General features: G+C 36.4%; 4 protein-coding genes across 13 annotated transcripts in view; 3 read left to right on the forward strand and 1 right to left on the reverse strand.

Moving 5' to 3' along the window:
• LOC133520454 (juvenile hormone acid O-methyltransferase-like) overlaps nt 1-10,792 on the reverse strand; it is a 16,450-nt gene extending 5,658 nt beyond the window's left edge. The window contains exon 1 of one of the 4 annotated variants that reach the window (XM_061854879.1): nt 10,670-10,792. The gene's annotated coding sequence lies outside the window, so the exon portion shown is untranslated. Of the gene's footprint in view, nt 1-10,570 lie in introns of all 4 variants that reach the window. The other 3 variants (XM_061854878.1, XM_061854881.1, XM_061854880.1) reach the window with 3 other exon arrangements.
• LOC133520453 (juvenile hormone acid O-methyltransferase-like) lies at nt 7,714-13,841 on the forward strand. Its single transcript, XM_061854874.1, has 4 exons — nt 7,714-8,358; nt 9,076-9,250; nt 9,797-9,908; nt 13,390-13,841. The coding sequence occupies exons 1-4, from the start codon at nt 8,003-8,005 to the stop codon at nt 13,521-13,523; spliced, it is 777 nt and encodes a 258-aa protein (XP_061710858.1). The 5' UTR covers nt 7,714-8,002; the 3' UTR covers nt 13,524-13,841.
• Nucleotides 13,842-22,706: 8,865 nt separating this feature from the next.
• Nucleotides 22,707-32,334, forward strand: LOC133520458 (uncharacterized). 3 transcript variants are annotated; one of them, XM_061854888.1, is made up of 11 exons: nt 22,707-23,210; nt 24,121-24,347; nt 24,437-24,766; nt 24,904-25,050; nt 25,174-25,284; nt 29,198-29,326; nt 29,963-30,076; nt 30,529-30,654; nt 31,006-31,102; nt 31,691-31,880; nt 32,210-32,334. In XM_061854888.1, the coding sequence occupies exons 1-11, from the start codon at nt 23,078-23,080 to the stop codon at nt 32,271-32,273; spliced, it is 1,668 nt and encodes a 555-aa protein (XP_061710872.1). In that variant the 5' UTR covers nt 22,707-23,077; the 3' UTR covers nt 32,274-32,334. The 3 variants fall into 3 exon arrangements, with proteins under 3 accessions (XP_061710872.1, XP_061710873.1, XP_061710875.1); XM_061854889.1 differs by lacking the exon at nt 29,963-30,076; XM_061854891.1 differs by lacking the exons at nt 31,006-31,102; nt 32,210-32,334 and having other exon boundaries at nt 31,691-31,836.
• On the forward strand, nt 31,930-41,128 carry LOC133520456 (pyruvate kinase-like). Of its 5 annotated transcripts, XM_061854887.1 has the most exons (10): nt 31,930-32,447; nt 32,681-32,824; nt 37,076-37,208; nt 37,478-37,701; nt 38,139-38,468; nt 38,745-38,891; nt 38,962-39,063; nt 39,376-39,621; nt 40,004-40,226; nt 40,906-41,128. In XM_061854887.1, exons 3-10 carry the CDS (start codon nt 37,085-37,087, stop codon nt 41,079-41,081), a joined length of 1,572 nt encoding a protein of 523 aa, XP_061710871.1. In that variant the 5' UTR covers nt 31,930-32,447; nt 32,681-32,824; nt 37,076-37,084; the 3' UTR covers nt 41,082-41,128. The 5 variants fall into 5 exon arrangements, with proteins under 5 accessions (XP_061710871.1, XP_061710869.1, XP_061710867.1 ...); XM_061854885.1 differs by lacking the exons at nt 31,930-32,447; nt 32,681-32,824 and adding an exon at nt 32,852-34,026; XM_061854883.1 differs by lacking the exons at nt 31,930-32,447; nt 32,681-32,824 and adding an exon at nt 34,051-34,293.
• The last annotated feature ends 30,961 nt before the right edge of the window (nt 41,129-72,089 follow it).

Genomic DNA, 72,089 nt, shown 5'->3' on the forward strand with positions numbered 1-72,089 from the left:
CTTATATGAAGATAAAATCACCGAACCATGGCCCAAATCTCAAATTTAAGGACACCCGTTGCAATTTGAATTCCGGAAATGTTTCAAAATCCAATAGGATGGTAAATTGTTGGAGTATCGAATATATGTCAGTACGGGGGACAGACAACCGTCCAATCAGCTGCTGACAGATGGATTGAATCCAATATTGCCTGCTAACTATCTCAACTGCATATATCTTCTTCAAACCACTTTGAAAATGAAGCCTTATTTTTAAGAATAGAAAGCTTGTTTTTACAGAGACAATTGATGGAGATAGGTGGTCGGTTAAAGTAAGTAGACGGTATGGGAGCACTCGATAAAACTATTTGAAAAAACAACGTGATTGATACCTGCGTAGTCTATTTAATTAGAGGGTGCATCATAACAAACAGGTTTTTTTAAAGAAGTTAAATAGTGTCATGTTTGGCCTCAGGGCCCTCGATAAGGATACGGGCGACCCTGAGGCTGTAGTGACTTTTGAAAAGTTGTTATTATTTATACGATGACAGATTTGACATCGAAATACCGAAGTTTTTACTGTTATGATAGTACTTATGATATTACTTATAGTACTTATGGGTCCCCGCTGTGATACGGACGGCCATATGCCCAGTGCTTTGGTTTAATTTATGATAATAGAATTACAAAAATTAAATGTGAAGAAATTATTTATTATTGAGAAGTTGAAAGATGCGTATTTAATATATGTTTATTGTGTATTAGCTTAATATTGTGTATTACCCCTCCAAGAGCGAGCTAATGATCTTTAAAGCGGGTAGAATAATTCCTGAGGATGTTCCTTCTGTCAAGCTAGATGATAAAGAAATCAAAAGAGTGTACCATTTTAAGTATCTCGGTCATATTGTCACCGATGACCTAAGAGATGACATGGACATGGAGAGAGAACGGAGAGCGTTGGCGGTTCGTGGGAATATGCTTGCACGCAGGTTCGCTCGCTGTATACAGACAAGGTTAAAATAACGCTTTTTAAAGCCTACAGTCAGACATTCTACACGAGCAGCCTGTGGATTAGGTACACCCAGCGTTCCGCAAACGCTCTCAGAGTTCAGTATAATAATGCTTTCAGAATGCTGATGGGGCTGTCATGGTTCTGTAGCGCCTCGATGATGTTTGCAGAGGCGCGCACAGACGGGCTCCATGCCATCTTGCGTAAGCGCTCAGCATCTTTAATGCAACGAGCGAGAAGCAGTCCCAACAGCTTTCTGAAAGTATTATCCGATAGATGCGACTGTCGAATATGGAGGCACCTGGTAGTTGTGACTGGGCGACCTGTACGTTGTTTTGTTACTTTTTAGTTTAGTTTAGTTGTAATTAGTAAATACTAACACTAGTTATTAGGTACGTAGCTTAGATAAACTAACAAAATCTATGGATTGTAAAGATCTGAAATTTGAAATTTTAATAATAATATGTGTACTAATTAGTCATAGGAGATTCTACTCTCAATGTTGGATTTCGCTGCGATGAATCTGGGGCAGGTGTGACTTACGGCGGTGTAGTTGGTATCCTGCTGTTTGTTAAATTTTTGATTGTGATTACAGATGCAGGTGCAGTTGTAGCACTTGGCTATTGTATTGCGATTGGGGCAGTTTTTGTATGTATGCGTTTGATCCGCACAGTGAGAACACGGTTTGATTGTTGCCTTGCAATGGACCCGGGTATGTCCAAACTGCAAGCAACTGAGACACTGCCGAAATGGAGAGTGCTCCGTAGCGTGTACACGCTGATGTTCAATATTGAGCCTTCCTTGTTCCATGATGGCTCTCCAGGTGGCAGGCGGGCACTTAAATACGGCGTTGTATAAATTCCCGTTCCGATTAGTGGTGACAAAACACAATTGGAGCGCTTGGTCGTCATTCAGGGTTGCCTTCACCGATGGGTTTTGAAAGGCACAAGCCAATTCGCTGGGTTTAACAGCAACGTTAACTCGTACAATGTTCATATTTCTATAGTTTATCTATTTAAATGCAATTTAGGGAAACAAATAATAGTACATTATCATTATTCGTCATAAAATTCTTAAACTTCAAGAGGTAAACATTAACAAAGACTTGGTAGAATAAACCCTTAGTATTGACAGTGATAAAAATATATGTCGAGAATTAAAACTAAGTATACTAAAATACCTATCTATTAAAAAAAATTGTGAGCAAGAATTTGTAAAGCCGAGGCGTAATGCAAGGCCCGGATGACGGGAGCAACAATGCACTTTTCCTAGTGTTTAATTAAATATCGACTGTTCTATCGACATCCATGCGATCAATTTTTTTATCAGAAATTTATTGATCAAACTTACGTTGTTACGCAATATTACATCAGGCTTACATTATATATTATTTCAGTTAACTAATTACATACAATATAATCATACTCACGGGAATGATTGTAATAGTAAAATAAGAGTGACAGTTCTAAATAGATACTTTTCTCGTAACTTACAAACCTCTATGATATCATATTTGCTTATCGCAATTACAAACAACCGCTATCTGACATTGACTCAAGTAAATCAGGTTAAAAAGTGCACTTGTCAAGATTACGTTTATATCCTCAAGGTAAATTTATTCACAATAAATATCAGAATGTGTTGAAGAAAAACGTTGGCGTTTCAACTTTAAAAAATCTTAATAATTTGATATCTGGAAAAGAAGTGGAATTGCGTAGTACAAAAGTAATTCATAACCACAATGAATTATTTAAATTTGCCCCGATTACTGCAATAGATATAGAACGCTCCTTTAGTTGGCTAAAATAGATTTTATCACCAAGTCGAAGGGGTTTTCAAACGGAAAAATTAGGCAAAATGTTAATTGTATATTATGAAATATACATAAAATATAAAAAAATAGAAAAAGTTCATTTTAATTTTGTTGTCAACTATAAATTTCTGAATTTCATAACGGTGGTCCAGTACATAGTGTTTTTTATCGACATCGACTTATGAAATGTGTGTCCTCGCACTATTGAGACGTCATCACATAATTCTCCCGTGCAAGTGCTAGACATGATTTATTTAGACATGTTATACGTATAAGATAATTATACTTATTAGTACCTAATGTAACTTACTTATTAGTGCGTCAATCCTTAATAAAACCGTGCACTGTTAAACCACATTCAAAACAAATAAAGCGGGCCACTCACACACCTGCCGCAGGGGCAATACCGGTCGCACGGCGGTCGGAGCAATTTTAGGCTGTTTTCTACACACTAGCCTACCACTCAGTGTGTAAGTGATAGTCCCGCTGAACGCACGTCGACGAGAATGACTCCTGTGTTATCAAAGCACCAAAGGATTGGTATCGCCTTGGCACTTTCTGTGCTACCGTGCACTTACCGTGTCCAAATTTCACGTTCTTTATTCATTGTGACAAGTGACCTCCGTTTGGTTCAGTAGTCGCCAATGAACTGACTGGAATTGCCCCAATCGTACTACACATGTAGCAACCTAGTAGGGCGGTAGATACAATCTAGGGAGCTAGGAAGGTCTTGCGCCCCTGCCGCCCTGCTGCAGGCCCAATCTAAAAATTGCCCCTGCTTCCCTACACACATCACTATTAAGGAGGCAATTAAGGGTCCAATTCCAATATTGTCCCTGCGGCAGGTGTGTGAGTGGCCCGCTTAAGGAAAGCGCTAAAAAAATCCTTCGTAGTGCAAATAAGTTATCCGTACGATTTATACAAACAAAAAAATTTGGTACAAAAAATATAACAAATTAGGGAGCGCGCATGTGAATAATTTTTTACCACCAAATATTAAGAATACACAAAGCTTCACCCTTTTCAAAAACAAACGAAAAACATATGCATTAGATAATATTTCAGCCATTTAAATCCGGCACTGGCAAACGGCAACACTTTAACACCTCGAACCTTGATAACAAAGGAACCTAGCCGTCATATGTCTGAGAAACGCGCACTTTGGATTTAAAATATCGCAAGAGATTATTACCTGTTAAGTAACTTATGTCAACGGTTTTTTTTTTTCGTCTTGTTATTACTGTTCTAATAACAAATAATATATATTTTGCATTACTATTAACGCTCAGTTGCCTATAAAATGTTTGTATGTATCGACATATCTCAATAAAAAGCTTTACAATAACAATATACCTTCATACATAATAGATTTATTGGATATTTAAATTTCTTTTGAGACAAATAAAATTTCTTTAACCCGAAAAATCGTAAGAGTTTAAAACTAGTTTCAGATTCGTAAGGCAAGCGCTTCATATATACAATTTCATTGTTTGCATGCGATTAGTCTATGATAATGTGATCATTGTATTGATGGTGTGCGATACCATCTGACATTGCACGTGTAGCACTGCAGCCCAATGTACACAACTTGATGTCAAACGTGTGTCATTCAACAACAACAGTCGTTATCAAAACAACCGGCCAACATCCGAAACATCAGATACAAATGCAAGTGAACGATAACTCAAGGGCTTATTAAATCAATGATATTATCACGATAAGAATAAAGACCCGGGTATGTCCTTAAACTACGTCCAAAAGAGAGGTATGGGCAATGTGAATGTCATCTCGCCTTGTGTGGTAGGGCACAGCACAGCAGATGTCATTCCAGATCTAGAGCAGAACCCAACTGGGGAAGTACCTGCACCTTACAGAAAACCGCAGCCAAATAACACTTGACCCTACTCATAGTGTTGTGTTCCTGCCGGTGAGTAAGGTTGCCAGACCTCAACGAGGGGGGTGAGGTTAGGGTCGACAACGCGCATGTAACTCCTCTGGAGTTGCAGGCGTACATAGGCTACGGACACTGCTTACCATCAGGCGGGCCGTATGCTTGATTGCCATCGACGTAGTATATAAAAAAGCGCAGCCTTTCCTTCCAGGTAGTGTTGTGTTCCTGCCGGTGAGTAAGGTTGCCAGAGCTCAACGAGGGGGGTGGGGTTAGGGTCGGCAACGCGCATGTAACTCCTCTGGAGTTGCAGGTGTACATAGGCTACGGAGACTGCTTACCATCAGGCAGGCCGTATGCTTGTTTGCCACCGACGTAGTATTAAAAAAAAAAGAAAAAAGTAGAAAGTCTAGACTTGTGACTAACAGACTTGCAGGTTGCAAGTTTCTAAACTAAAATAAGCGAAGCCTTACTAAGCTACTATTTTGGCTCTTCAAGCCCACTGAAAAGTAAAAACTTAAAATTTTTTAGACCATTGTAAATATAAATATCACCTGCAGCTCTTTCAAAATCCTAAACCTAAATTGTAATATGTTCTGCCCTGCAGCGGTTATATTAGAGATAAACTGGGATTTTTTTTTCATTAAATAAAACCAATTATCTGTAAAATGTAGTTAGAGCTATAAGATTGTAATAATTATAATAATAATAAGGTACATTTTATGTCTAATTTAACTATTTCATACTTAAATAAAAGCATTTCAGAGTGAAATTATTAGATAAGGGTGAGTATGAATAATGAAAGTGACTTAAATTTTAATGTAAAAACCGGGCAAGTGCGAGTCGGACTCGCGCACGAAGGGTTCCGTACCATTATTTATAAAAACGGCAAAAAAATTATATTTATTGTATGGGAGCCCCCTTTAAATATTTATTTTATTCTGTTTTTAGTATTTGTTATTATAGCGGCAACACAAATACATCATCTGTGAAAATTTCAACTATCTAGCTATCACGGTTCATGAGATACAGCCTGGTGACAGACGGACGGACGGACGGACGGACAGCGAAGTCTCAGTAATAGGGTCCCGTTTGGCCCTTTGGGTACGGAACCCTAAAAATGCGATTTAGGATACACGCTTTCACGAAAACAACAGGCAATTTAGACAGATTTTGGAGTTCCCTGTTTTAGAAGTAAGTAAAAATGACCACTCCAATGTCCGTGATGAGGAAAGTAATTTTGGAAATATAATATACACCTTTTTTTTCGGGCGATAGTACTCCCCCAGCAACACTCGGGTACGTGAAATCACTACTTCCCATCAGTTCACTACAAGCTGCCTTGCGTTTGCGATGGGGTCGTAACATCTCTACGCCTTTATATTTATTTATTTAAAACTTTATTTCACAAAAGAAAAACTTAATGTACAAAAGGCGAACTTAATGCCATGAGGCATTCTCTACCAGTCAACCTTAGGGCAAAGCAGAAAAGATTGTAGGCGATGCGTTTAAAACTAAAAGAAATTGTTATTGAAAGAATTAGAGTCCTAAGACACATAAATTAATTATAAACTACTTAAATACATAAAGACACATACATACATTACATAAATATATATATCTTATACCTTTAAACGAGCAATTCTTGTATATATATTTCCGGGATCTCGGAAACGGCTCTCACGATTTTGCTGAAATTTGGTATATGGGGGTTTTTGGGGGTAAACAATCGATCTAGATTAGTCTTATGTTTGGGAAAAACGCGTGTTTTCGAGTTTTCATGCGTTTTTCTTTCGACGCAGAATATGATCGCTAATTTCGTATTGCCGGCCACTGGCCGTCTGGTCCAGCGGGTTAAGACGCGGACTGCCAAACGAGTGTTACGGGTTCGAATCTCGCCCGATGACTAACTTTTTTTTTATAAGTTCAAGTTTTTATATATTTTTTTTAATTTTTATTGTTTTAGACAAGTTTAATGTAGTAAAAAAATGTAGATAAGATTATCACCTATACACCACCATATTACAATAAATAGTTATAACCGAGCAATGCTCGGTCGCCCAGGTACTTGATCTTTAAACTGCCAGCAAATAAATCACGCACAGATTTTTATTTTTTTATTACTTATCAAACCAGTACACGAGTTCTTAAGGTAAATGACCTATGTATTTAACATTTTCTGCAGTAATGCAGTTGACTGCAGCAGTATTTCATCACGACAATACTGCCGGCTGCATATATGCATTTTGTTATGCCGCATATGAAAAATCCTCGCAGAGACATCGATTTTGACATTTGCAACAGTAAGGCAGTTATGTCGTGCTGCTATACAGCTGCCGACTGCAATATTACTGCTGACTGCATTACTGCCGCAAATGTCAAAAGTCCTCTGCCGCCATCTTGAATTTCTTCATTTATGTTCCGATCATAATGAAAATTGATGTAAGTATGAGGATCTCAAAGGCCCTTTAAGATAAATCCTTCATCAAAATTGACTAAAACGGCAGCCATCTTGAATTTCTACATTTTTTTATTAAGTCGCGTCAAAATTAAATAGATATGTATTTATGAATCTATTCTATATAGTTATAGGCCCAACGCGAGTTCTAGTATTAGGACCGGTTTGGCCTAGTGGGTAGTGACCCTGCCTACGAAGCTGATGGTCCCGGGTTCAAATCCTGGTAAGGGCATGTATTTGTGTGATGAGCATGGATATTTGTTCCTGAGTCATGGGTGTTTTCTATGTATTTAAGTATGTATAAATATTTATATATTATATATATCGTTGTCTAAGTATATACATACATGCTCCTGACCGTTTCCGGCCACGGCGACTGCTTCAACTCCTTTTTTGGCGTTCGTGTGCTCACATGAACGCCACGCGTTGTCTAAGTACCCTCAACACAAGCCTTATTGAGCTTACTGTGGGACTTAGTCAATTTGTGTAATAATGTCTTATAATATTTATTTATTTATTTATATATTAATAGCAAGACGAAATGATCTGACAACTAGTCCTATTTACGCTTGTCCTATTTATTTATTGAATGTACTTAAGCTCAATATGCGAGCTTTATTCTTGTACTCGATTGCACATAATTGTATTTGGAATGGACCGATTAATAATAAGTGCAGTAATCGGTCAATTACTCACGGTATTCCGTCGAATAAATACATAAATACGGATCAGCTTGACGGAAGTTCATATTTGGTCAAGAAAGAGCGCTGTGAACACTGAACAGTCCATTGCTTTTTTCATTAATAATTGCTAGTTTTAAGTTACTTAAACACCCCAATCCTCACTCAAGCAAGAATGCATGACTTAAAAGCATATCAAAAACTCCACCAAATGCCAATCAGAGATGTTAAGTTCGCGCTACAAGAAAGGCCATTTAAATGGAAAGAAACTAACGCACGAATTATCGACATAGGATGTGGCGATGGAAGTGTCACTATGAACGTTTGGAAAAAGTATATACCGACAAACTTCTTCAATATAATTGGTAGTGACAAGAGTCAATACTGTGTGAATTTTGCAACAAAACATTATGCGAGTGAACACGTTCAGTTCATAAAACTTGACATTGAGAAAAAGATACCTAAAGAACTAGTTGAAAGTTTTGACCATGTGATCTCGTCCTACACATTTCATTGGGTGAATATGCAAGAGTAAGTATTTTTAAAGTATACTCATTACTTTTTTGATAAACTATTAGCCTGGATCGATAAAAGGTATAAAAAATGGTAAGAACATATGAGAAAACTGCTTAACATTCTACATAAGCAGAATCTAACATATTTTATTTGAATTAAAATAATTACGGATTGACAAAGGTAGATATCATTTGATATTGAAGAAAAAGATTGTGAGGAAGCCTGCATACATCCGCGAAAAATTTAAAGGTGTATGTGAAGTCTCCAACCCGCATTGGGTTGAGAGGAGGCCTGTGGCCAGCAGTGGAATTTATATAGGCTGAATTATTTTTATTATTATTAAAGGTATATCGGTTCGTTTACAATATTTAAACATCGATCCAGATTAGAACGTTCAATTATATAACCCTCTGACGATCTCATGTCAATGTTTGGTACTATCGAGTTTATCTGACGAGCCAGGAGGTGAGCAGTGGATTTAGAAGCTATCAGTACCTTTCAAATTTTGACTCGTATGACTTGAATATTTTAGGGTCGTGATGTGCAAAAGCAAAGCGTGTGTCCAAAATTGCATTTTTCACAAAAACTTAGTGTATTTATTGCGCAGGATACATGGCTACACCCTTATTACCGAAACGTTTACAAAAGAAAAGATACAACAAAATAGACTAAAAACTATAAAAATATTTTAGTTGCTAATTCTTATGTAAAGCCATAATCATTTATTTACAGGGCTGCATTTTCCAATGTGTACAACCTTTTGGCGGTAGGCGGTAACTGTCTGTTAATTTTCCTGGGATATTTTAAACCGTATGAAAATTACCGCAAACTTTCCCGCACACCAAAATGGAGCGCTGATCTTGAAAATCTTGCCACTAAGTTTATGTCGCCGTACCATGATTCACAGGCAAGTATAGTATATCTAATAAGATTAATGCGTTACATACGTGATTATGTGTGTGTGTTATTATTTTCTAAAAACTCACAACATCTCATTAGTAATTTCTCAACTGATTTGGAAGGTTTTTTTTTTAAATTGAAAGTTTCACTTACAGATTTTTCAAAATCTAATTCTGATGACGATTCGACGGAACTCCTCAAATCTTAGTATTAGGGTATTAGTATTTTTTGTATTTTCACCAACAAATCAAATCAACTTTAAGTTTATTTGTAGCCTTTTTTATTATTATTAAGTTTATTTATAGTTTATTGTTATAATTATGTAATATCTGTGAAATAAATCTTACACTAATAGTCAATCAAATCAAATGAAGTGGAACTCCTGATAAAGGCCAGAACAACTCAACGGCACTTAAATATTTCACGTTTGACGCCATGTCTTCTTTGTTTTGTTTGTTTAGTTATCACCGCGGGCGGCGGGTGAAAACGACTCCGGCCTAATTGTAATTGTTTTGTAAAATCAACTTTTTTTAAAATATTCTGTTTGTTTTAGGAACCAGAAAACGAAATAATTAGAATAATGCAACGTGTTGGTTTCCGAGACATTGATGTAACATCGCACCACAAAACCTTTAATTATGTTCATGGTGTGGATGACTTTAAACGTGAGTAAAACTTCTTAAATAATATAAAACATTTTTCTTCACAGGTAAATACAATCTATAAAAAAATGGGGAATTTGTAGCCAATGGGAATCAATGGATGAGGCGTGTGAGCCCCGGCTCATACAAATGAGTTTCATGAATCTTAATATTCCGTACGCAATATTTTTACTCATTGCATAAGTATATATGAGGTATTAATATTATTACATTTACCACACGTTTTACGCTAAAAAAACATCGTAAATTGTACTAATCATAGTAGTGCCTAATTTTTGTCTGAGTGAGTCTGTACGTCTTTAGTGTCGGCGCTAATTTTCCAAAACAGACAATTTAATATACAACGAGGTAAGTTAAGGATTAAGAAAAAGAATTACATAAAATAACAGATAGTTTTTTTCGGATATAGTCATGAGAAAAGTGCCTAAGTTTCGCGTGATGTGAAGAGACTTGTGGTTACGATTCAAGGAGTAACTAACGACTAGAAGCTGCAGCCAACGCAAACGGTACTAACAACAAATATCAACGTTACGTGCGGAACAGTTCAAAGTTACAGTGAACTTCCTGTTCATTCAAAGCTAGAGTGAGACCAAGCTAAGTTGTCAGCGATTTTGATAGCCCAGACTGCGCAAGTGTTTATTGTTTATTTAAGTTTACAATTGTACCTTAAAAGCTAGAGCCACAGCGACACAAATTGGGAGACAGTAATACTTATATATTGAGTACAAAAGTATTTACATACTACATTATATAATACTACTTACAGGCATCTCTCGCTCTATCACTATCTTACACTCAGTCATCAGCCGTCCGATTGCACTCACAAACAAATCACACTCCGGGTTTGCCTCGAGCACGGAGTTGAACAGAGCGTGCGCGCAGCCCCTCCGCTAACAGTGGATGACGATGACGCCGCGCACGAGTGTACTGAGGACCTACCGTGAACCAAGTTCGACGTGTTGCCGCCCTGTCACACTTACGTACGAATTTACAAGTGCGAGAGAGAGGCGACACGTCGAACGTGGTTCGCGGTAGGCCCTCTGGTCAGGCACAAATGATCGCATGTAGGCCTGGATAAGGGCTACGCTATCTATTGTGTTTCTAATAACACCGATCGAGATTTTCGCCAAAGAGAGTAACTGTAGCAGGTCGTGCCCTAGATGTCCCTGCAGAGTACATGTACGGATAATATGTGTGTATATTTTTGTATAATGCCCTGAGATACGACTTTTGAACTTGCTCCAACATAAGGATATATTTACTTTCATGTGGACTCCACACCACTGCATTCGTTTCGAGTATGCTGCGTACGAGTGCCGCATACAACATGCGTGTGGCTTCTACAGTCAAAGGTACGGAATTATGCAGAACAAAACCCAGTCTTGTACGCAGTTTTAGCCAAGGTCTGAACATGTTCGCGAAATGTGATATCTGAGTCAAACAGAACTCCTAAATCGCGTACTGCACCGAGCGCGATATGTCGGCGCCGCCAATATTGTAGTGAAATATTTGAGGTGCACGGACTTGTGTGGATGACATCATTTCACATTTACTGGCATTGAAATAGAGTTTGTTTTCATCACTTCAACGATGGACCGCTTCTATGTTCCGCTGCAGCTCCTCACAATCCCTTTGGCTTTGCATCGGTTTAATCAACTTCACATCATCAGAAAATATCATCAATGTGCAGTGATGCACTTTCACAGGCAGATCGTTGACCAACAGCACGAAAAGTAACGGTCCCAAGTTTGACACCTGACTGATACCAGAGCGCGTGGGGTGTTAAGTAAACGTCATAATTTAATTGAAGTTTGACGTTTAAAATAACACTTGCACCCTCTGAGCTACCAAAATTGTTTAGCTTGGTCTGACTCTATTGACCATTTACTTCAAAAAGTATAATTTACTAACATCCTTGCTTTCCCGTTGCGTTTTGATTTTAACTATGAACCATGTCACTTTAAACCTATACTCACCTTGTAAACATTTTTTTACCACACCAACTGGTAAAGGCCCTCTTGATTGTTCAAAAACGAACGAGAAAGTTGCATTTTATCCACATATAGGGCAAAGTAATCAGATGCAAATTTTGAGTTGTTTCCTTATGTTAGCTGGTGGAATTGACTTTTAAATGATGATTTTGAATGATTATATTTTATTATGTTCATTTGGATTTGATTTCATTTGAATTTTTTGGTATTTCATAGTTAGTAGTTTCCTCGTGTTGGTGTGGTGAAAAATTTTGTGTTTCAGTCGGAGGCAAAGTTTGTTTAACCCTCATGCATTGAAACCCTCGCAACGCTCAAGATTCCACTACACACAAGCGAAAGATTCCAAGAATTTTGGAATCATTCGCTTGCTCGGGTATCAATATTAGCACGAGCGGTTAAACAACAACTTTGCCCCCTTGTAAAACAAATAACTATTATACGGTCACAGTAAAAACTTTCATTACCTTTGTACATTGAAGTACTGTTACAATCTTCGAACTTTTAATAACATAGGTAATTATGCTTTCGTAGCAAGCATAATTACCTATGAAATAACTTCCACTTATTCCAAGTCGTCATTAAAATAATAACTTACCTGGAATCTGATCTTTTTTCTAATGATAGGCTGTCTAGACAGTATTATAGGCTTGGACTAAAGTCTGAACCCCGGATCAAAGGGACCCACCCGTATTATTACGAACCTTTATATTTTAATTCCGACAATATTTTGATTAAATTATATGCAGAATTCCGTACACAAGCGTATTTGAAGGAAGAAAAGACCGGACTAATCCCAACAAGGCCTAATTTAACCCTCTGGGTTGGAAGGTCAGATGGCAGTCGCTTTCGTAAAAACTAGTGCCTACGCCAAATCTTGGGATTAGTTATCAAGCGGACCCCAGGCTCCCATGAGCCGTGGCAATGTGCCGGGACAACGCTAGGAAGAAGAAGAGTTATTTTAATTATACTTGGTTTTAGTTATAGTTGTAGGGTGCTTGTGAGTTTTGATTGATATTTTATTGTGAAAATAAAATAAATCACACACAACACAAGCCTTATTGAGCTTACTGTGGGACTTAGTCAATTTGTGTAATAATGTCCTATAATATTTATTTATTTATTTATTTAGTTATATAAATAAATAAATGAAAGGCTTTTATTTCAGGCAGTCAGTACCCATAGTGCATACAAAGTTATTATTATTAAATTAAAACTAAACTAAACTAAATTGACACTGTAAAGGGGCGCCACTCATGTTAAAATTAATTTAAAATTAAGTATAAAATTAAAATTTATAATGACAATGCTAGATCGTTAGTTTTATAACACAATCGTAATTAAGTTTCCAAGATAGCGGTGGTTCCTGGAGGTCTCCAAATATCTAATGATTTGAATTTAAAAACAGGACCTTCTAATAACATATCACGGGACTGTTCTAGCGAGCTTTGCCTTATTTCGACTGAGCTAACTATTAAGGCTGTTTTTTGTTCCAGTGCTAATGAAATGCCTGAATCCCTTCGACAGCTTGAAGGACAAATGGGAAGATTTCATGGATGACTACGTCAATTTGGACCCGGAGGCCGGGACCAGCGTCTACCAGTTATTAATTGTTTATGGTGCCAAGTAATCATTCAGTATTAGGTCATCTCTTCATAAATCATATTACGAGTTATGCCATCAGTCCCTAGCGTTTAACGATAATCTCTCACGAAATGAGTATATTTAAATTATTTTTATTACTCGTAGGCTATAATGTTGAATTAAAATTTCGTATACCAATCTATTATTGCGTACTTTTCATGTATGGGCTACTCAACTATAATAGTACATTAATATACAAGTGCGAAAAATAGAAAATTCGAAACAAGTGGCGATAAATTAAAATACGACCGAAGGGAGTGTTTTAAATCGACACGAGTTGCGAATTACCTATTCGCACTACTACTTAACAATTTTCATTACTTATTGAGGTATTATAGTAAAAAAAATACTATTTTTGATGCCTCCTAAAAATTATTTATTTATTATTTATAACGACTGTATAAAATCTGAATCAGAAAGGCAGCTAGGTACCGTAAAATGCTGCAACTTTGCCATTTAAGCTCAATTTTGCCTATTTCATTTCAATTACGATCTCTCGAATTTGCTTAGTTTTTTCTTGTTTTTTACCATTTGATAGTAATTTTCATTATTCTGGCAACACATATTTAATTTTTTTACAATGGTAACTCCATTGTTGCTCCGCCAGTTACGTATCATAAGTCGGCGTGAGTAGCAACATTTTTTTAGTGTCTCGCAACTTTTGAATTTTTATCTACGAAAAAGGTGTTTTTTGAGAAGTGGTAACGTCCCAGGGTAAGTAAAGACTGTCTATTTCCCGTAAGTTTAATATTTTCAAGAAAAGGACATGATTTCAGCATTATAACGTACTAGGCAATATTGGGCAGTGTTTTGGAAACTTGAATGACACAATTTTGCCTGGGTCTAGGGCTGTCACTAGCTGAATTTTATAAATGTACAGAAAAGAGTAAAAATAAGCTTGCCTAAACTGCTTAAATGAGTATATTTATTACAAGCTTTTTATTAACTTGCAATGTTTGTTTGTTTAAGTCAAATTTTGCAAGTCGATTTTCACCGACTTTCTGTGTGGGTACCTATGTAGATCTGCTGACAATGCAATAATAAACTGACGTTAACAAAAAAAAACTTATGGGTATTAAAATGAAAAAAATTATAAAAAAAAAACTTATTGCAATCTGTTGTATATTTATTGTATTATAATTATGTTGTATGTTTACAATCAATTTTCAACCACTTATTAGCGACCAATTGAGGTGTTTGACATACTTATGTAACTTGGGTGACAATGCAATGTTTATGGTACCATCGAGATGGTCTGATGATGGAGACCGAAAATAGCAACTTCTAAACTACACATAATAAACCCACTGTGTTTAGGCTCATTTGTTTTGTCTTGCAGTTATCTTTCTTATCGAAATCTGGGTTGTCAGGTGTCAGGTCGATTACAATTGGAGTTCAAAGGTGATGGGTGATTAAAACTTTAAAATGAAATAGAACTTTACACTATAATAATGCATTGAAAATTAGCAAAATAGTGTATCTGCAATGTACTTGTAATAAAAAAATTAAAATAAGTTCAAATTATTAAATACTAAAAGAAAAAGAAATCAAACAACATTATATTACATTTGTTTGTTAATTATTTTGTAACTAACAATATAAATAGATTTTTTAATAATAATATTTTTTTGGCACAACCCTACAGTTAACGATATTTTTGTATAGAAAGTTTGTGGAACCTGCTACAACTTTACCTATTGCATGTGAAAAAAAAAGTATTAAGCTTATGGCCATAATTTGACTGTCAGGGACAAGCATAATGTCTCATGTACAAGAGTAAATATTATTGCAAATAGCAACACATTATTTATGGAGATATCCGTCTAGGCAAAGTTACGTCTTAGGCCTACAACTTTGCCTGCCACTTTGATTGCTTGTAAATCGGAAATACAGTATGATTAGGTAATGATATTTGAGTCTTATCTGGTAAGGCATAGGGTATGTTTTCCGACTAATACTCATGAAACTCATAATGAAAAATAGGTTCACAGATATAAGAAAAAAACGTCAAAATCCAGGCAAAGTTGCAGCGTTTTACGGTATGTCAACTAGAATCGCTCGACTCTGCATGACTTGTCGCCGACACATGTCGCGTAACATCTGTCCCCTAGTGTAACCCTGGCTATCGGCTCGATCCGAAGAATGAGACACGATAACGATAAGTTCTGGTTTAGATAAGTTTTCATTTAGATATTGTTTGTATGTGGTGTAATTGACAGAAGCAGCTCGTTTCGGGCAACCAATGTCACTTTGACGTTAGAAATATCGTAGATAGATCTTACTGGGATCACAGCGGAATCGAAATAAACGTCAATTTTGACATCGTTTGAGTATCGAACTTTTAAAGATCTTTTTAAGATCTTAAACGTGTATTAGTCATTCTTCGAATAGGGCCGTATGTTTTAAAGGCAAGTAAATTGAATTTTTATAACTTTTCTTTATTTGCTATTCTTTTAAATTGACTATTGTAGGGATAGGACTAGAATTATAATCTCGCATCTGCAACTATTACTGTTGCAGGCCGTAACTCTTTTATGAAATTACAATGAGCTAAGATCAAAGATACATTGATTGAGTAAGAAACGTAAGATCTAACACAATTTCGTGCTTCGAATTTGACTGGTAAACGAGATGGCGCTGCTCAGCTCCGTACATTTTTCGGTAACTCCGATTGTCAAAAGTTAACGTTTGACAATTTAGTGGCTGCAAAACATATGACGCAGTAGAGCGCCATCTGTTTTGGATGTCAAAATAAAAAGCACGTTTTTTTCTTAAACTTACCTCTCCATTACAATCAATTCACGTAAGATACGTAATACGTAAGAATTTGTGTTCTTAAATAAATATGTTTGTGGTTTGTTTTCCTTCCAAGAGAGCCTGTAAACTGACATATTGAATTACTTAATAAGTTTTTTAAGGTGGTCTTAATAATATTTATCTTTTTCTATAAGATTTTAATTTTATAGGTATAAATCAAATTGTTAAAATTGTCAGAGTTTAATGGGACATCCTAATTTAACAGTGATTACAATCAATTGATTAAAATATCTATTATCAGATTTTGCACATGGCTTTGTAAAGAAAATGTTGATTAAATAATCTAAGATAATATCTGCTTTTGTGTATTTTTAAGTTGTCTAGACTGTGTAGGCATATATCGATATTTCTCTTTACCTGACCCATATTTATGCTGAAATCTACCTAAATTACCACAACACTATGTTAGATACTCATACCTATGCGTACCAAACATTTTTGCGAATAGGCGACTGCTTACGCTTAGGCTTAGGAAGCGGCATAATATAGACCTTAGCCAGCGAGTTCGCGAGCTATTTTGTAAATTATTTGCAATTTTGCCTCTCAAATATTTCATAATAACTGTATTCTCAGGTAAGGTATTTTTATTATTTTTGGGGGCAATCTTACACAAATCGACCTAGCCCCAAATTAAGCAAAGCTTGTAATATGGGTATTTACTAGGCGACGATATATATATGCATAAATACATACTTATATACATAGAAAACACCCATGACTCAGGAACGAACATCTGTGTTCATCACACAAATATATGCCCTTACCGGGATTCGAACCCGGGACCGTCGGTTTCATAGGCAGGGTCACTACCCACTAAGCCACACAGGTTGTCGAACTATACATAGTAGTTTACATATTATAGACCGCAATATTAGATATATAATAGGAACCCTAGAATTTCGAAATTAAAGTTAATTACCCCTACATTTGAGGTTAAAAAAAATCTAATCTTTGAAAAACGGAGTAAGGTGTGCATCAACTCCTGCTGGTTGATATTTATGTCCAAATAACATGTCAGGCTTATGTCTAGGAAATTCAGGCTGAGCTTCAGTAAGTTTTGGTATTTGTGACTCGCTATCAAACATGTTTTAAATAACAGTGGGTCTTGTATGTAACATGAGGCCATTTTATTCTCATTTTGACATGTCACTCGCCGCGCATCTCGCTCGCACCAATGGCAGGCATAATGGTACAGTCGCCATCAGATATATCGGAGTGACCAAAGCGCTCACAAACATTTGAACACGCCTCTGTTGTCAAGGTGTTAGAGTGCGTGTTCAGATATTTTGAGCACTTCGGCCGTACCGTCATATCTGATGGCAACTGTACATAGGAACAAATACTAACGAATATATGAAGGCTCGCTGATTATCTATTCTACGCCCAGGCTTGTGGCGTGTTGTTCGGCACCGAGGTAGAACCGCGATGCGTGTTTACGTTTTGTTATTCAGCAACAACAACAACAACGTGCCTGCGAAGCGCCAGTTGCTGCACCGGTTCCATTTTGCAAACAAACTATATGTACCGTTGCAGAGAGTTGTATGTTTAGGCAGATAGACAATTTCGAATTTATGTCTATATACTTAAAAATACTTTTATCTGGGTACTTTTTTAGTGCTTTCCATCAATATTTGGTATTATCTATTGATAACATATTAGTATTTAATCTGACACACAAATCGCGCAGTATACTGTTCCGGACACTTCGCTGGCTCCACAAAAATCCAGCGCCGTTGACAATGCTAAGTCGTGCCAACTGCATTGCTGAGTGGAGACCATTTCAGCCTCACATCTGTACCTGTTTGTTTTGAATATTTCTTCTTTCAAATTTTCGTTATCTACTTTTATAATGTAATTACTTGTTGCCTGAATAAATATTATTCTATTCTAATCTATCATTACGTCGATCGATCTATCGAACCAATAAAGAATCGAAAACGTGACTATCCTGAAAATCCCTCTAGGATATTTTTGTTGTGTGTGTGTGTGTTGTGTGAAAATAATTTGGAGAAAAATACAACCAAAAAGTAAAGGTCTTGGTATAAAGTTTTCATTGTAAATCTCATATAAGGTGATTACATATAATATACGTGGTCGAAGTCGATGGGTTTGAACTAGGTAAATTTTACCTACATTAAATATGTTTCTCCAGGTTTGATTAAACGCGCTTATTGGAATTACGCGAGAAGTTACAAGACTTAACAAGGGTAAATTGAAATAATTATGTGTATTCATTATCGTCGTTTATCACTAGTAAATAGAATACCACATATAATTACGCGTCGAGCCTCCTCGTTAATATCAAAAGGCGGCCAAAATTAATGACATCGCGCCTTAGGGCTAGCGCGGTGAAATTAACCTGAGCGAGCGCCTACCACGGAACTGCACATGAAACTCATGAATGTAGCACTAGGACATCAAATAGGACCCCTCTGTGTATCAAGACAGACTCAATCAACCCTTGCTCAATGGTCTTCATTTCCGACTAAAAGTTGGAAATAGGAAATCCTTACGATTGACTTTTAAATGATGATTTTGACTGATAATATTTGTATTAAGTACATTAATTTGGATTTGATTTGGTATTGCATACTTAGTATTATCCTCGCGTTGGTGCGGTGAAAAATGTTGTGTTTCACTCGGAGCCAAAGTATGTTTAACCGCCTTTAAACCCTCGCAACGCTCAAAATTCCACTTCTCAAACCTTTCGCTTGCTCGGGTATCAATCGGGTATCAAAACAAATAACTATTACCTTATGCCCAAGTGACAGGAGTGTTAAGTTTGAATAATATCCGATAAATAAAAACCTAATTTGATCACGTTTCAATTTAAAATCGATAATCAATCATAGTCTATTATGAAAAATATAGGTATCCACGATTAACAGATAACTACAGTTACATACATATTTTTTCTTTTGGATATTTTATGTTTTGGATATTATATGCCTACAGACCCTACAGTATCGTTTCTTAAATTATAATTGTATGCAATGTAATACTTTTTACTCAATTTTTTATTTTATTTTTAGCGACAACTAATATTAATATTTTGTGATCAAACATTGTTCGCTCGAATTTAAAACCAGGATTAGGTATTTTTCCCGTCACGACACGAATGAAGCGGTTGAGAAAACAAATAGTAATACCCTCGAATTAAGCAACCTTCGCCTCTGCGGGCAGGTTAATAGCTCCCCCATTTGTTTGCATCTCGGGAGGTGTTTTCTTTAAAATTTACCGGTACGCGGTGGTGGCACCAAAATTTGCTCTCCAACAAGCTAAAATGTGAATCATTGAGCCTTTTCTAATTAACTTTATCGTTTTGTGCCTGATTTTGTCCTTATTTTTTCTAATTTGATGATTATTGGATAATTGTTTAAATAAAACTATTTATTCATGTATAGGTTGGACGACCGGTTGAATCCCGATAAGGGCATTTATTTATATGATGAACACAGATATTAGTTCCTGAGTCTTAGATGCCTAGTACCCATAGTACAAGCTTAGCTTAGTTTGGGGCTAAGTCGATCTATACATATGTATGATTGTCTCCAAATATTTATTATTTATTTATATAGATTGAGAACATTTAGAAATTAATAGGTAGGTAGGGTAGGCCGTTGACGAAACGTGTTCTGGATATATATTTTGTAGGATACGTGCATATTACGATGAGAGCGCTGGTGGACTAGCGGTAAGAGCGTGCGACATGCAATCCGGAGGTCGCGGCTTCAAACCCTGGCTCGTACCAATGAGTTTTTCGAAACTTATGTACGAAATATAATTTGATATGTACCAGTCGCTTTTCGGTGAAGGAAAACATCGTGAGGAAACCGGACTAATCCCAATAAGGTCTAGTTTACCCTCTAGGTTGGAAGGTCAGATGGCAGTCACTTTCGTAAAAACCAGTGCCTACGTCAATCTCGGGATTAGTTGCCAAGCGAATCCCAGGCTCCCATGAGCCGTGGCAAAATGCTGGAACAACACGAGGAAAAAGAAGAGGTGCATATTACGATGACGAAGCGTATTAGATGTTTTTTTGCTTGTTTACGTATATATTGACGTCGTGGATCTTGATATGATTTTGTGTTTTTAATAAATGGTTTTAGGATAATTTTTAACATGTAGGTATAATATAATGTACATTTTCAATGAGAAATAAATAAATTTGATGATGAACAATGAAATAATTTATAGGTACACATTTTTATATCGGACTTTTTATCAAAACATTTAAAAATATGAAATAGATCGCCAATTTGTGAGTGCATTCAAACGAATACTAACGTTTCTATTGCATGTTTGCAGTAACTTTACATTGAATAAATAAATCCAATATTTATATTTATTTCCGTGTAACATGTAGTCGTAGAACCAAAACAAAGCAAATAAAGCCTTTGCCAAAAATATTGAGAACCCATATTTATATTTTTGAAGTAAAAAAAGCCTTTTAATACTCAACCATAAAAATGTACCTACATAAAATGACGTAAAATTTTATAGTACTATCTGTAGAACTTAAAATTAATAAGGTCGGCTCTGAGTAGTAACTACCAAATTGTGGAATGCATCAAACATTTTTCTAAGAGCGTTGGAAAAATAACGGTTCGGAAAAGTTTTACGAAACTTTTTTTCGAGAACTCGCGGGTTGGCCCTTGAGGAATCGACGGTTTGATGTCACCGGGATCACCGTGAAGTTGGTGCTCCAGGGAATACCCAGTTTGGTCCCGGTTACTGAGAACCGAATGCGATACACGGCGACGGAAAAGAAACAACAGCTGTCTGCATGGATATAAATAGTTTGAAACTCTTAAAGGATTCAAGGAGCCTAGTGGCTAACAAATATGCATAGCTAGTACTAAAAGGATTTGGTGTCACATTAACTTCACCACAATTACTATATACATATCACAATATTTGCATCAGCACTGTTTATAAATTGTTAATATTAATTGTACATAAAAACCAAATGGCTACGGTGACAGCTGGCTTTGAGTTCATCTTTTGGATCTTTTTGGGTCCTGGGTCGAGGGAAAGAAAAGGGAATTTCAGTTTTGTATTTTTTTTGTTGGGTGGGGATTGGCCGTCGGAAGAATGGCAAAATATTTTTATAGTACATATGGTGCTACTTTACCGCACTAGTGCGAAAATTAGCATATTACGTTACTATGTCGAACATTTAAAAAGTCATATGTACTGTAAAACGTTGTACGATACATGTGCGAATAGGTAATTCGCAACTCGTGTCGATTTAAAACACCCTTCGGTCGTGTTTTAATTTATCGCCAATCGTTTCGAATTTCCTATTTTTCGCACTTGTATCGTAATGTACTATTATGTTTACTAGCTACTTTTTTCCTGGCACCGAACGACACATAGAAGCTTTTGGCGCACTAATTATAGAGGGTCATATCTTTCAAAGGAAGTCGATAGGCCTTGGTATACAGAATTTTCCCCGAAGTAGGTGGAAGCGGGTAATGTCAGTGCGCTATGGTTAATTTTTTTTTAAATATCGGTCTCGGTCCACCTCAACTTTACCTACAAAATTTTCATGAGTCGGGAAATTCCCCCCATTTTGAAAACATAACCCGGTTCCGTACGATAGTTACTTCCTTTACTTCCTTTTACCAATGTCAACGATTAAATATGTCTCAATGACGTCCGTAGGATGTGACCAAACATTTTCAACTCATAAATGGATCCTAAATTATGCTTATGTTTTCAAAATGACAGGCGTTTTTCCGATCCTTGAAAATCAGGTACTCGTACCTAAATATCTCAGCTTTCTAAAACGAGGATACATGTACCTGTTTTACATAATACACCGGTGTCTTGCAGTTGTTTTCACTCACAGTTGCTAACTTCCTGTGTGGAACATTCGCGACACTGTCGAACCGTGACCAACAGTTTCAAATTCGCAAAACTAACAATTGTTATAAAAGTTGAATGCAAGGATAAACAAAGAGATTCGTCTTATTTCCGGGCGAAAATAAATCTTGCAAGGAAAGGACGTCGCATACGCGGTAACTGAAAATCAACATAGCCGCCCCTTGTTTGTCCATTAGTTGCCACAGACTAAGCAAATATGAGAGAAATGCCGGCCAAAGATAAGCTAAGATACTGTGTTTTACTTTGAGCACCCCGCTTTTTGTTCGACAATACTAATAACTTATTTAGTTGCAAAAAAGTTAGTAGCGTTGCATTTGGTTTGAGCTTTTATCTTACTAGTCAATTGTGTGAGTGGAAAAGTAAATCGGATACCGGCAACTTTAAAAATCTGGGAAATGAGCATCAAAATGCAAATAAATATATTATCATAATCTGTCATGAATGATTTGATGATTACTATTTAACAACGGTGTACAGTCTTATTTTGCGTTTGACAGATATTTGATGTATGGTTTTGTATTTAAAATACAAAATACATGATTCTCTCATTACAAACAATAACATGCATTGTTTACAAAACTTTTTAGAATTGATTACATCTATTACATATTTTGACTTTTTAGGTTTGATTGTTTAATAAAAATGTGAACGCACTATAACACGAGTAACACCTGAAAATGACACATGTCAAGTTTTGTTACCAAAATACATTGGTTTTCGTTGAGTTTATTTTTAACATTTTACGACTATCGCTATTTCATAATTTTTATAAACGTATAGTATTTTACGTGATAATTATTTTATAATATAAACTAGTAAACAACTATTTCTAAAATGATTCATACAACACAAATCGGTCAAATGACTGCAGAATTGAAGAATATCGATTTTAGTACATTGACTGATAAGGACATTCTCGACGATAGATTATTCAAACGAAGACGCAGTGTTATCATGGCTACTTTAGGTAAGCCGTATTGGTACTGCCATAGATGTAGGATATATGAGTAGTTCCATGTAATTAATAAAGAATTCATTTATTCAACCTAGTTTTATAACAATATGTTCTATTTGATATCCTTAATTGAGTTAATACCTAATAGGAGGTATTACTGCAATGTTCTGCCGCCAGAGTCTAACACTAGCACCTATCCTTAATCATAGACTAACATATATATACTTAAACAGTTTTTTGACAAGGTTTCACAGATAATAAAATATGATATTGATACATTAAGGCGTTTTTTTTACAGAAGGCCTACCAAGAAACACGAAAATCTCAATTTCGTTATCTGCCTCTTTAACTCTTTATCGCTCGAATATGCAAGAGTAATAGAGAGGTTAGATAACGAAATTTCGATTTTCTTGATTTGCGGTAGACCCTCAGAATATGGTAGTGGCGCCCCCTGCGCAGAGTTTCGCGTAATATTCCTTATTAGCACGGCAAAATCTATAATAATGACATGTATAAAAAAAGTACCCAGTTTTATTTAGCTGTGGCAACATTTATTCAATTGTCACATGATAGTCACCCCGAAGAAAAAAGGGACATAGGTCTTCTTCGAGCTATCTCGCTTGGCAAGTTTTTTATATTCGTGACGGCGTATCTGGCTATCCAAGGGAAATGAAAGAGACGCCATCACGTATATTCGCCGAATCCCGATATGTGGCCCGTGTGGCCGCAGCATTATCAAGCGAAATTAAACTTTAATTAATGGAAACTCTTATCGTTCCTTTGGTATAAAATTTCCTTGGGTCATTGAATCATCGGTTATAGCGATAGCGGTAAGGCGTGCGTGCGTAGTTAATTGACAATTTGGACCTACCTACAGAAAAACATACATACACACATCGGTTAAAATTAAGACTTTTTCCAGCAAACAGTGTGGTCACAGCCGTAGACGTCCAGAAGCTGATGGAGGCCGGCTTAAATGTAGCTCGATTCAGGATGTCTCACCAGTCCACCAAGGACAACATCAAACTTCTAGGTAAAATTAAAACTGCCACCGCCAATTGCTGTCAGAAATACGGCGTGCTGAACTGGCCTCTTGCTACCTGTATTGATCTGAAGAACCGCACTGTTAAAACTGGCATTCTTGAACAGGTAAGATAAATATGAAGCACATTTTCACATTTCGTTACCTTTCAATAAAACATAACATAGGTATCATTTACGTAAGATCTTATTTTTAGGACGTACCATACATTATATTAAAAAAAGACATGGAAGTCCAGCTCACTTGTGATGTATCGTACATCAACAAATGCAACACAAGTAAAATTTTCGTTGATAATCCTAACCTTGCGAGTGAAGTGCCAGTTGGTATGGAGATAGCTATAGACGCGGATGAAATCGGTCTTGTATGTACTGAGATTGTGAATTCTAAGACCATTAAAACAGTGGTTGTCAAAACCGGCAGATTGAGAGACATATGCGGTGTTTGTTTCCGATGTTTGAAAACTACGAGACCTTTTGTTACGAAGAGAGACTCGGCTGTAATCAAATTTGTCGTGGAGAATCAGGTAAATAAACGTACGTTTGACGATAAACTATTATATTGAACCTTTGTCAAATCCAAAAATGTTAACAAGGGTACAAAGTAGGAATATATAAACCTTCCTTGAAACCAGTATAAGCCTATACATCCTTGATGTTGAAGGTGGATGCAATCATTCTTAACCACGTAGAGGACAAAGAAGGAATTAAGACAGTAAAGAAGTGTATCAGCAAGAAGATTCGGCGGCCCATCATCCTGTGCAGCATTAGCACAGAAAGGGCTATTGATAACCTAGATGAAATATTGAAAGTAAGTGCATTATTTATACAAATACTTACACAAATAGTGTGTTGTATAGTTTAGTATAAAATAAGGAATTATTTTCGACAGGATAGAACGTAATTATTATCAGCTATTAAAATATTTTTTTAGGAATCTGACGGCATCATATTGTTAAGAGAATTTCTACCGTATGAAATGAGCACTACATATAAATATAGATTGAACAGCATGCAGAAGTGGGTTGTAGCAAAATGTCAACAGGTAAAGAAGTCAATAACATAATAAATGTGTACCTACGCCAGTTAGATATAACTGATATAAGTATACATGAATACTCGAAAAAATCAGACTAATGATGCAGACCTATTATGTAGTTAAAGTTTGTTTTTTATTTAAATTATAAAACTGTCATCTCCAAACTTAGCACTCAATAATTTACAAATTGCATAAAAAGTAGGAAAGAACCGTTAATAAGTGGTTATTTTCTTATTAGATTTTGTTTTTTTAAACATGTGTACGTAATTGCAATAGTAATCTACCTATATTTAAAATCAGGATCTCCGTATCCACATTCTCAATACGGCTACAATCCGAAAAATTGTCCCCGTAGTCGTTCCCAGAAATAAGAAGCGACAACAACTACTTCGCGCATTTTCCGCTTCCCGACTACGATGGTCAACCTTACTTTGCGCTGACATAAAGTACAACAGTTCCATTTCGTTACCTAGTCAGTAAAGTTTAGAAGAAACGGGAGGCCGATTCTGTTTTAACAATTTGATAGGGGAGTGTATCTTATTTTGATACGACCTTGACTGAGCCGGTAAAGCTAATTGGATTTAAATTCATCACCCTCATCCGCTGTTACTCTATTAAAAGATAACGCTCCAGAGTGTTGTGGAGATTTTCATTTTGAACGTGTTTGTACCTCCGATGTAGTAAAGGCGTTTAATTCGGTTAATGTCAAAAAAACGAATGACCTCTGGGGAGTCTCTGTCCATGCTGTCAAATCCTTAGTAGAAATTATAGCGCCTGACTTAGTAATTATATTTAACAACAGTGTTGATTGCGGCGAGTTTCCTGATTTAATGAAACATAGTAAAATAACTCCTTTATTTAAATCGGGTAGCAACTCTGACCCCACTAACTTTAGACCGATATCTGTGCTACCAACGTTCAGTAAGATTTTTGAAAAATTAATTCTTTCTCAATTAGTACGACATTTTAACGTCAATAATTTAATGCATAATAAGCAGTTTGGTTTTACACGGGGTCGCTCGACAACCGATGCTGGTGTTGAGCTAATTAAGCATATCTTCGATGCCTGGGAGGAGTCACGAGATGCTATAGGTATCTTCTGTGATTTGTCTAAGGCCTTCGACTGCGTTTGTCATGAAACATTAATCAGGAAACTACACTATTATGGAGTTAGAGGAGCGGCACTGGATTTACTTAAGTCCTACTTAAATGGTAGAATACAAAGGGTCGATGTGAATGGACAGCGATCACCGGGGTCATTGGTCTCTATGGGTGTACCACAGGGGTCAATATTGGGACCTTTCCTGTTCCTTATCTACATAAATGACTTGCCATTCCTTGTAAAGACCCACCATGATATAGTATTGTTTGCAGATGACACTTCACTTATTTTCAAAGTCAAACGACAGCAACAAGCTTACAATGATGTAAACGATGCTATTTCAAAAGTAGTAAATTGGTTCAATGTTAATAATTTATTGTTAAATGAGAATAAGACTAAATGTATTAAGTTTGTCACTAGTAATGTAAGGCATGTAAAAACAAGTGTCATTGTGAAGGATGAGGAATTGGAATTAGTTGATAGTACAGTTTTTCTTGGTATAACTTTAGATTCTAAACTCCAGTGGGGTCCCCATATTGCTACTCTTTCGAATAGACTGAGTTCTGCAGCTTTTGCAGTAAGCAAAATCCGTCAGTTAACTGATGTAAAAACAGCTCGATTAGTATATTTTAGTTACTTCCATAGCATTATGTCATATGGTATTTTACTGTGGGGTGGTGCATCAGATATAAATACCATTTTTGTTCTGCAGAAGAGGGCTATTCGAGCAATATATAAAATGAACCATAGAGACTCACTGAGAGATAAATTTAAGGAAATTGACATCATGACAGTGCACTGTCAATACATTTATGAGAATATTCTGTATGTGCATAAAAATATTGCCGATTTTAAGAAAAATTGTGACATTCATAATATGAATACTAGAAATAAACATAAGTTCGCCGTGCCCTTCACTCGGCTCCATAAAATTAAAAAATCATTCATGGGTAATTGTGTGAGATTTTATAATAAACTTCCAAACCATATTACTGAGTTTCCAATTAATAAATTTAAGAATCATGTAAAGCGTAAACTTATTTCTAAAGCTTATTATACCACACAAGACTACATGAATGATAAAACAACGTGGGATTAATTGTGATTCGAAATGATTAATTATTTATTATATTTGAATAATGATGATGAAATGGATATTCCAATGCATGTATTTCCTTTGTTGTTTTTATTATATTGTTTGACATTTAGAATTTATTCTAGAAACAATCTAGAGTAGTATTTTTTATACATTTTTTTTTGTATGACTATATTTTGTGAAAGTTTTAGTATTAAATTTGATCTATGAATTATATTCATTAGTATTATATATGGAATAATATTTACAACATCAATAAATTGCTCTGATAATTAGATTAAGATAATTATATGTAATACTGTCTTACTATTCATAAGTGCTTGTTGCTAGGCCTACATGAATAAAGTATATTTGAATTGAATTGAATTGGTCGTCACGAAGTACAATCAGGAATCGTTTCATAAGTCATCTCGCACTTTTTAGTGCACGTAAGATGCCAGCTGAGTAGGCATAAGGTAGTGTAAGTGGGGTAAGGTAGATTGTTAAGACAGAATCAGCTTGCAAAGGTCAAACGTCTAATTTCACCAAAAAATTAGCGAGTTTGAAGTTTTTTTTTATATTGCGCTTTGGCGTCATTCCTGAAAAATCTCATTCCCTGGCCATACCTATTCGCAAATTCCCAGAAGATTCCGCTTTATTAGCATCTCACGTTTGGTGACTGTGTAAGCCATGCCAAGTTCCATCTAAACCAAAACTGCTAAGCGGAATCTCTTGGCAATTTGCAAATTGATATAGCCAGGAGAATGAGATTGTTGCGGAATGACCCTTTCGCGGTTGCATCTCAGGTCCGTTCGTTGTAGCCGAATATGTATTGCAATTGCAAAATATGTGGTAAGAAGTAAGAACTAGTTTTTCTTTTTTTAAATAATATTTGTACTGTTATATTTGTGGCAAACTGCCTCCCAATCCAGCGGAAAAAATAACCCTTGTTTTTAATACCTATGAGATCTGTTTGTTTAGCTTTTATCTGCTATTTATAAAACAAATTAGAATACTCAATGAAGTTTAAATGTTTACTTTAATTTGCATTGGGCATTCAACTTGAGACTACAATAGGTAGTTCGCAATAAACTCCTCTCCTCGAACTCTACTTGAATTAATTAACACTAGCTCGCGAATGATTTGATTATGACTGCTCCAAGTTCAAATGCAAATTTCCACGGCATTATAATTATGTAGTTGAAATAACACTATTGGTTATCTTTAGGGAGTTTCATTTAAGCAAGTTTTTGAATATTGTTTTTTTGAATCAACGTGGAAATTCTCTTAGTACCCACCATGGCTGTTAGGGGTTCAATTCAAAAACATCTGAGCATGCAAACTAAACGCTTAAGATAAGCGCCGTGTTTAAACAGAAAATAAAACCGAGTACACTATCTGAAATGATGACGTTTAATGTACAGTCAGCAAAAGTAGCGGATAAAATAACGCGCCAAAAGTATCTGATATTCTGGATAACTTTTCCAAATAAAGACAAATTTCTAAAATTCACGTTCAAAAGTATATCTTTTATAGTCTTAGTTGGTCAATATTAAATACATAATTTTTTGTTAAGCTGTTACAGAATGGTAGATACTTATGAAGCGTTATTTGATCCGCTACTTTTGATGCTGACTGTACCTTAATAGTTATCGTTCACCTGCAAGAACATATTATTCAAAACTAAAAAATACTGATGACTACTTTTACTCTACTTTTAGTCTACTTTTAACATTTTCCAGGCAGGCAAGCCAATATTTCTTTCAGGCGGCGTAATGCAAAGCGCCGTTCGCTACGGTGTGACCAAATGCAACGAGATCGCGGACGTCACCAACGCCATCCTGGACGGTGTGTCAGGGTTCATCCTTAAGGTGTGAGGTGTATTTTTTTACGAGATTATACGACTAACATTAAAAATTTTAGTTGGGTGACAATGCAATACGTATTATGGTACTCATAGTATTATGGATCTTATGATGGAGACCAGAGGTGGCAATAGGACCTCAGTGATAAAATAAAACAACGCTCATTGTGTTTAAGTTTGAGAATTGTCTCGATGAGTATTAGTTGACTATTTAAAGAAAAGTAGGTACAGTCAGCGATAAAAGCTTTTATCAAAAATGAAATTTTTGACTATAAGCTTATTTAGTTTTATATTATAATTATGTACATTTTAAGATTATTTATTTATTTATTTATTTAATACCTTAAGAGCCACTATAAAGTGGAGTTCAATAGAAATATCATATAATGTAAACAAACCAATTTACTATCATTACTTCATTATCTGAGTGATAAATGTCCTTTTAAAGGACAACCATAAATCCTTTATATCATTGTTGACTTTAATTTTTAATAATTATTTCAGTATAAACAACCTTCGTAACAATGTTAGGTTATATGTAAAATGCTAACAAAATCTGTCATATGTGTTTACATTATTTGCAATTTCTATTGAACTTTACATTATGCCTGCCTGATTTTTTTTAATTTCAATTTATTTCAAGGACTGCGAGAACATTGACAACACAATAGAATCGGTGAAGCTTCTGGACGATATTTGCCGCACTGTGGAACCGTATACTTGTACCAAAAATAGCTTTTGGAGACTTACTAACCAGGTTTATTATTCATTTATACTTTTATTGTATTACTCTGTCATTACAAGTATCAAAGTGTTCTTATCAAAATAATAATGTATAAATCAAATAACTCCAACTTGAGAAAAATATAAAAATATAAATGGCATACTTTGTTGGGTGGTAGTTTATTTTAAATTGGTGGCCAATGACCAACCTGATGGTTTTTCTCTTCAGAAAATTGTCGATCATACTTTCCAATAGGTAAAACTTTATATCGGGCTAGAATCACAATCCTTATCAAAATTTAAACAGAAAACACGATGGTCTCTGGTTGTTTTATTTTCTCTTTAACCTATCGCGAAGCAACATTCGTGACACGAATTTCGTGTATAGCAAAATAAAAAAGTGAGAAATATTTTACCTCATCCTCATAGGTCAAAGATAAAGTCCTTGCGAATGTCCCTGTGTCATTAATATTTCCTTGTCTTCAGTACTTGATGCCGGTGAACGCAGCAGAGGCGAGCGTGATGTCATGCGTAGCTTTAGCAAACCAGTCCAATGCTCAGGTCATCATTCTACCGACGGTGACAGGGCGCACAGCCAAGGCTCTATTTCAGGTCTTATTTTTCATCCATCACTACCGAACAGAAACTAATGGAAATAACCATCTGGTTATATAACTTTCAAGCCCTACCTTTGCCAACTTGCCAACTTCCTTATAACAACAAGGTGTTGTTTGACGCCACAAATATTGACAATGTCTTAGAAATCCAGGATATTTTCAAACGTTTATCAATACTCTGCCACAGTAATTGAAATATAGGATATACTGAACAACTTTTACTATCAGACCAACCCCAAACTTCAACAAATAAAATTAGTCAGTTAGATTCGATTGATTTCTTTTCAAAGTTATCTAAAAACATCCTAGGAAGCTAAACAGAAAAGACATTCCTCCTTTCGCGCAGATAAGACCGTGCTGTCTGGTCCTAGCGGTGTGCACTAACGTGAGAGTCACCAGGATGCTACAGATATACAAGTGCATGGTGCCACTGTTGTATTCGGGTAACCGATTTATCTTAATCTTAAGTGAAAAAATATCAAAAGAAAATAGAAGGGCGACTCTGGTTAGTTTTGGCCTTCCCCTAAGCGACAAACTAGAATTTTTAACATCATCTTTTCTATTCTTTGTCAAGAATCTTCCAGCTTTTCCTATCTTGCGCTAGCTCGTTGACTTTTTGATCCGATACCGTACTTTTTCTTGCACTTGATTAATTATTAATATATTTAGAGTAATTATTAACATTAAGTACCTACAATTTCCGTTATATAGTTACTTAATTGTAACTTGTAAAAGCTTGTTTGGTAAATTTTAACCAATTTCACAAAGACTGATGTTTGAAGAAAGAAAACTAATTTTGTTGATAGGATTCAATTTAAAGGACTTTTAGGGCTCATAGAACAAATCATGAATGTCGCTAAATCTTTAATATCTAGCAGTTCACGTGTAGATATAGGCCGATATTACATTAATTATATTGTTCATATGAAAGGTTCTACCACCGAGTTCTTTCGCAACGCCACTCGCAGGCCACGAAAGAGAGCCTGACTAAAAATAAGCAGATAGTCTTTAGCATCGTGATTCGTTTTTAGGAGAACCTTCGAAGAGGTTTTACCTAACGCTCACAGCACGCATAAACTTCGCCGTGGAGTACGCAGTAAAGCTGGACTGGCTGCACTACGGTGATACGTACGCGGTCCTCAAGCGGGCCACCGACGGTAGTTCGTACTGTGACATGGTCAGCATACTGACAGTGGGCATTTCGAATAAACCGATGGTTGAGTAAGTATCGGATTACAATATGTTTTAAGCAAGAGTGTGTTCATGCAATATACCGAAGTAACAACCGGCCTGCGTAATGGTCAGCATACTGAAGGCGGAAATCAACGGGTGGGTAAGTATATAGGTATCATAAACGTACACGCCTATGAGCGAGCGTGCATCCTCGGCAACCTTATTGTCCATCAATAACTCAATACAGCATACCTAGTAAACATGTATAAAGTAATTTCATAATTTCACACAGATAAGAACAATAGGGAAAAAAATACAATTATGAGTTAAAATGCGGAGGAATACTATTTTTGATACAATTTACTCTGTTTTTGCAGATGCGAAGTGGATGAAGAAATTGGAGAAGCTAAGGACGTCAGCGACCAAAAGCTAAATGAATAATAATGTCCAATAAAGCATACTAAAACTTGTAAAGTTAGTTAAATAAACGGTTTACCGAATACGTATGGCCCTTTTGAAGTGAATAAGTATCTAATAAAGACAGCCACGCGCATCTGACACCTCTGGGGTCGTGCGTGTCAATAGCCTGCGGTGATCCATAGGATCCGATTTTTGGTAGGTACAACCTTTGAAATTTATATGTATTTTCAAATAGAGACGTAAAGAACAATAAAACCAAAATACACATAGAACAGTAAACATAGAAGATGGTATATAAGTTTATATATAATTATAACGAATTCCTTTGCCGTGTCGCATATTTACCATGCTGCTAGATGATACTTAATATGTTTAACAATCCTTCTGCGTGTACCTAACCTTTACATATGTTTTATACCGCAAAAAAGTTATAACAAAGAAGTTATACTTTCATATCGGACGGACGAAGATTTTATGGATGGCACCCCCTTGGGAGCGCGGCTGTTTCCTTTAACAATTTGTGTTGAGCACCATGGAATCATATCCAATACCAATCGGCGTATTCGCATCAGGTAAACCAGTTATGTGATCGATCTCTCAGTTGTTAGTAAAAAAAAGTTTGAAACAAACACAGATTCAGTTCAAGCTAAGGGTGCGTGCGTGGAGGAGGAGGAGGAACCATAGAATCACTTGATTTACCTATTCTCGCTCAGCAAAACTCTAGTCGGCTGTTTTTTATTGTTTTTTTCTTGGCAAACATATCCCTCCCTCGGCCTACTTAACTCTGCTCGACTTGGCAAGCGACACAGTGCGGCACCATTAACGTCAAATCCCTATAAAAATGAAATTTTTGAGTGGCACCTCCACACTTTGTCTCTGAGACGCTAGCACAGCTGGACTCCGAATACCGCCAAAATAACAATATTAACTAACGTCCTTTGTAGCTTTGCTAATGCCTTCAAGATTGCCGTTATATTGGTTAGCTCGCATCTAGCGTTCGATTGCTGCTCGAAAAGCAATCGTAACAACAGCCCTGCATGACTCCAACCAACCGCGGGCCGTCAGGGAATACAATTGAAACTGAGATATTTCCTTAGACTTTTTCGAAATCAGACTGTATTTTCCCAAAAAGAAACGTATTAACCGACAAGATATATTCAGCGGGTTTTAAAAAGAAGCTTCCAATATATTTTGTGGCGATGAAAAATAGCAGTAATTTACGAAAACCTACAAGAGATGCAAGAGATTAGTGGAGAAGCATTGTCTCTTAGTTACACTTATTACCAGGCCGCATAGCCAACATGCAAGTCGCTTACGCTCCGTAGCGATCGAAATGCAGCTGTCACTGTCGCACTAATATGGAAGAGTGATAGAGATAAAGATAGTTTGTTTTCCAAGTAGGCATATTACAATGCGCTTATGAACGTCAAATAAAGCTACGCTTGCTCTAACCCTACAATTACATCTCTGACCCGAGAAAATTAGATTAGATTGACAGAGAGCTACAAAGTGTTTCCTTGTCGTAGCGATAGTGATTGTCACCTTGGCTAGGCTGCCAGTTGTGTGCTCGTTGTTCATTCTGTCCGCGTAGCCAACGTGCTGTGGCAAAAATAAACTAAAGTGCCAATCGTTAACGCTCTGTAGCGTAGCGTAATCATCTCTCTCTATAACTCGTCCATATCAGTGCGACAGTGACAGGTGCGTTTCGTTCGCTACGGAGTTAACGATTAGCACGTTGGCTACGCGGGATGAATCTGATCTATCTAATATAATGGTGATTGTAAAAGCTGAGTAGATGATCCTCATAAGCTCATAACCCGAGTAATAACAGCACTTAAATAGTATGTATGCATTGAGTGGTTCTAATAAGATAGTATGTACGCCAATGCTTGGATTTATTCCTCGAGTGGCAAATAGCAAAAATCTTGATTATGCGCAACACGAGTTCAAAGGAATTATATATGCAGAGCAAATACTATTAGTTGGAATGACATTACTAATCTTGATAGGACCTTCCAGAACCACACATCACTTGGCATGGGTATTTAAATTATTAGTTTCCTATATTTTTTTTATTTCATGGACAACCTTGAATCGTTCAAACTTAATTTAGAAATCAACGGTTACTTTTAAATAGGAGTGTACGATGTGTACGATACATTTCAAATATTGTCGTATTCGAATTTCAAAATATAAAGCTGAATTGCTTTCCCCAGCGTCCCATTTTCATCTCTCGCGAACGTCGTTTTGATCCCCCAATGGTTTTGCCACAAATAAGGCTTGTCTTTATTTATTTTGGCCTGTATTTATTTTTCTTGCGTTGTTACCGACAGCTGCTTTGCTGTCTTGAATGAAAAAGACGTATCTATCATGAGTTTATGGTGTGATTTCAGCGTTTCTGTTTGGAGATTTAGCTTTTGTTTATCGCCCCGCTTACCTGAAGACCGGGATTCTTTGGTACGCGCTAATTTACCATCGGCTTCTCTAAACAGAAATACGGTTTATCCGCTTAAACCGAAGGCCAACAAAGGCTTTTTCACGATTTTCGAAGTAACGAGTGTAGGTAAACGTTTTTTTTTCTTTTATTCATCTTTCTATCGAGTACTACTATAAATTATATACAGATAGGTATCTAAAACCATGAAACAATAAACTGTATTACCGCTATAGATAGTTAATATTTTAATATCTTTCGTTATTATCAATAATTTTAATCTCTACTATAATAATACTCGTAATGTTGATTGATAGTTAGAAAGTGGAAAAAAGTAAAACTATGTGATTATGTAGTCCAATAAATATACGGTTGCACAAAACATTAAAATATAATAGCCAGATTTTTTCAAACTTAATTCTAATCAGATAATACTTATATATTCAGATCTTACAAGCATTCCACATGGTAGTAGTAATAACAACTCCTATTTTTAATTAAAATTTTTGTTTGCCGGTATGTTACGATATTTTTGTTTATAATCGGTGAAAATTTATGTAAATCTACAAATGTTCGGCGCAGTTGATACATGTTTTATTTTTTTTAAACAAATGGTAATAATTATACTTATTACAGTTATTACTATAGTATTTTGTCAGATGCTTAATAAAAGATACCACAACAAGCTGTTTAGTTTTGCTTGTGCACAGGTATGTTATTTAAGCAAACTAAACGACCTAGATAAGATATTGGGCATTATGCCAACGATTATTAAATTTTACAGAAAAATACATTTGTGATATATGATTGGTAACAACTGATTACCTCAGTTTTACTTGGCTTGTTTAACAATACAGAATGCCTATATATAGACAGGATGCAATTTATAATATTCATAAATGGCCCATAAGGTAGTTGTGTCACACTGTTTGTTAAAGTAGATACCACAACAAGCTGTTTAGTTTTGCTTGTGTACAGGTATGTTATTTAAGCAAACTAAACGACCTAGAGAAGATATTGGGCATTATGCCAACGATTATTAAATTTTACAGAAAAAACCCATTTGTGATATATGAATAAATACTTATACCAGAAAGCGTTTAATGATATTTAATTTTTACACCTCTAACACAAACTTAGGTGTAATTAGGGTTGAAAGATAGTAGTAGCATATAATAGTTTACATAATATTTATATAAGTTGGTTTTTACTGAGATATGAATAACTTATTCGTACTTTAACTGGAAGTTAATACAAAGTTTATGTGTATCAACTATTGGTTAGACTGATAATGTTTGCGCTTAAAATGGATTATTATTTTCATGCAAATTTATCGGTATTTACGAATGTAGGATCGTAATATATGTATATTTTTTAGCTATACTTTTTGCTTAGCTATGGATTTAGTTGGACTACTACTCTGCACAAACTTTGCAGAAACAGAGTATGAGGGTACCACTCAGTCAAATTCCTACGAAAACATGACATTAATAGTGGTACTTTCGCTTTGTTACTCCGAAATCGTTGCAGAGGTAGTTTAAAAGGATTCTAACGTTTTCTGTTCTACATTCATCATCATCATCATCATATCAGCCTTTTATCGCCCACTGCTGAGCATAGGCCTCTCTTCTACATTATCATTATGTGGTTTTATGTTTGCCGAATGTACATGGGTTTGTTTCTATGTAGTTTATAGAAATACAGATATAACCTTATCACAAACTATCGCATTTTTTATTATTATTGTCAATTTGACATCGCTTGTCATAACACTAATGACATTAATTTCATGAGAATATACGAAAATACTATTATTATTTTTTGAAACTAATTTATTTTGTACCTTGTGTATAATATCATGGTGTGGCCTACAAATCATGACATTGCGTTGGGCGAAGTAAGTAAATAAACTATAATTGCATTATATGGAGTGAATCTTAAATGGGAATACTAAATTCATACATCTTCATTAAATTACTTATAGATTACAGGTTTTATGTATTTTTAGTCTTTAAACTTACTAAACAGGTTCCAGCTCCAGCTTAGTTAAGGTCGTGTGTTATACCTATATTGTTCGTCATTTATTGCGATTGTATCACTAGTTTGATGTTGCCGTTAAGTTGAGGTGAATTTTAGACCTTGGTACGATCGGCGAGAGGGGATCCAATCGCCATGGACAATTAGTGTTTACTCTTAAAGTGATTAATAGAGTACCATTCCCATTGCCTACTGTTTTTTTTAACGATCTAAGTAGAGGAGAAACATTGATTATGAAGAAGGTAGCATTAGGATCTGACCGGCTAGAATAACTTGTTTTCGCGCGCGCCTTCATGCGAGAACGCAAGTCATGCTAGCTGGTCCGACCTAAACCATTTCTTTCAAAATTTAGTATGACGCTATGGAGCTGCCTGGACAGCAGTTACCCTCGGCGAATGCAACTACACCGCTTGACCATTACCTAAACCTTGACATCAAGGCACCTCCTGGATGCCAGCGTCTCACTGGAATCATCGCCTCTATGGGTAACTAAATATCAACTGTCAACTTTGGCGAGTGATATTCTCGTTAAAGATTTAACCTTTCGAGACCCGGACAAATAGTATAGCGACATGCCGTTATTGGTTTTAGAAGCTGGCTACCCAGGGAGCCCACGGGTCTCGAAAGGTTAATATTTGAAACTTTAAAACCGATCCGGAAATCCAAAGACCATGCTATGTTGTTATGTCGGATTCAATTATATTATTTGCTGATAAGTTTGTTAGTTTTTTCGGTCATAATTATTGTTTTTCAGGTAGATCCACAACAGACGTAGAAGTCGTAGAACAAATGATAGCAGCCGGGATGAATATAGCCTTACTAAACTTTTCGTTTGGCAACGTCGAAGAACACATTGAAATGATCAAAACTTTGAGACAGGCTGCCAAGAACTACAGTGTCAAAATGGAGAAAATGTTTCCTCTCGCTATTGCTGGGCGTCTGACGGGTAAAAAAATTCGGACTGGACGGATAGCTGACGTAAGTTAAAATCGATTTATGATATTGATTGTGAGTACATATGAGTCTCCTGAAAACTGGAAGAAACGTAAAACCACCCAACTATTTATAGTTCAGCACCACAACTATGGTCTAGTCTAGTTCAAACCTCAATTAAATATCAATACCGAACTTCTTTTATGGGCTGTCTGAGTTTTTCTTCCTTTTGTGATAATAATTTGGCTCAGAACTTCGTCATTCAAATAATATTCGCACCAGATTAGAACTAGTTCATTTTTGACCATAGAAAGGAGCTTTTGGACTATATAGTTCATGTCATCCACGATGACGCGCAGATTCATCAAACCTTTACTAACATGACAATACGAGTCAAGGCACGGGTCTTCATGAATGACAATCTGTAGGTCGGTGGTTTTACGGAACTAAATTTAATTTCATACATCTTTTAAATATTTTAGAGTTATGGGGATACCGTTGACCTAAAAACTGGAGAAACAGTAAGACTAACATCAGACGAAACATATAAAGATAGATGTTCTACATACACCATCTTTGTTGACTTCATGTATTTAGCAGATCAAGTTAAGAAAGGGAACAACATCTTGTTGGACAATGAATCTATATCTTTGATAGTAGAAGTCATCTCCTCTACAACAATGACGTGTAAGATTGAAAGGGGTGGGCAGTTAGGTTCATATAAAGATGTGTTTATACCTAATGTACTGTTAGACATGCCAAATTTTTCTGAAAAAGACAGAATGGATATTGAATTGGCTAAATCCCATCAGGTAACTATATACAAATACTAGAAAAAATAAATTAGCATTCAATCTCATTAAGACCAAAACCTTTATTAGTTGGAACATTAGGAACATGTAGAGTTGAAACATATTAGGATCGATTATTGTTATTCTTCCTTTTACTTTTACTACCTTTAGCTCTAACCTCTCTTCCTTATGATGTTGAGTTATTTATGTATGTAGCTATATCAACTAATCATATTTTCGATAATTAGTACCTAAGTATTTGTTACTTTTACACTGAAACTGCTTATTACTTTCCAGCTCGATATTTTAATCGCTCCGTTTGTGAGCAGTGCCGACGCTATTAGAGAGTTAAAACAACTTTTGGGGGAAAAGGGTAAAAAAATTGCAATCATATCTCAAATTCAAACTATCCAAGGATACCATAATTTCGATGAAATACTCGATGTAAGTTACTTTATTTTTTGTCCTATCTTAAAGATAAATTACTACTTAACTAAACTTATGTACGTTACAGGCGACAAATGGAATAATGATTTCAAGACAAGAACTGGGATCAGACATTACTCCCAAAAAATTGATATTAGTTCAAAAAAACATGATTGCTCGCGCTAATAAGGTAACTTGTTAGTAGTAATTTAATATCCACTCAAATGAAGATAATTTTGCTAATTTTTAGCTAAACCTCTTGTTACATATAAGTCTTATATATTATATAACAGCTGCTGCGTGTAGGGTCTAGGAACCATATATGCGTGTATGGCTTGAGCCACTATTACCTGTCTATTTTCTACCGAGCTACTGTTTCCTCTTTGACCCTAACCCAGATGCTTTCTTTGATGCGTAGGCTACTTTTACAATCTTATGTTTAATGAACATGACTTTACTACCCTCAGTGAGCTAATAAAACATACAGTTATTTTGTTTCAAGGCTAATATCCCAGTAAGCATTAGCAGCCAACTTCTAAGCAGTATGAGATACCACTCGCAGCCGCTAAGGTCTGAGCTGCTGGACGTGTCGAACTGCGTGTTAGATGGAGCTGACGCCCTGGTACTAACTGCGGAAACGGCGGTTGGTCAATACCCGGTGGAGACCGTCGCTTGCCTAGCCAAGGCATGCAAGGAGGCTGAAGCCTGCGTGTGGACAAGGCAACTGTTCATGGATATGATTGATACGGTATGTTATGTGTAAAACAAAGATTCATTGTAAGATGATTTAAGTTTAAGACAAATTCACGCTTCAAATTTGACAGCTTATGTAACTGTGGTTATCAAATACTGACGCTTGCCAATCCAGTGACCACCACAATACATTATATCTATCACTTTCAGCGTCCTCTTTTTTCAACTGTGAAACTACACGTATTTTTTCTGAAAACTTTACAAACCTGATCTATTTTCAATAAACTCTTCGGTGTAGACATTTTGACTTTAAGCACAGTCACATAATTTTAATTGTTCTAATGCATATGTCAGTAAAGTGGCTCAGGGCCGAACTTCTAAGTAACATAAGTTGCGTACAGTTTTCTCTAAACACTTGTCACGTGTTCTATCTTCAGAGCCCGCTCCCCTGCAACAAATCGGTCGCCATCGGCCTTGCAGCGGTCTTAGCGGCGCACCGCACGCTCGCCGCAGGCATAGTCGTGGTCACGTCGACTGGACACTCCGCCCATATTGTGTCTCGTTTCAAACCTCGCTGCCCGATCGTCGCTCTCACTAGATACCCGATTATCGCCAGGCAGCTTCATATGTGGAGGGGCATCATACCGTTGGTATACGAAGGTAAGGTTTTGTCTGTATCCCAGTAAAAAGCGGCTGCTTGAGACTTTAGCTTCGTAGCAACTAATTTATATAAATATAGATAGATAGATAGATATAGCTATGCCATTTACGTTTAGTCAACGGAAGACTACATTTTCAGTTCAGTGTGGCAGCAATGATCATCAGATTGTAATTTACACCTGATAGGTATATGTCAGTGAGAGTTGGTAGGAATGGTAGGTAGGTACTTTATATATAAGTAGAAAAATATGAATCGGCTATAATTTGTAGGTATGGTTAGAAATTTAATCTTATGCATACTTAGACTCAGCAATAAACATACAACCCATATACTTATCTAAATCATACATGAGATACGATAACGATAAGTTCTGGTTTAGATAAGCTCTCATTTAGATATCGTTTGTATGTCGTATAATTGACGTTAGAAATATCGTAGATATGTAGATCTTATTGGGATCACAGCAGAATCAAAATAAACGTCAATTTTGACATGTCGTTTAGTTATCAATCTTTTAAATATCTTTCCAAGATCTTAAACGTGTCTTAATCATTCTTCGAATCGGGCCGACATTCTGTGGCTCACAACTATCCATCAGATGTAGCACACAATACTGACTAAACAGCTAGTTAGCTGTACTAGTTAGGGTACCAACTACTATCTATCAATATTTTCCAGACCAGCCTGACCCCGACTGGTTGGTGGACGTGAACCAGCGCGTGGCCTTCGCGTGCAAGTGGATGATGGAGCGCGCGTTCGTCAGAGTGGGGGACCCTCTGGTGCTGGTGACGGGCTGGCGCGAGGGCCAGGAGTTCGCAGAGACCATGCGGGTCGTGTATGCCAACGCTGATTGAACTGTTTTGTGGTAAATACAATGCAAAAGAGACACTACTTTATTGCACACTCGGAGTTTTTTTTTGCCAGGTACGTTATATAATGTCTGAGGCAAGCCGTCTCATCGACGTAATTAAAAAAACCGTATAAAATCAAAATAATTATTTTGATTCTTTACTTATTTTAACTTTATTGCATAAAAGAAAGCCTTAATTTACAAATGGCGAACTAAGGCATTTTCTACCAGTCAACCTAAGCGTCTATGAAATGGGGATCTACCTACAATCTACCTAAAGAAAGATATTTTAAAATATCGAGTGATTGTAAACATATACATGGTTACAATTACTCGATATTTTAATTCGGTTAAATCCTTCATGCTAACCTTTTGACGATATTTTTCTGCTTTTATTTTTGTAGCTACATGCATATAAAGCTGGGCAGGGACTTATATATTGTAAACTAAGAATCCTATCTGTCCCAGCATACATATCCCTATCCAACTGTGTCACAGAGTCTAAATTAATGGGATAGATCTCCGTGAAATCCCAAAACCACAATGCATTTGCACCGGGTTCGATCGCGTCACGCGGACGCCGTCAAAGAACGCCTGCGCTAGTCGCGCCAATTTGCGCCACTCTGAGGTGTCCGAATTGAATTTATGTAACCCAAGCTTTGGCGCTCATGGTCCTTGAGGGCTGCCAACAGTGCCAAATATAGGGCTGGTTCTTCTCCACAGATATACTACTACATTTATATACTAAGCAGGTGTCAAACAAGCGTATTATAACCCGCCTGATAGTAAACGGCCACAACTGGATACTCCGGTGAACAGTGTATCCTGGCAGTGATATAGCAGGAGAATTCATATCATCCGACTTAATATGATCTCACCTGAAAGTTGAACAAATTATTACCTAATAGTCTCAAATTGTATTTTATCATCAACATTAGCTGTTATACGCACTACTTCAGGTATTGTAAAGAGTATTGCCTGCCAATGTTATGCTACTTCACCTCGGCGAGTGAAAAGCATGACTGGCGTGAGGAACCTTATGATGAAGTCCTTGTTTTATTTTCCAATCGCGAATACAGTGTGTATAAAGTGTGATCCCAGAGAAACGGCCAATATTGGCACACGTAGCTTGTGGCCGATAGCCTTCGCTCTCGGCTTTGCTTGTGAATTCTCTTTGCGATCATGTTTTTTAAATTTTCAATTTGGAATATACAGCTCTTGCCCGCTTAAGCGATTGAACATTAAGGTTGATTGAAAGAGCAGAAAGAGCTTGCTTGCTGAAAATATATCGTCGTCGTTTTTGAGAATGGATGAGAGTATTAAAACTGCTTGAATATTTTAAAGAAACTTCTGTTTGCTAACTTTAAAAGGACAAAATCAGACAGAAAAGTCATGTATTTTATACCTATGGAACACCTAAGAACATCGAAAATCTCAACTATACTAAATGAATATTCCATAAGTAACGTTTATATAGCTTAAATTGCTTTATTCGTTGAGTCGCCTGGTCATAAATATGGCATTTCGCCTCTTTCACGTATTTTATTGGTTCAAATCTCAAAATATAAACTTTTCGGCTATCTACTATTAAAATCCTGGCCACGGCCAATAATGTAATAAAAATAAATGAAGGTTAACTTAACAGTCAACTTAGCAGTATATTTCACACTAAGCTTTCTAAAGTCGACTTCATAATTAGGCGGACTTGATTAAAAAGTCAATATGCTAGCTTTAAGTACATTCTTAATAAAAATATTGAGCGAGCGCGCGCTCGAAATGAAAAAAACTTGTCCACAAGCTTGCATACTAGTGGCGATAATACTCGTATATAAAACAAAAAATAAATATGCTAGAACATCATCCCACAACTAGACTAAGCCCCACAGTAAGCTCAATAAGGTTTGTCTTGTGGGTACTTAGACAACGATATATATAAGAACATTCATGACTCAGGAACAAAATAAATATGTTTGCTCATCAGTGATGAGTCATACACTAATAAATGCCCTTACCGGGGATTTGAACCCAGGACCATCAGCTTCATAGGCAGGGTCACTACCCACTAGGCCAGACCGGTCGTCATCATATATATATAAATAACTAATTCAAATTACATACTTTATGAGCTTTCAAGTGTGTGGCATTCAGCGGGCCACTTAGTTCGAGATGCAGCATGAGAAAACGCCCAAAAGACAGTAGATCAAAAAAACAAACACAAGGACATTAGATTCGGGCATCGCACGACCAGTCGCTGAGGGATAGCTCAGGAATAATCTATTCCCAGCAGTGTAGACAGCAGCAGTACACTATTGCATATAGTGAGATCGGATCAAATCCAGCATCGATGACGGCGCTCGTACCGCGCCGGTCGCAAATTGCCGTGTTCCTCCACTTTGACGGCGCGCTGTCCGGCGCGGGTAATTGCATCCGCTGCAGACGCTCCCGTTATCATTTACATGAAGGTGCTAGAGAGTAAGAAATTTTATGTGACCTTTACTAGATTCAATCGGGGCCAAAAATTAGGAAAACTAGTCATTTTGCTGCCCTTTGTTGTACCTATCTGTTGTAAATAATATGTAGTGCTGGAAGCACTAATATTATCTCTCGTCTCTCTCGAAAAATATTGGCATCCTAACTTGCAGAACAAGAAAACATTCTCTAAAACTTCTATCAAACACCTTTCGAATTAGATACCTTAAAGTTTTTAGAGACTAAAAGTATAATGCAATGACCCGATCAATATTATTAGGTTAGAGTAGTAGATAATAATGTGGTATATTACAAACACATTATAAACAATAGAACTTTCTTTGAGTACTAACTGTGTAGACGATTAGGTATGTATTGTTAAACTAAATACACCAATCATCATCAAATAAATGATTTAATACAATAAAAACAGACATAACTTAGGAAACTCCACTACGGCCGCCATTGCCGCCATACTCATCTGTCAGTCCTTACCGCGCTATAGTGATGTGACCATATCCAATACCGATTGTAGGCTGCACTCGAGAAAGCCTCATCATCGGTTATCAGTTTAAGTAAGCAAACAATCACAAATACCTATACATGTTAGGTACATATTTGCTCAAAGATACTAAAAACGTACATATTACTAAAATATAAGTAGAAAAGCATTGAAAAAGTAAATATTCCAACCTAGTTAAAATAATAAAGTTGGAAAATAGATATTGACATTTATCTAATGGAATACTAAGTACCTTACCCTTCGCCCATCTAATTTGTAAACTTTAGTCTTTATAATACAAACAAGAAAAAAGTTAGGCATTTGATTAAAATTCAGTGAAAGGGATCACCTTGAATTAGTAACAAAGTTTTTTACAATTTACATATTTATAACTTAACATTTCAGCAAAGGACAGGTGTTACAAAGTCAGTCTAAAGTTGACTTAAATACTAAAAACTTTATTAAGGTACTATTGGACTTGCCAATCTTTCATTTAGCTTAAAGCAAAGTGCGACAACAGTTGTGACTAAAGTTTGTCAAAGTCAGTCTCAGATAATACCTAGGTCTCTTTTACGGAGTAGGAGGTGCGAGGCGTAGCAACTGAGGCGGTGCCTGGCGGCTATGGGTTCAATTTGAATATTCGGCCCAAGACCGCACGGTCAATATCCTGCCACAGTCGTACAGTCGCCGTCATATATATCGCCGCGGCCAAGGTGATCGCAAATATCAACATGCACTATACCGCCTGCACAATAGAAGCGTATTCAAAATAAATACACAAATAAATGCTCTGACGGGGATTCGAAACCGGGACCTCCTGCTTCATAGGCAGGGCACTATACCGTCTAGGCTTTTGTCGACTAATTCATTTTTTCGACCTTGTCTATTTCATAGGCTAAAGCGTCAAATATGAACGCAAGCTTTTCTAGCAGCAGACAATTTTGTACTTAAATAAGTTTCTTACTATTTTATGTATTTATTTATTTAAACCTTTGTGAAACAAACAGGCAAAAACAACACACATAGTAAATCAGATTACACTATTTTGTGTAGATTTTAATTTTGATATACCTACATAGCTACCAATCGACATTATCATTCCACCGTTCGATTTTTGATATCGCTGACAAATAGAGACTAGAATATATACTCGTAAAACCACATGGGAAATTAGAATGTAAATTTCCATTCGCCACTCACGCGAACCTATATTCACGGATTCTTTGTTTTCATCGGAAATTTAAGGATGCGAAGTCTCAAAGGACGTTCACCTGCCAGCGAAATATGGCACGGAAAAAAGAAAAAATCCCGTGTTCAAATTGAGAACAACATTCAATATAGGTACTCGTACTTGAAGCGCATCCACGCTATTTTTGACGGCTAGAAAAGGCAAAAAGTTAAAAACTAAAAAGCGTTTGTATATTTATTGGTAGACTTGCACGCGTTAATTTATCTTTTATTACTATCTTGAGCTACACAAAAAACACAAAACTTGTTTGCTATCAAGCAAAGATTACTGGAACATTTCGGGATATTTCTCGTATCTGCTAAGTACTACTTAACTAAAATAACTACATATTAATTTTTTTTTAAATCCCTGCGCTAATCATAAGGTTTTAATCCACTTTATGCCAAAACTGCCTTATTTTTACACCGCAAACTGCTCGATTTTTTCAAACATATCTAAGAACTACCGCAAGTGAACTCACTTTCAGGTCAACAAAACCGGTTTGTATCCAGTCCATCCATTTGAGAGCTCCGATGCCAGTCAGACACATAGACAAACATTGGCATCAAATGGATAACACCCCTCTTTTTGCATCGGGGGTAGTGAACCTACTGATGTGCCAAATAAAAAAATTCCGAATGCCTTTCCTACATGGGAATAGAGTCAGACCAAGATAAGTTGGCAGGGATTTTGACAGCCCAGACAATGCAAGTGTTATTTTAAACGTCAAACTTCTACGAAATTATGACGTTTATTTAACACTTGCACAGGCTGGGCTATCAAAATCGTTGCCGATTTAGCTTGGTCTGACTCTATGTCGGAAAGTCATAATTTTGTATTTGGAACAATACTATCCATTTCCAAAATGAGGACTTCCCTTATTTCTTTGCCTTGCCGAAAATTTTCCAAAACTGAACACTTTTGGCTTCTGCATGTCACAGATCTGTAGTAGGTTAGGTTTACATTAGATGAAAAAAAGAATTTATGGGTACTTACTGGCATTGTATAACAAAGAGACAACAACCAACATTGAAGGAAACAGTGTTAAATGTTTGGTAGTTAGAGACTTTATTTCATTAAAATAGCTCTAAAATACCTATTAAAGTCAGATAGATAGGGGACTTATGATTTAGCGCTGAGTTTGCGTGGTCCCGAGTAAACAGAACTTTAATGAAGATAACAATATGGATACTAATATGCTTTAAGAAATTATTGAATTTCATGTTGTGTATATTTTTTTTATTTACATACGTACAAAATGTTCCAATATGTACGTTGAGCAGAGCCTACAATGTTTACGGTGATCAAAATTGTTTTTAAGGCACTGCGCCCCAGTACCGCAGTCCTAAGACCACTGCCCTAATGAACCCATCTACTTCAACTTTTTCAGTCCTCTCAAAGACCACGGCCGCAAAAAATACCCAATTAGCTCCACAAACGTTCTTACTAATTAACTTGATCAAGTTTCTTTATTCAGAACCTTTACATTCGCCTCGCGTGTCTGCCTCTGTGGCCTTAAACAAGCAGAACGTTTGAAATAATTTAACCCGACTACGGTTTTTTGTAAAAATACTTCTTTTATTGTAAGGCCCTGTGGTGAAAAATAAACATAGTTTATTTTGCTCGGTGCAAGAGAAACAGAGGGCGGGCAGGGCATAAGAAACACAGGTCATGAATATTCCCTACGAGTGTTTCTCTTGTCCCCGTGTGTCTCTTTACTGCATCTAACCGTATGTCAAAATATCTCATGTCACCCGCATCGTAAAAAGAAATCAATCGACATGTTATTCACCAAAATCGGCTCAGAAGCTACGATGATATGTACTGTGGACCACATGACGCACACGGCACAAACATACCCACAAACCTATGCCCTACTCATAAACCTAGCCTGCCAAAATCTTGCCCTTTCCAGTAGACGGGTAGCTACAAATAAAAACTAGCAGTATTTAGCAGTTATTAATGAAGAAGTTTGGATTGCTAAACAGTTTATTTATTTATTTCCTTTTAGTACATTTTTAACTTTACAGTATATAATTCGTAAGAGTAGGAAATGATTCCTCCGTACTAGTAAGAACTGTATGACGGCAGGATGCACCACCTCTCCCAGAACACACTTAATCTATCTAAGTCTAGACGACACAATATACACAGTCAGTATCTCCGCAGCACTAGTTATATATATTTATATAAAGATAAAGAGAATATAGTATATATACATATACAGGTTGCAAATTCAACAAATGGTATGGGAAATTCAAATAAGTGTTTATATATGCGCGCGCGCGTGTGCGTGTGCGTGTGTGTGTGTGTGTGTGTGTGTGTGTGTGTGTGTGCTTGTATGTAGTTGTCATCATATCATGTGAGATTCTAAATACCACGAGAAGCATGTATGGATGGATTTGTATATATGTAAGGCCAACGTATATAAGAAAATTATGCAATAATTTTTTGGGTTAGGTTAACATTTTTAGACAGTAGTTTTTAAAAGTTTTTCGGTCTCATCATAATCATATAATTTCAAAAAAGATGTAACTTCCGCTTTACACCGATTCACTGTAAGCTGGGTTAAATTAATACTTGTGGAGATCTTGTTGTACAGAAATGGACCAAGGAAAAAAGCAAAGTCATGGGCAAAACTAGTTCTACTCGGTGGATTGATAAAAATTCGGTTTCTTCTTCTCTCAGAAACTCTTGAATATGGCGCTTTCTTGTGTTGTTTTAAGATGGTTGCTTTTATAAATAACTGTCTTACTGATAGAACGTTAAATTCTTTATATAAAGCGGTTGTTGAGTATCTGAAGTTTTTGAATGTAGCTACCTTAATAACTGCTCTTTGAGCTCGTTCTATTGCAATCATGTGAGACTTTTTGGCACCTCCCCAAACTTCAATGCCGTATGATATGATGGACTGGCAGAGTGCAAAATATACATTCTTGACAATACCAGGATCTCTTAAATGTCTAATGTTTTTAAATATATACATTAGTTTCCTAACTCGAGAGCATAAGGAATTAATGTGGTAGTTCCATTTTAAATTTTGATCTATATTTACACCAAGATATTTTACGACATTAGTTGATTCAAGTGTGTAGCAGTTGCAGGGAGCTGTGTAAGTGTCCGGACAAGTGTGTGCTTGAATACAAAAATTAGAAGGTTGCATGGAGTTCTTTATGCTAAACGTAACATATTTTGTTTTGCTTAGATTGAGCGATAAAGAATTATTATTGAGCCAATTCATAACATGACATAGGCCTTTTTCTGCAGTGAATTTAACATCATGCCATGATGGTCCGTCAAACATAAGCACAGTATCATCAGCAAAGGTCACAATAGCAGCATTTTGGAGTTTAAGGCGACATAGACCATCTATATATATTAAAAATAAAGTAGGGCCAAGTACGCTACCCTGCGGTACCCCGAATTTTACTAGCGTCTCATGACTATTATGTTCACCTATTTTAACAATTTGAGTTCTATCAGTAAGATAGTCAGTGAAAAGTTGGTGAGGAGTTCCTCTTATACCTAGCTTCTGTAGTTTATCAAGAAGGATTGGGATAGAGACAGTGTCAAAGGCCTTGGCTAGATCGAGAAATACTCCTATGCATTTGGATTTGGAATCGAGTTTATTGACAATATGTCCGACAACGTGATTAATTGCATCTGTAGTTGAGATATTATTTCGAAAGCCATATTGATTACTGGACAGTAGGTTAAAATTTTGCAGAAAATGTTTAAGACGTTTATTTATAACCTTTTCAAGAACTTTAGATACAACAGGAAGTAGTGAGATTGGCCGGTAATTAGTGACACTGTCTTTATCTCCCGCCTTGTAAATAGGTACAACCACAGACTTCTTAAGCGCTTTGGGGAATACGCCAGTAGATATGGCTAAGTTACAAATGTGGGCAATAGGTCTAGCAACTGAGGAAGCTGAAAGCTTAAGAAGAGCAGATGGTATACCATCCCAACCTGTAGAAGAGCTATTTTTTAGTGACATAATTGTATTTAGTACTTCAGTTTCATCAGTAGGCAGCAATACTAGTGAATTAACCGGGGTCTGTATACAAGGTTGTTCATTTTCATTTAGTACATTAGAGGGAAAGTGAATGCGACGCGTAGTAATATTCGCGGCGAGGTCTTGTCCTATATTGGTAAAATATTCGTTGATGAAGTTGATCGAGTCTGTAGAATTTGATTTAATTTTAATAAGGTTAAATGGTTCAGTTTGGGGTTTTTTAATATGACATATCTCTTTTATTATATTCCAGGTCTTTTTTAAATCATTTTTGTGTTTATTGATCATGTCGCGTTCATAATTTCGCTTTAGTGTATTAAGTATTTGATTACAAGTATTTCTATACCTCTTATAAGAGATCTGTAGAATTTCATCATCAGGATATTTTCGTGATTTTAAATGAAATCTGTCTCTGTGTTTCATACAGCGAAGTAAACCAGGCGTTATCCATGGCTTGTATCTTCTTTTCCTATTTAAAATCCTTTTAATAGTCGTGTTTTTTTCTATAATGCTGGTGACAATTGATAGAAAATTATTTGTAGACATATTAGCATCACTACAATTTAAAATAGGACTCCAGTCAGTAGTCAAGAGATCCTGCATGGCAGTTTTATAATTAATTTGGGGTCTCGTACTCTGTGTCGAAGAGAGAGTAGAATTTGTTGTTACGGCCGTTATAACGCAGTAATGGTCTGTTAGGCTCGTTTGATAAACTAATGTTGTAATTGGGAGGTTAGTTTTGACAATTGAGTGATCAAGGCAATTGTTTTGCCGGGTAGGGAAATAGTGACTGGGCATAAGTCCATGCATGGCAACCATGTTCAGCAGGTCGGAGCATCTCTGGTCAGACGAGTCATGTTTGGTATCAATGTTGATATCACCCATTAATACAACATTTTTAAAATTACGAATCGAATGCAAAATTTCATCTAAAGTTGTTAAAAATCTATCAATATACCTATAGCAAGGCGGTCGATATATTCCAAGAATCGCAAATTCTTCATCTATTTTAATCAGTAAACAGTTGGCATCTTCAAGGTCAGGTTCACACACTCGGACCTTTAAATCGGATTTGATATATGCTACAACACCGCTATTTTGATTAATTCGTTTTAAAGTAGGATAACATGTATAATTAGGTAATATGGGAAGTGTCAAGCCACCAGATAGCCAACATTCAGTTAGAATGATTATATCAAATTCAATTTCGAAACTAGCAAGAAAAACCTGGAAATTATCAAAGTTGCACGATATACTTCTTATATTTTGTGTAATTAAGGTTAGACTACGTTGATTTTTTTTTGTTTGTAATAAATGTTTACATTGGCTGGGGTTTTCAACTAGGAATGATTTACCGACGGTAATATTTTCATCAATATCTTCAATAACGTTATTTAGTGTCATAATAAGAAAAAAATATTAATGACATATGCAGAAAACACAATAAGGAGTGTCTTCTGTGAGAATAAATGTAATATAAAACGAGTGAAAATACTATCGCCGCACGTTAAGAGGTTACCCACCACGCCAATAAAAAAAATAAGATACAGTATTACATATGAGGTTTTTAATGCCATATAGGATATTATTGTTAGAATCTCTCTGGTGTGTTTTATTTGGTGTGATTGTGTATAGGTTATGTTTAGTGTGATGTGAGTTCCATTATTACGAGTACTTACGACGATAATTATAACTATGTAGTATGAGCGAATATGCATGTTACTTAGAAAATATAAAGATGCACTAGCATAATCCATGTATAAAACTAAAAATATTGACAGTCATGCTTGAGTGTTTTCCAACTGTTTGGGGTCCGTAATTTCAACAGCTGGCTGGCCCTCTTGTTTCCTTACGAACAGTCTTCCTCCGGAGGTCCACGAAGAGTAGAAGTCACCTCTTTTTACGCCTGATCTCGCGAGAAACCGTAGGTGGCTACATTTGGGTGTGAGCCGCTCATTTATAAACACTGTATTCTTAGGTAGGCAGTCAAAATGCCCTGTGTTGAATTTGTCAGTTTTATTAGCTGCATTAAATTTCTTGATGCCCTTAAGTAGGTCAGTTTTTTGTGACACTGTACAAAATTCAACCACTATAGGTCTTGGCTCATTTTGTTTGCCGCGCGCACGAAACAAGGAACGAATAAAACATTTATTGTAATCCAGGTTCAAAGCCATGTGTATTTTCTCTACGATGGCGATTGCCTCTTCGGAGGTCTCAGTAGGAATATTACGTATTTCTACACTGGTTTCCAATAGTTTTCTCTGAAGTGATTCTACTTGGCGGCCCATGCTGTCAACAACCGATGTAGTAGCTTGTCCTTTAATTTCAAGAGATTCCATACGGTCTTGTAATTGAGTTTGTTGTGCACGTATATCGTTCAGCATAGAGTATAAGCTGTCGTTTTGCTCCTTAACTTGCGCGATATTGCCTTCCATCTTAGCGAAGCTCGTAGCTTGTTCTTGTTTCAAGTCTTGGAACATTGTAAGTAGTGTTTCCATTTGGGAAGCAAGACAATAATCACGATCTTTTCTCTTTCTTGATGTTACATTGGTTTCCGAGTCCGACATCACAGTAAGATCTGGGTTAGATTGCGTTTCTGAAGGGAGGGAATTTGGTGGTGTTCGCATCAGTGATGACATATCTGTCATTATAAGTAATTCTCGTAGTTATAACAAGTACTATTTCGTATTAGTACTAGACGGTCGTTGATAACGTGCGCTGCGTAGCACCTCGTAGCAATTTCGTAGCAGCGCGTAGCCGATAGCTCCGTTAGGTGATAGTCTGAATCACGGGTATACACTTGTCTCGTTTTGACTGCACTCACGGGGTTAGATTACGACAGGGACACTGCACTGGCTATAGAGTAAGGTCATTTCCGCGACCAATGAGATTTAAGATAAATATTTTTGCATAAATTAAATGTGCGCGGAGTATTGGGACGCGTCCGCTAGCTACGGTATCCGAGAGGGAAGGTGACCTGCCTAGTCCATTTCCGATGGTCCTCGCTTCCAAGTGTCCTGACCAAGTGACCATATCCTTCCACACAATAAAATAAATCCTTTTATCATCATACAGTTAAACAAATCTAAACCAGCTGTGTGGTCTGTAGAACGCGCCATAAAAAGGGACCAACAGTACTCTCCCTTCAAAGTCAGTTGAATAAAAAGAGTTCATTAAACTAAAACTTCAACAAAGCGAACAACCGCTTCCGGTTGCAGTGTGCAAATCTAAAACAGAATTGAAAAATAGAATGTCCACTATACCCCAACAAGACACACACAACACATCAAATTTTATAAAATTATGTCACAACAATACACAAATCTAAGAGCCAGGACGCCAAAGAAATGGACTTACATATCAACATTGCCTTCCTTCAAAGTTCATAAGTCAGTCGAGTAAAATGAGTTAATGAAACTAAAACTCCCTAAACTCTCAAAAGAGTTCTGTCTTTAACCCGTTCCCAGCGCACTCAATGATCACTGAGCCTTCACTTGTTTCCAATGTGTTACAAAGCGAACAACCACTTTTGGCTGTAGTGTACAAATCTAAAACAGAATTGGAAAACGGAATGTTTGTTTTTGGGTTGGATCCCGGCCGCATGCAATCGCGGTTCGCGGGCAGATTCAATTTTCTCGCACCGATAACAGGAACAATAACCGGTGCCGATGTACGATTACGGACAAGGAATTCAGCGAAGGAAAATCTACAAATTTATTCCTAAAAATGTTGTACAACTGCGTCATAAAATTGTCAATTGGTTGCGACTATAACGCGGATAATTCGAACATACCGTCCATAAGATTTGAAAACTAGTCCAGAACTGTAAAACAAACCTCAATGCACTGGCAAACTCCAACAAAGTCACACTTAGATGGGTACCAGGGCACTCCGACATTAACGGAAACGAAGAAGCGGACGAACTTGCTAGAAAGGGCGCAGACACACCCCTGGTCGGCCCAGAACCGTTCTGTGGAATCACAAAACGGGATGCATATTCACTGCTCAGCAATTTAGAAAAAATAAGGGCAAACGATTGGTGGAAGTTCGTAAAAGGACAAGAACACTCGAAAGCTCTAATCAAAGGGTTCAACAGCAAAAATGCTAGGGAGCTTCTAGGGCTCAAAAGACACAAAGTCTGCGCGGTGACCAGAATTTTGACTGGACACTGTAAATTGAACAAACACATGTTTCAAATCGGAAAGAAACAAGACGCGACATGCAGGTTCTGCCATGAGTCAGAGGAGACTGCAATGCACATTCTCTGCTCCTGTGGACCACTAATGTCAAAAAGAAGTACCCACCTAGGGCGGCACGTATTGCAACCCTATGAGGTACAGAACATTACGGCCCAAAGAATCTGGAATTTCAAAGAATCAGTAATGAACTTTAAAGGGCTGTCACAATAGACCAATGCCTGGTCGACGTGGCATTCAAAGGCCCACAAACCACAATAATAACTAATAATAATAAGATTTGAAAGTGTTGATTTTTTCTTCAAAATGTCTAGATCTGAATACACCTACATTTGGAAAGCGGAAACAAATAACGGTTTCCCAGTACCATTTTTACACAACACTAAACTGGAAAATCATACACTACTCTTTAAAATCACATAAACTTCATCTTAAAGACCTATATCCCCCAAAAAAAAAACGCCAGAAACGTAGCAATTTAACAGCCAGAGTGAGTACAGGGAATCTGCGGACCGAATCATTTCGCAGAACATACAGTGTGTGTTGCCTAGAACATTTACTCCATTTTATCTCTAAATATTGTCTATGTAACTTGTAGCACTTGTAGCGGTCTGTTTTGCATACTCCATTTATTCTTCCCGTTCTTTTTATCTGGCCGCCGTCTAACTAACTTAAAGCGAAACTCGGAGACTATCAAAATAGCCGCTCTCGCGCGTAAATGGTTTACTGCGGGCAACGCGGGCTCTTAGCAAGTTTTAATTACTTCAAGTCTACAGGAGAGTAGAGTAGGTCTCTGTAGACACGTGTCGAGATAGTACTGTCTCGTAGGTTCTAGCATTTGCGGGCACGAGCTGTACCTACTTAGAACTGAAGGCAGTGTTTTTATTTGAGGGCTCCTCTACACGATGGCCCAGCGTAGGCCAGTCCAAGGGACGCCGCTATATGCGGTGAAATGAGATAGCAATATCACTTGCTCCCTCTAACGCATAAATGCGTCCCTAGGACTGGCCTCCGCTGGGCCATCATGTAGAGGAGCCATAAGATCCTGGGATGAGATGTGATTGACGACGCATATTTCGCCTGTGGTTTAAGGGATTATTAGGTAATGCGCGTGGTTGTTGTATGTGAGAAACGCAGCTTTAAATGCGATACGTTTGACGCACACCAATTTTCCATCAGAACTCCTAGTGTAAATTTATTCGATAGCGTGACGTGACGTACGCGTTTGCGTTAAGTCTCATTTTGTATGGGATTTAGCTAGAAACAGCGCGCCAAGCGGGACGTTTTGAAAACTCAAAATCCCATACAAAATGAGACTTACACAAATGCGTACGTCACGTTTCGCTATCGAATAAATTTACACTAGGGGTACAGATATTCTAATCACACTACACTGTTTTATGCGGTAAACGATTCGGTAAGCGCATTGTCATTTTTCCTAGTCCTTAATGTCTAATATTTTTACGGCTAGATTCTGTGGCCGGATAACATTGGTAAAACCAATAATAGTCAGATCTCTTTTAACGCTTTTTTTTTTCAGATTACTAGGCCAAGTAATAATAGGGACGTTTTCATCAGACAAAACCAAATGTTTTAAGAATTAATAGCAACAGTTGGAATACGCCCGTTGTCTGATTATAGAATTACTTGGAAATTAATTAACTTCAGTTGGTGGTTTTACTTTGATTGCGGTTCCAAGCTTCCAAAGCTCTCATCCGAAATACGAAATTAAATTATGTGGCAAATAAACAAGGGGAACTATTAAATAATTACTACTGTTGTACTTTGAGAACTAATAATCTGATGTAGGCGCATTAATTCATTAATTTTCGTGGTTAATTTAATTAATTACACTTCTTCAAAGTGAGGTGTTTTAATATCATTAAGTTTGTAAAAAGTTCAGAAATAATACCTAATATGTACATACGTATATTTTTATTATAATGTAACATATCACTTCACTTCTAATAAATAGTAAGTATATTTATGTACCACCATGTATAGTGGTACAAAAATACATGCAATAATTTGACATCATCGAACTGGTGATCAGATAATTGGTGATGCAGCCAGGATATGTGTACACTCCGCTAGCTACTTGAAAGCACTCATAAAATTAGTTTTGACACGTCAGTAATAAAAGCGTGCATGTTTTTTTTACTATTATTTTTAATAATAACCTAAGCAGCAACCTACCATAAAATAATTTTCCTTTAGCTCCCCTCATTTATAAGTTACAAGTCCCCTTATTATAAGTTACAAGTCTAATTTAATAATCGCCTCACATCGAGAAAACGTATAAATACATTTGTATTTGAGTATTAGCCGTCCAAGTACAGCACTCGGAGTTAGTTCTAGCGAAAATAATCGTATCACATGGCCGCTATTGAGAAGTGTCGAAAAAGTACTTTTGCTCTTGATGTACATTTCAACTCGAAGAGACATGTTCTCGAGTTGTTTTATATACTTGTCAACACAGTGATAAAACATATACCTATTACTATTATTAGTTTTAATAATAAAAATGTTTTTTTCTTTCTTATGTAAAACAATGCCCTCGATATTTACATAGGCACAGCTGGCAATATTATAAGTAACAGTCAGAAATTAGGCTCCAGTATCCTCAACTTTCAGGAACAGTAGAGACATTTTTTATGTCAAGTGAAAATATTTTTTAAATGAATATCCAGACAATAGTTTGAACGGGCGAGCTTAGCGAGTGGTTTAGAAAACGTTTATACCGAGTGAAACACAAAATTCTTCACCTCACCATCACGAGGAAAATACTTGCTATACTTTTATTTTTAATTGGTTTTAATGACACACATAATGAGCGTCAGAGTATTGTACGCCAAATTCTGGCTGATTTTGACGTAGGTAACCAAATATAAACCCTACCACTATTTATAACCACTCACATTCAAACAATAAATATTTTTTATTTGTATTGTATTTGTATTTCTAACTGTAAAATATTACAAATCAAATTCAATTGAACGCTATTAAACATTTATCATCCAAAATCATCACTTAAAAGTCAATACCAGCCAACATGACGAAACAACTCAAAATTTGAATCAATTTTTTTTACTACCCACTCTTGTGGATAAATTTAAACTCATCAGTTTTTGAAGAATAAAGAAAGCCCTTACGTGCTAGTATGTTAGAAAATGTTAAAGTGTGATCGTGTCACACTGTCAAGATCTCTGATCTGACTACGTAATATTACGCGAAACTGCGTAGGGGGCGCCACTACCAAATTCCATCACAAGCTGAGGGTCTACCGCGAAACAAGAAAATCGAAATTTCGTTATCTAACCTCTCTACCGCTCTTGCATATTCGAGCGATAAAGAGGCTGATAACTTATTTTAAATTTTCCCAGTAGGCCCAGGGCCGGATTTAGGGGAGGGCAACCGGGGCTACTGCCCCGGGCCTCCACAAAAGAGGGGCCCCCCACACTAGAGAATTCGGTAAATTTACCATTTTATTTGGAAAAAATTTGGGGCCAGGGGGCCTCCACTCCTCTAAATCCGGCATTGAGTAGGCCCTTTGTAAACAAACCACCTTGATGCATCAATGTCATAATTTATTATCTGTGAAAACTTGTCAAAAAACAGTTTAAGGCACAGTATGCATAAGTAATAATAATTAATTCATTAGAGATAACATCCCACAGACCTTACGGATCCAGCCGCCCGTACACTTCGCGGGGACTGGACCCAAAATTTTAAACGCATAATAACAAAAAAAGTATGTATAAGTTATGGTTTACGAAAGGTGCTAGTGCTGCACTCTGGCAGCAGAACATTGCAATATACTCCCTATTGTCTCAGTCTTGAGATCCATAGAATTGTGCTTACAGTTATCAAACCGAGACTTCACCTAGAACCAACATCAATAGCCATACACCACTCCCTAAGTTCCGTTCAGATACGCCAACACCGAAACTTGCGTCAGCGGAGTTGGGGCAACTTTTAATAGTGTTCCGACCCGACGACACACAGTGTCCAACTTATTACACGTACAACACAAACACTTACCTGGGGCCGTGAAATTAATAGGGCTTGAGAGCCACGTAGAACTCGCTCCAAACTTGTAGTTCGGAAGATGTATTGAGTACCTTTCAATAACTATTGGCGCTCTCTTACATGTACAGGCAAGGAGACATTCCTGATGGGAAGCACGAAAACTATGCGCTTGGCCGATTTTTGTACGACTGCGAAAAGCTTATATCGATTATATAACTTGGTACTTGTAAACTTTATTAGACCAAGACAAATACACAAATGCCTTTACCTCTTAGTCTGACTCCTAAGGAAGCAGGAGGTACCGGGTTCAAACTTCGGTAGGTAACGGCATTTGTATGTTTATCATGAATTTTTATTCCTGAGTTTTGGACAAAAATAAGATTAAGTAAGATGTGTAAAATCTAACACAATTTCGTGTTAGACATATAAACGAGATGGCGCCGTACAGCGCCATACATTTTGCGGTAACTCCGATTATCAAAAGTTGACGTTTGACAATTCAGTGACCGCGAAAGAAACAAATGATGTATCTGTTTTGGATGTCAATCAAACTAAGGGGCACGGTTTTTTCCATATAAGTACTTTACCTCTCTATTACTCATACAATCATTCTCTTTGGTTTTTGATGTTTTCTAAGTATAATAATATATACACGGACAAAGTGCTAAAAATATGTATACACTGCCTTAAAGTATAGGCAATAAGATCGTGTATACATATTTTTGGAACTTTATCCGTGTCGAGGTGGTATTTGTGGCTTCTGAGGGCCTACCGCAAAGCACGTCTGACGTGTTGCCTATCTGTCGCACTTACGTACGAATTTACAAGTGCAACAGAGAGACAACACGTTGAACGTGGTTCACGGTAGGCCCTCTGGAAGTTCTGGAACGCGCTCCATACGTTTACAATCTTAAATTGAAATAAGTAAAAATAATTGCTACATATCCTTGACTGTTGAACCTAAAATGCTTAAGACTTCGACGACGTGAGGATCTTTTAAAACGAAAATAATATACTTACTTTGAATTCTAAGGTAGCTAAATAAACAGAAACTAGCTTGCTTGCTTTTCACGTACATATTTGCATAGCATAGCATACAGTTAAGTATACACATATTGTTTGAAGACTGAAGAGTGACTCTCAAGTTGATTCAAAGTCGTCTAGGAGTAAATTCTCGAACAAAGTAGAAGGTTCTTGGCTAAATTTGAGACGATAGTTGTCCACAAGAGAAATCTAGGTAATAAAAAATAAAAATAATATTATGTTTATTACCTCAATAGCTCGTAAAGGAATTGTAGTGTTAAACCTCGTGCTTTAAAACCCTCGCAACGCTCAAAATTCCCGTCTTCGGGCCACTCGCTACTCTCGTGGTTCAATTGGAATCCTTCTCTTGTTCGGGTATCAATATTACCACTAGCACTAGGATTATTACTTAGGAGTTATAGTTTGTGAAAGGACGATCTCATGTCAAACATAGACAGACAGAATCATACTATCTTTGTTTTACACTAGTACTAGCACCCAAAAAAAAGGATGAGTATAGTTTTTTTTTGTTCTTATTTACTGACAAATTGGTTTGACCAACTATAAACAACAATTTTGTATTGTAAAACAAATAAATTATTGTATGATTTTTTTGCTTGTCTTTTTATTAAGATGGTTCCTTTTACACATACACATCTTCCAAATATTCACTTTCTTTAACCCCTTCCAAATATTATATCATATTTACAAGAGCACATATATAAAACAGTAAACATGATTTTTCGTTTTTCTCTGCCTATTTACATTCCTGCACTTTACTCCTTTCTATTAAAGTCTCATTCCTGTAATATTTTTTAAAACTACAATATATAGGTACATACATGTAAGTATACAATTTGCACCGCTTTATGATTCTTATTCCGCCGTATTTAGGTCGTAGTTGCTAAGCGTTTAAGTACAGTCAACAACAAAAATTATAAACGGGCCAAGTGTTCAAGTGATTCGTATTCTTAAAGAAACAAGAGTGTGTAGTATTGGTTTACGTAGCAACTTTAGATGTTTACTGTACGCTGACTAACGACCTCGGGTTCCGATGCGAGGAATGAATGTTCTGTAACGCGCCTCATTAGGCGGGCTCGATTCACGCACGATACAAAAAAATAAGGCAAGAGCTTTACTTACGCCTGAGTTAATAAAAAATAATATTCCGATACTAATAATACACCACATACAAACTTTTCTGTTTTGCCCTAAGGTTGTCTGGTAGATAATTAATTCCTCATTAAGTCCGCACTTTGTACATTTCTTTGTGAAATAAAGGTTAGATATATAATTAAATAGTTATTTACGATACAAGTGCGGAAAGAAAGAAATTCGCAACGAGTGGCGATAAATTAAAACACGACCGAAGGGAGCGTTTTAAATTGACACGAGTTACGAATTACCTATTCGCATTCGTACGTTTTACAGTACATATGGCACTTAAAACTTTCGACTAGGGTTTGCAATCCGGGTCCAAAATGTATGAAATTATCCGGATCTGGATCTACGGATCTTCCCATACATTTCAGGTCCGTCGTGCAAAGCCTACTTTCGACATAGGCACGGAAAGTGCTCATTCCCGCACTAGTGTATTGTAAAATAATAAAACTTGGTCAGTATATACATACTTATTTTTTACGTGATACATGAAAGGCTAAGACCCTCGAAATTTAAAAGTCATTAGTACGGCTACCACGACTGAGACTGACATACTTACTCGTATTCGCTTTGGTCTGCTCTGCGTAACTTACTTTCTATACCGCTTGCTCGCACTAAATTCGGTCAGTACGAGCGAGATGAATAGAAAGTAAGTTACGCTAGCGAATACGTCAGTGTCAAGCTCGTGACAAGGTTATAGAAATACCTACTGTTAAATAAATTGAAACCGTTATTAAGAGTACTTAACACAAATTTAATATAACCTGTAGGGCTAAGATGGTCGGCTTTTTATCATTTGTCACCATGCCTGTCTCGTTCTAACAAGTATATAAGCGCAAAAGTGATGGGCATAGTGACAAATGATAAAAATGGAACCATACTGCCACCGCTGAATCACATAAATGTCACATAAATTAAACTAATATTTTATACAAAATTTTATTAATTTATAACTTAATTTACAAAACAACATCCTTACTTGATTCGTATGTATAACAGTTTCTCTTGGTTTTTTAGTGATGACAACAATAGCCTTGAGAGATATTATGGTCTTTACTCCCTTGACTCCTGCAAAATGTAAAATCTTTTCTTAAGTACTAACAGAAGCAAACATTTTAATATTAACGGCGCTATTCGAATAATGAAGTACGGAAAAGATAAGATAACGATAAGTTCTCAATTAGATATCGTTTGTATGTCGTATAATTGACAGAAGCAGCACGATTCGGGCAACCAATGTCACTTTGACCTTAGAAATATCGTAAATAGATCTTATTGAGATCACAGCAGAATCGAAATAAACGTCAATTTTAACATATCGTTTAGTTATCGATCTTTTCAATCTCTTTCCAAGATCTTAAGCATCTCTTGATCATTCTTCGAATCGGGCCCTATGTTCGTACAAAAGCCCAAAAACGTAAACTCAACCATTTCGCTAAAATTACGTCTGAAACTAAATGCTCACATAATCAAGTTACGTTAATCCAAGCGCCGCCGCCGGTGTGACTGCGTCTTTAATACTCTCTCGCCTCACACAAATAAATTATGCGCTTTTCGCTACGAAAATTAGATGTGGTTTTCACACTGAAAACAACGTTGGTTTTTCATTTTCCCAAGTTTTGGTAACAATAGGGAAGTAGTTATTTTTCGCCTGCAGCTGAGCTGGATCAGTGCAAGCTAGAAATGTAATATTAAGAAATCTCAACATTCGTGTTAATTTGTTTTATTTAATAATTCCCTGCCTGGCTATTTCAGTATCAAGTATTATTTTTATTAGGTTACCAGTCACTTATTTAGTCTAACGCATATTTTTACAGTCAGTGCGTATTCATTTTGGCTATAAAAATATGAACACTATCGACAAATACCAATTCTTTCTCCATTGCACAGCAATCAAATAATATATGGATGGTAGATTAATTAGTGCTTCGTCGTATATTTAAGTGGTTTAAAAAAAAAACGAATGCGACAACGACCCGCCTAAGATGCATGCATGAAAACACCGGATAAACTTAAGAAAATCCCAATAGGCGTTGCAACTGTACGGAATGCTCAGCTTTGCATAAGAATCCTTGAGCGGGGATGATAGGGCACATCCCTCTGTGGGCGCGCTTACTTCACTCGTTATTCCCTTTTGTCCCTTTAGCACCTGTGCGGGATATATTCAAGCATCTAACTTCAGGGCGCGTGACGTTCGTGTGACGTAATGAAAAATATATAACTCGTCCTACCCGATCATTTTAAAACTTCTATATTTTACTCGTTGGTCCGATTCCGGAATTCCTGGGCATGAACCACATAGGCTAAAGTATTGTTTATTGAGAACATTGAGCAGGACGAAGATATATAAATCAATCATGTGGACATATTATACCAGCCCGCGTAGCCAACGTGCCAATCGTTAACGCTCCGTAGCGAACAAAACACAACTGTCAATGTCACTGTCGCACTAATATGGAAGAGTGATAAAGTGGGATGACTACGATACGTTAACGATTGACACGTTGGCTACGCGGCCAGTTATGTATACATATAATATATATTGTGATTACCAGGCGATTTGATACAATCGAAATCAGTCCTTAGAATGTTGCTTTTAAGTAACTCAAGTCTTGAAACCATTTATAAAACGAAAGAATCGACTAAAACTATAAACAAACTTAACTATAAACTATGGTTGACAGGTAGAAAATGCCTTTTGGCATTAATTCCGCCATTTGTACATAATCGTATATGTTTGTGCGATAAAGTTTAAATAAATAAAACATGAACTTTAGCTGGAGCTGGAGTCAACTAGAGTCCAACTAACTGCATAGACTGTAATGGCAGAGTGTGATTGACTTAAAATATGGCTAAAATATAATATGAGTAATTTAGCCAGCGACCCGCTAGGCGGGTACTCTGTTCGTAGGTGCTATTCGCTACATACGGTTTTTCCCGGTTACGCCTCGCATTAGCGCGTAGTTAGGGAATGCAATAACCGGGCGTTTTTCATTACCGGTAATTTACCGACGCGAGGTACCACTAACCGGTTAACCGGTAAATTACCGGTTATACGTTTATGAAATAAAAAACATTGATTTTGCATTATTATTGATTGTGTCCTTATTTTCGTCAGTAACCTTTACGTTACACGACGGACGGACGTTATAGAAACATCGACAAAATAAAATAATGAAAATAAACTATAAACATTAAACAAGATATATTTACTAATCATATTAAATAAAAAATCAAACATGTATCATTTCAAAGCGAAATGAATTTGTACAATTAATAAAAAAAATTAAACTTTTTTAATTCTTTAAAAATCGCAGTAATCAAAGGGTAACAAAATTTTTATTATAACTAAAGAGTGACAGTCGTCATTTAAATGTCATACAAGTTTGCATTTACACATCTATCAATATAATATTGTTATTAAAGTAACTAAAACCGTAATCAACATTCATTAAAATCTATTAAATATAAGAAAAAAAAAATTAACAGCAAGATTAGTTTCATATCATTTTAACACTAGTTACTTTAAAATTGCACTTTAAGAGGCCGTTATCGATTTTAGTCGCAAAAATGACAAATTGATAGATTAAGCGCATGAAATTGTACACCTTTTGTTAACTATTAAAAATAACAAGTACTGGTTTCTTTTAGCACGTCTTGTTATCTGTCATTATAATAAAAAAAAAATTTATACAGATTCACTTAATTAGTAATGATTTTTTTTCTGATGGACGTTTAGGTAAACGCGCGAAAAGCAGTGATTTTGTGATCTTATTTGTAAATTTCGTTAAGTTTGGACTGCTAAAAATGGTAATTTTGTATTACACATATCCTGTACTTCAACTTTAATAAACTACATTTTTGTTACTATAAATTTAGAACGTTAGACGAAATCAATTTTCTCCAGAAATTACTTCAAAACAAGTGACAATTTCTCTGAAAATTGACTTAATTTCAACGTAATTTTGATACTTAAACAATCTACAACATTTGATGAAACTGTTCTTATACATCATTTTGTATAATTTACTACCATAATTTATATGAATTTTTAAAAACTATCCCTTCTCGTCACCTATTACCGGGGACGCACGCTTGCGACCTCATTATTAAAAGGCAAGATGAAAAAACGTGCTAATAGAAACCAATACTTGTTATTTAGATATTATGTAACAAAAGGTGTACAATTCCAACGACTAAATCTATCAATTTAAAATTTTTGCTCTAAAATCGTTACCGGGCTCTTAAGATAGGAGTTGGAATCAGGAACATGTCATCATCAGATCATTCTGTTAATTATATATAAAATAATTGCGTTTGTTAAATATCTAGGCGATTAATTATAACGTTGCTTAGACATTCGTGAACGATATCTTGAACACAAGTAACCAGCGGTAGAAAATGTTCTTTCGCATTCCACACTTGTCGGACACCAGGCTAAAACAAAGGACACTAAACATAGTAAGGCGGGTCGGGTAGGGGTGGCGAGAAGGGAAAGGGCGAGGGATTAGCGACCACTCATTTGTCACAAAACATTGCTTCCTAGTTCCTACTCCGACGAGATCATAAGATGCAGAAAAGTAAGTATTTTAAGTGTCTCTTCGTAATCGTAAACCGTAGTAATTGTTTTTTTTTGTAAGTACGAAGACATAGATGGGCTAATTCAACAGGTTGTTACATTTTTATTTGCCTATACAACGTTCGGTAAATTCCCGGTTACGGCTGGAAATTACCGGTATTTTACCGACTGTAATATTGGTCAAATTACCGGGTAACCGGTTAACCGGTTAACCGGTTAGCATTCCCTAGCGCGTAGCTCGCAATGGCAATAAATTTAACACCACTACATTTTTTCTGCCTAAGTAGGTGCAGCTGCACCGCAGAGTTAGCTTAGCCGGGCTCTAGTAGCCCTACCACGACTTTTTTATAACACATCGGTGGCAAACAAGCATACGGCCCGCCTGATGGTAAGCAGTCACCACCGGTCACTGCCTTAGCAGTGTCAAACTGGCATATTCGCTAACATCTGCGTAACTTACTTTCGATACATCTCGCTTGCACTAATATCATATGCGAGTACAAGCGAGATGCTTAGAAAAATTAAGCACACGCTAGCGAGCATACCAGTATCTAACTGGTGGCCGTATAACTTGCAATCACTATTTTTAGGGTTCCGTAGCCAAAGGGCAAAAAACGGAACCCTTATAGATTCGTCATGTCCGTCTGTCTGTCCGATTATGTCACAGCCACTTTATTCCGAAACTAGAAGAGCTATACTGTTCAAACTTAGTAAGTGGATGTATTCTATGAACCGCATTAAGATGTTCACACAAAAATAGAAAAACAACAATAAATTTTGGGGGTTCTCCATACTTAGAACTGAAACTCAAATCTTTTTTCATCAAACCCATACGTGTGGGGTATCTATGGATAGGTCTTCAAAAATGATATTGAGGTTTCTAATATCATTTTTTTCTAAAGTTAATAGTTTGCGCGAGAGACACTTCCGAAGTGGTAAAATGTGTCCCCCCCCCCCGTAATTTCTAAAATAACAATGAAAAAACTAAAAAAAATATATGATAATATATATATATAATATATATAATATATGTATATTATACATTGTCATGCAAACTTCCACCGAAAATTGGTTTGAACGAGGTCTAGTAAGTAGTTTTTTTTTAATACGTCATAAAATTTAAAAAAAAATATTTGTTCATCAAACCCATACGTGTGGGATATCTATGGATAGGTCTTCAAAAATGATATTTAAGTTCCTAATATTATTTTTTTCTAAACTGAATAGTTTGCGCGAGAGACACTTCCAAAGTGAAAAAATGTGTCCCCCCCCCTGTAACTTCTAAAATAACAGACTGAAAAATCTAAAAAAAATATATGATATACATTAGCATGCAAACTTCCACCAAAAATTGGTTTGAACGAGATCTAGTAAGTAGTTTTTTTAATAAGTCATAAAATAAACATATTTTTTTTTTTCATCAAACCCATACGTGTGGGGTATCTACGGATAGGTCTTCAAAAATGATATTGAGGTTTCTAATCTCATTTTTTTCTTAACTGAATAGTTTGCGCGAGAGACACTTCCAAAGTGGTAAAATGTTGAACAAGATCTAGTAATATAGATTTTTTTTAATACGTCATAAATGGTACGGAACCCTTCATGCGCGAGTCCGACTCGCACTTGGCCGCTTTTTATGATCTCAATTTGATTTTGCTTCGATTGCTACTCTTTAGTAGCTATCGGCGGAGCGATTTATAGACAGCTAATCTTCGATGCAAGCCCATTCTACTCACTTAACATATCAAAAGGCTCGATCTGTGCATAATGCCGGGTCTAGTTCTGACAGACAAAGGTGCCAAATGTACCAATGTGGGGAGTTCAGTCGATTTCGTTTCTCATTTAGTATTAGATGTAAGTAAGCCAATTTGACCGAGGCTACTTGTACGCTCGCATAATATTCCATTTGAGTTATATATTTCATACCAGCACAAGGTTTGATTTCTTTTGTCCCCGGAAGTAAAACTTTGTCTTTCAAGGTCGGTTAAAACTGTAGGGTGCTTATGTCACCAGTGTCACAAAAATTAATCAATTGACATCCCATTCACTAAAAACGGCTCATAATTTTAATGCTGCGGTGTAACACCCGACTCAAATACTCACATACTCGTACCGTGCATGTCGGAGGGTTTGCCATCTCGTGACCAGTACACCTAGTGTAAATAAATTCGATTTCGAAACGTGACGTACGCGTTTACGTTTAGTCTCATTTTGTATCATTGGATTTAGAAAGAGCGCGCCAAGCGGGACGTTTTGGAAACTCAAAATCCTGTACAAAATGAGACTTAACGCAAACGCGTTCGTCACGTTATGATGTCGATCAAATTTACACTAGGGGTACAGTACCCCTAGTGTAATTTTAGTCGATAGCGAAACGTGACGTACGCGTTTGCGTTAAGTCTCAAACTGTATGGGTTTTTGAACAGCGCGCCAAGCGGGACGTTTTGGAAAGTCAAAAATCTCATACAAAATGACACTTAACGCAAACGCGTACGTCACGTTTTGCTGTCGAAAATATTTTCACTAGGGGTACTGAATTGAAAGCGAAAACAATTCACGCTTCTAAGCAGGCCCTACACTTCACGCTGGTTTATTTCTAAAAGCAGGGTCTTCCATCTAGTGGCTTAAATCTAAAAAAACCGGCCAAGTGGGAGTCGGACTCGCACAGGTAGGGTTCCGTGCCATTATCTATAAAAACGGTGACCCATCCGTACTGACCCCGCCCGACGTTGCTTAACTTCGGTGACTGGATGAGAACGTCGAGATAGAAAAGAAATATTTATTTTATTCTGTTTTTAGTATTTGTTGTTATATAGCGGCAACAGAAATACATAATCTGTAGAAATTTCAACTGGCTAACTACCACGGTTCATGAATTACAGCCTGGTGACAGACGGAGGGACGGACGGACGGACAGCGGAGTCTCAGTAATAGGGTCCCGTTTGACCCTTTGGGTACGAAACCCTAATAAATGGAAACTTGTCACGCTCCCTATATGACTGCTAAAATTTTCCGCTTAGCATGAATTGCGTTGTCGCGCGCCATTCCATATTATTATGTCAAGCGCGACTTCAAGTATGGATCCCGCGCGACCGTCATGCTATCCGTTCCCGTAGATGAGTAATATTTTATTTTATAAAAGCGTTCAAAATTATTCATGGCCATAGAGCATCTCTAAAATGCTACAAACTCTCTCTAACAACATTCTAAACCGCCAAAGGCCAAAATTATAAAACACTGCAAAATCTACTTTGCCCCAATTATCGCTAGCTACGTCTCGCTTTCGAGGGCTAATTAATTTAACAAAGCCCGGTCAAAGGACGCGTTTCATTTCGACCTACATTTCAGCATCTATGGCAGGTAATTTTGAGAGTACGGAATTCATAATATATTTTTCCTACTATTACCACGTGACAATACACGAACGCGTGAAAGACAGTTAAAAGAGAAAATATAGTACAAACCAACGATTACAACATAACCAATATTAAATTAAACATCTTAGATACTGAACCCATTCAGACATTTCTACAACATGCATGTGATGCATGCTTCGTAGAAAAAGTATTGTATACAATAATAATATAATCAAGCTTTTGAATCTCGTACCATACTTAGGCAATTTAGCAAGCTTCATTGCTGTCGTTGTATAAAATACTAGAGTCGGAAGCAAATTCTTCTATACTATACTTTACCAAAAGCTGCATACTAAATTTACCAACAATGCAAGGTGCATTGAGATAAGTTTGAAAACGGGGTAATTTTGAAATTGGCTTATATCTATATCTTCTAAACTAGTAACTTTCTACTATAGTAACGTAAGCAAGAAGCCTTCGTAAGCGATGTAGTAGCGTTAGTACCTACGAGTATTGCTAAAGTATGGAGCACTTTAGGCATCTCAATATTTGATATTGAACTGACAATACCCATTGTCAATTCAATATCAAATATTGAGATATTTAAAATTCGATCGCGCCTCCAGAAAAGTTGAATCCTGCTAAAACTTTTATCCAAACGCGCTACTAAACGAACAACACGCAAACAAAAACGAAAACGGACGAAATAAAAATTCGCAGGAGAAAGCAAATGGCACTTTTGGAAACATCAAGTCGCAATGGGCGCCTAAATTGTAATGTTTACAAGTTAAATTAGGTGAGGCGGTAGAAGTTATTCATAATGGGGGAAACTCACCTTTTTGCGGCACCGGGGTATTACGCACAATTTGAGCATGGTTATTCAAAAATTTACAGACTACTTCGCTTCAATTACCATCATACTTCTGATCTACCGATACATATAATTGTTACGAAACTATGGATCAGATTATACCAGGAAGAATCACTGTCTAGTATAAAAAAACATTGAATAAGCAGGATACTCAGACTAACGCGGCCGTAGGCCTATTTTGTTGTATTTAATTTGATTTGCGCCTCTAGAAGCCGTGGTGTGGAATAATTGCCAATTTGGCGTTTTCCGCATTCAAGCCAAAAATCTGAATAAACATAAATACCTACCTGATTCAGCGCTCTTGGACTTTCGGACCGACGGTCCATCGGCGGTCTAGTAGCCTCTTAAGAATTGAAATGTCTTATGATAGATGTCGCTAGGCGCCTACCTAAGGCGCATATGAGTGATACGGTTGGAAATATTCGCTCGCATATAAAATCAGAGCTGAAGATCATAATTTAACTATCACAAACATAACACACGTCGGTACACATAGTACGCTATTTAGGCGCATTTAAAACATTATGTCTATTGCGTTTCCCGCGAAGCGCCGTCCTTTGCTTATGACGTAAATGTGTACGGGGTTCTAACGCAAATTAGAATAAGAATTGTACAGTCAAGTGTGAAACTTACAACTCACTCAAAAATACTACCCATAATTCGTAATTCGTCGACTTAATAGCTATGGGACGTATTTTTGACATAATTTGCGTGCACCCATATTTTTACACTGTACCTACCTACCTGTTTTTGACTGTACCAATTAGACACCACACCTTGCGATGCCTGACACATCAGCTGTATAACTTTATGTCACTTCTTCAATTTACGAAGATAGATTAAGGTTATGTAGCTACTTCCTATGACGTAAATAACATGTCCGTAATCGAAGTATTCGAACTGGCAGCTTGTCGCTGCTTACCCGCCTTTTTATAATAATTCAAAATGGCGGGAACCAGTGACAAGTAAGTGTCAATTGATACTCTTTTATAAGCTTGTCATAAATAAAAAGTAAGAATAGTCAAACCCTAGAACTTACAGTATCTCCTCTCATTATTACTACAAAGGTTTGGGCCGTTCAAAATTTTCCAAAAACTACGTAACGTAGGTAGGTACTTATTAAAACTACGTAAGTATAACGAAGATAATGCCCTTTTGTTTGCCCAATGGCTTTTTGCGCGGTGCACTTGGCCGATTTTATAAAAATCATTTAGTATTATTTTAACATACCGTTAAAAAAATACTTTTTGATCAAGAAACGGTTTCAATGATAGAAATTGGCTTAAAAGGGTTGGATTCGCTTAGCTTCCAATTACGAAATTCATCATTGCCGTTATCAGAACCACGCAGTCTACTACCAATTTATTAAAGACTCTTATTCTGCGCCTAATAAATTAACAATTATTCTCCTTAATGTTTCTCCCTGAGCGAAGCCCTTACTTATTACATTCACCTACCTAAGGCGCACATAAGCATAACAAATATATTCGTTGATGCAGATATTAGGTATGACACTTCAAAAAAATAACATGTTCGTGAACCATTACGACATTCAAACTGATAGTAAATAACGTTCATTTTCGCTAAAAAAAAGTGATAAGGTGCGTTGAGGTAACATTAAATAGAATGTTGATAAGATGAATAGGGTTGCATTGGATAAATACGTTAGTTCTCGGTTATACCATTTGTAACAATCGTCGAGATGAAGATAATACCACCTGTGACAAATATGTCTCACATCACACTATTTTGACTTCAAGTGAGGGATTTAGTCGACTAAGGTCTATAAGGAAAATATAATACGAGTAAGTATAAAAACGACGATAACATAAATATTGGCAAGAAAGAAAATTGGAGTAAAATATTATGGACCAAGTATAAAAATGCCGACATAAAAAAATTACTAAATACTATCACTTTTGACAGAGAATAAAAATGACAAGAATAACTACAGTTCGTTCGCGTTTAGAATGCAGTAAAATCATTACAAGCCGCCGGCCTAGCGATGCTCGTAACCAATCAAATCGTTCCCAATTAGAAAATATGCCTTCAAATGATCATTGTCAAACTATATTTTCTAATTGGGAACGATTTGATTGGTTACGGGCGTAGCTAGGCCGGCCGACAATAATGATTTTACTGCATTCTAAACGCGAACGAACTATAAGTTTAAAAATGCCGACTTTTAAATTTTTCAATTTGTTGACGGGAAATAAAAATGACGGGGCTATTGACTAACACCTAAAACTTTATAGCTTTTCTATTTTAGGTTGTACTTTCGTCTTTTGTATTAGAATTGGGAATCTCGTGCACTTGCAAGTTTTTTTCTTAATATTTTTTTTTGGCAAATTTTTTTCGTATATTACGGATTGGAAAAACTCGTGATTCTGAGTGGACATAATTCCTACAAATAATCCCAAAAACAAAAATGCAAGTTAGAGCTACAACCTTAAATATATATGTCCTGATATATTGATATAATACCTTGACTAACATACAGAACCATATAACTTTGATATGCTGAGTAGGTAACGGATTCTTTATTAGGACAGACAAACGACATGAACTATACAGGTTGTAACAAAAATGCTGGTGTTCTGTTTAAGGGCGTATATCAATATCGTGGTCTGATCAGGAAATAGAAGAAAAAAAAATTAACGATCAAAATTTTTCATTTTATGGGGCAGGTCGTCCAAGTAGGCTAAATACCATGCAAAAAAGTTTTTATACGCCAAAAAAAAATGTTTTTCCTTCTTTTCCTATGTGTTTTCGCTATTTGAATTTCGGTGATACTGATTACGACCTTTAGTGGATCACCAGCATTTTTGTTACACCTGTATAAACAAGAAGTGATATTTTTTTTATAATTAGACGTTCTAGATCAAATAGTTTTCACGACTAAATAATTTGAGGACATTTTTATACTTTTATTTTTAAATCTACTTGTTTAAAAAGAGCCGTTATCAATGAGACATGTCGGCTCCGTTGGGCCTCTACATTATAGTTACAGTGTATTACAAGTTATCAAAAAAACTGTACACGAATTTCGCAGTTTTAGACAGGGGTTCCACCAATATCGAGTGAAAAACCCCAGTATCAGTAACTGCATAACCCCTAGCTTCAAATAGTTGTTGTTGTTTTTTACTGGGTATTTTTATATTTTGTCTAGATTATATATGGCCATTTTTATATAAGTATCGACATTTTTATATCAAGGCATAAAAATATTCCGACAATTTTATTTCTAAAAATTAGACAATTTTATACTTATCATTTTTTCTTTATAGACCTTAGTCGATTGAACCAAGTAAGGATTAATGAGCGACGGGGCACAACTAAATGGTAGTTAGAATAATGTTTCCTGCACTAAAAAATATTACTCGTGATTTGGAATTACGGAGAAGTTTTTGTTTTAACCCTCCTTTCAACTTACCCCTACCCACCTAGAGCAAGATATCTTCATGGGTTATGTCTTTGTCTTGTCTGCAGGTAGGTAAGTGGTAACTTACTCCCATGTGAGTCTCAAACTACCAGAGATGCGTTTCCAGCATAGATGTGCAAGGATGCGTAGCGAGGGATA

This window comes from Cydia pomonella, chromosome 8, assembly GCF_033807575.1.
Source record: "Cydia pomonella isolate Wapato2018A chromosome 8, ilCydPomo1, whole genome shotgun sequence".
NCBI lineage: Eukaryota > Metazoa > Arthropoda > Insecta > Lepidoptera > Tortricidae > Cydia > Cydia pomonella.

Bases quoted from the DNA above. Each gene is read 5' to 3' on its own strand.
- LOC133520453 (XM_061854874.1), top strand. From the start codon at position 8,003: ATGCATGACTTAAAAGCATATCAAAAACTCCACCAAATGCCAATCAGA. The intron at 8,359-9,075 runs GTAAGTATTTTT...ATTTATTTACAG, and splicing joins CATTGGGTGAATATGCAAGA to GGCTGCATTTTCCAATGTGT. The intron at 9,909-13,389 runs GTGAGTAAAACT...TTTTTGTTCCAG, and splicing joins TGGTGTGGATGACTTTAAAC to TGCTAATGAAATGCCTGAAT.
- LOC133520458 (XM_061854888.1), top strand. From the start codon at position 23,078: ATGATTCATACAACACAAATCGGTCAAATGACTGCAGAATTGAAGAAT. The intron at 24,348-24,436 runs GTAAGATAAATA...TCTTATTTTTAG, and splicing joins AAACTGGCATTCTTGAACAG to GACGTACCATACATTATATT. The intron at 31,103-31,690 runs GTAACCGATTTA...ATTCGTTTTTAG, and splicing joins GGTGCCACTGTTGTATTCGG to GAGAACCTTCGAAGAGGTTT.
- LOC133520456 (XM_061854883.1), top strand. From the start codon at position 34,096: ATGTATGCATTGAGTGGTTCTAATAAGATAGTATGTACGCCAATGCTT. The intron at 37,209-37,477 runs GTAACTAAATAT...ATTGTTTTTCAG, and splicing joins TGGAATCATCGCCTCTATGG to GTAGATCCACAACAGACGTA. The intron at 38,892-38,961 runs GTAAGTTACTTT...TGTACGTTACAG, and splicing joins ATTTCGATGAAATACTCGAT to GCGACAAATGGAATAATGAT.